The 72,089-nt window shown below is 37.6% G+C and overlaps 2 protein-coding genes and 1 pseudogene across 2 annotated transcripts in view; 1 reads left to right on the top strand and 2 right to left on the bottom strand.

Moving 5' to 3' along the window:
* LOC107851182 (probable LRR receptor-like serine/threonine-protein kinase At1g63430) overlaps positions 1 to 1,315 on the top strand; it is a 7,140-nt gene extending 5,825 nt beyond the window's left edge. Inside the window, exons 10-13 of the mRNA XM_016696113.2 lie at positions 1 to 48; positions 130 to 287; positions 486 to 701; positions 789 to 1,315. The exon at positions 1 to 48 is cut by the window's left edge and continues 85 nt beyond it. Of these exons, the coding sequence (XP_016551599.1) occupies positions 1 to 48; positions 130 to 287; positions 486 to 701; positions 789 to 1,037 (671 nt within the window). The 3' untranslated portion in view covers positions 1,038 to 1,315. The remainder of the gene's footprint in view (positions 49 to 129; positions 288 to 485; positions 702 to 788) is intronic.
* Positions 1,316 to 38,467: 37,152 nt separating this feature from the next.
* On the bottom strand, positions 38,468 to 42,284 carry LOC124889695 (annotated as a pseudogene).
* A 24,662-nt stretch (positions 42,285 to 66,946) lies between these two features.
* LOC107849045 (uncharacterized mitochondrial protein AtMg01110-like) lies at positions 66,947 to 67,471 on the bottom strand. Its single transcript, XM_016693720.1, has one exon. The coding sequence runs from the start codon at positions 67,469 to 67,471 to the stop codon at positions 66,947 to 66,949; it is 525 nt and encodes a 174-aa protein (XP_016549206.1).
* Positions 67,472 to 72,089: the final 4,618 nt, after the last annotated feature.

The raw sequence follows: 72,089 nt of genomic DNA, 5'->3' as shown, positions 1-72,089 counted from the left end.
TGGTGTTTGAATATGCATCTAACGGGACTTTATATGAACACCTTCATTGTGAGTGAAATAAACTATTTTACACATTTGCTTGCGGTATGTTTTAGAGGCTGAAATCCGAACGCTTTGAACTCATCACAGATGGAGAAGGATGCCAACTTTCTTGGACGCGCCGAATGAAAATAGTTATTGGCATCGCTAAAGGACTAAAATATCTCCATTCAGAACTTGACCCACCATTCACTATATCAGAACTGAATTCAAATGCTGTATATCTCACAGAAGATTTTTCTCCCAAGGTAAGCGAAATATTTCTGTATCACTACTGCAAAACCAATTCACTCATAAACTTCAAGTTAACCTTACTGCCAGTTGAGCTTAATCTCTTAGACAATTTTAGTTTACCCTCAACGGTTTCTGTTCATTTATCTCTGAACTCGCTGAGTTCCCTTACAATCATTACCCTTTTCTCTCAAAGTTTATTTTATCTGGTGCAGCTTGTTGATTTTGAAAGTTGGAAAAGAATATTGTCCAGATCAGAAAAGAATTCTGGTGCTATCAGTAGTGAAGGAGCAATGTGTGTCCTTCCAAATTCTCTAAGGAGCTATCATCTTGACATCCAGGGTAACATCTATGCATTTGGAGTACTATTGCTCGAAATAATCAGTGGGAGACCTCCATATTGCAAAAACAAAGGGTGCTTAGTAGATTGGGTAAGCATTTCTTTCCATGTTAGAAGTTTTTGAACTCCCTCCGTTTCAAAGTTTGTCTGCTTTTTTGACTTGGCACGGACTTGGCAGGCCAAAGAATTCCTCGAAGTGGTGCCAGAGGTACTGCCATACATTGTAGATCCGGAGTTGAAACATTTCAAATATGAAGACCTCAAAGTGATTTGTGAAGTGGTCAATCTCTGCATCCGCCCAACTTCCAGTAGCAGGACTTCGATGAAAGATTTGTGTGCTATGTTGGAGAGCGACATTGACACATCAATAACCGCAGAGCTCCAGGCATCGTCTTTGGCATGGGCTGAGCTTGCACTCTCATCCTAATTGCCAAAGCTACAAATCTAACCGTATATATATACATATATATTATAGATGTTTAATTTTCTAGTACACTTTCTATATACTTTTTTTGTCATGTCTGTGTAATCTCTTGATCCATTCTCCTTTCTAATACTTGGGAGTTATGGTGAGTTCATGCAAATTTTGCATACTAGTAGAAAGATATATATGGAGTCCAAAGGATGCTAGTCTTGATCCTTTGTATACAAACTGGACCTACAATGACTTGAGTATTAATAGTGAATGAAAAAGTTATTCAGCAATTGCCCTTTTTCTTGGTTGTGCTTATTCTTAATGGCACTTTGTTCCGTTTGAGGTAGTTTTTCAAATTTAGGAATTTCATTTCCTTAAACTGAAGTATGAATGCATCTTTTTCACAACAAATAAGGTTGGTAAAGTGTTTTTACCTGTTTGCATTCCAACTCTCAACTAATTGATGTTGCACATAATGTTATTTTTATCGGAGATGTCCATAACTCCTGGGTGTAATTTCCTCCTTCAAGTGTAATTATATGCACACCTTCACTACCCCATTGATCTTTCACAACCGTATAATGGTCTTGAGAATAATGTTATATACACTTGAAAGAAAGAGAAAGTTATCTTACATTGTTTTCTAGTTCTTGACACTGTTATTCTTGTTCTTGATTTTACAAAAACATACCAGTAGTATGTGACCAATCAATATTTTCGTGGATGGATGTCACTTTTGGGGATCAAATAGGGTGAAGGGTCGGGTGGCCGTAGCTTGGGACAACTCAAATTTCAAATCGAAATTAGAACTTTTTGGATGTTTGGTTTAGAATTTTGTCTTTTAATTTATGAATTTTGGATTGGGTATAGGATCTATTATATCCGAAATTCAAAATTTTTATACTTTATAATCAACTCTACCGATATGGTTGTTTGCATGTATCCAATACTATTAAGTAGAATTTTCAAGATCCAATGAATTAGTACCCTATGGCCCTACCTATTATAGTATTAAATTCATATGAAATTATCTAGCAAATCAAATATAAGTAGGGTTTTCTTCCTTCTCATGCCTCACTGGCATGCCGCCCATGAGTAAGTAAAAATACATAGCATGGGCATAAGGGTGGTAACCGAGGGTGCCATTTGTGGTGGGAGGATAATAAGAAACCTAGAATTCAATGTGGAGAAAAAAATTTTCTGATACCATATAAAGGTTTGAGATGTAAAAGAGAAAGATAAGTGTATTCACGTACAACGTACTCTTTATATAGAACAAATACAAAACTGAAAATACTATTTGATAAGGTACAAAGCAGCAGAAACTCTAAAAATGTGAAAGTTCTAAATAAAACAAATGACTAACTATATATAATTGAATACATCATTGTAACGCCTCGGGAGCACCCTCCTAGACGTCACACGGTACTTGGGACTACGAGTAGCCCAAGCTAATCCATGATATCTATTCAACTTAGAACTCACATGAAAAGTGAACTAACATGTATAGAAATTGAAGGTAAACTATTCCATAGCTTAATGTAAATCTTTAACTTCGGAACACTTAAACAAACTCTTTGAACTTAGGACATACTCAGTCTGACAAGCCTCTACTGCTAATTAGAGATCCACTGGAACAGACCCCAGCTAACTCGAGCATAAACGAAAATCAAAGATCTAAAATAACTTTCAACAATAAACGTGAGTCTGATAAATTTGGATCCTCGGACAATGAGGACTCACCAAGAGTTGAGATGCAGGTGATGATGCCCGTAGTCAATCGTGCTGCTGGAAACGAGCACCAGAACATACATTATACAACAATGTAACCCATAGACATATATGTGGGTCAGTACTGGCACGACCCTAACCAGGGCCTTGTCGTAATAGGCATCTCGAGTCCAACAAGGATCGGAGATCGCCCCGCTACCTAATCCAACCAACCAGTATGTACCCTAAGTCGGATGAATTTTCGAACATAGACCAAGATAAGGTGATTTATAACACATTGACTTTGGGATAGGTCCAGGATCATGACCAACCCAATCAAGCCTAACCATCCAATACCTAACCAACAACCATAACAAAACCGAAATAATAACCAAGTCCATAACCATACCATAATGTACCCAAATCCACACTTTGTCCATACAAAGCCTTTAAAAGAAATCCAAGAATATCCGGTCGGGACATGCCCCCGACCATAGCTAAAATCAATGTCCAAGTCTAAACTAATAAAGACATAAGAAAACTCAAAGCAAGAAATAGAGCCTTCCGAAGTATGGAAGCTCACCACTTCAAGTCAACACAAGCTATTCCCGAGTCCGATCACTGAGTAGGAGGTGTAAGATTATGACTAACACCTGCATTGCATGGGGATATAGCATCGAAGACGGTTTGCAGTTGGAGCGCTAGCACATAACTCAAGGATAAGGATAAAATAATGTCAATAGTTCAAATCTAATTAACCAATGCATATAACCAATGTAATATATACATATACATCTATAACATGCCGGGGTAGGGGACAAGATTAGCATAAACTTTGAAATTATTAACCTGGGTTGTGTAGCATAATCGTCATACAGTAAAGCACCTATAGGTTATATGGGTCCAGCTCTTCCCTAGCTGGAAGGGCCCAGTGCATCTAGCTGCACAAACCAGAGAATATCCAAAACCGTATATGCCTATATGGGGGACTCAAACCTCCCGACATATCAAAGTGACTTAAGCACCAATACATGTATTATGGAGGACTCAAACCTCCCATTTATATATTTATTGGGGGACTCAAACTACCTGGTCATATAGACATTCACACCGGCTAGCGCGGTTTTCAGTGTTAGTCCTTTGGACTTCACTTTCACGGCCCTGCTACGCATCCCACTTTAAAGCCCAATTTAAAACCACCATTTCACATACACAACTATTTAGCCAATTACTTACCAAAGGCATTTCATTGGTATCGTCATACCAATACCACTTGCTAGCATACAACATACCATTACCATTATCAATCAACCAATCATTTATTTGACTTTGGTACTTGAACCCATTATCTAACAAAGACACTCGTTCAATTAAAAGTTTAGGGACTTGAACCCATTTTCTAGTAGAGACAAATCAATTTAATGTTTAGGGACTCAAACCCTTTTTAACTAATTAAAACACCAAGGTTATCATTTAAATCATTACATGGACAACAAGGCTTTTACAAAACCATTTACCAACCATGCATATTCGTTAGGCTAATGCCTTAGTTCAAAAAGCCGCTCAAAAAGCCATTTACAAGTGACTAGTTTATTCTCTTAGTCATTTTCACAAACACTTTGAGGGCATACCATTACCAAGACCAACACCAAAGTAAAAATCATCAAGTTTAGGGTTACCCATGACTCATTTGTTAAACCAAATTACCAAGCACCCACATATTCATATTATCACCAAACACGTATAAACACAAGTTAAACCAAGAGTAAACAATACTTAATAATATGTATCAAACCCCTCAACATTGGTTTTCAAAACCACCATTTATGAATCATAATCAATGTTTGAAACACATGATATTTGAGAACTAATAATGAGGGAAGAATCACATGCCTTATTCATGCAGATTCACGGAAAAAACTTGACCCTTGAGCCTCTAGATGAACACTTAGAGAAAACCTTAGCCCAATTATCAAGAGAGAGTTTAGAGAGTATTTTGATCTTTCAAAGTATGTTATGAGAGGACACAATATGTTTTAAGACGTGGGGACTTAAGGATTTTGGGTTGGGAAATGTCCAAAATGTCCTCAGCTTAAAAGCTAAAAACATGTGTGCAGGGGATACAACTACCCTACCCAAACTGTACCCTATCATATGAGTGGTACCCACCACTCGTATACTAGGCATCAACTTGGACCCCAACATTATCCAACATATGAGTTCTTAGACCAACTCGTATCCAATCATATGATTGATACCCCCTAACCTGTACCCTAGGCAGAATCCTCTAGACTAAACTTAGGGCATCATACGATTTAGTAACATACTACTCGTACCCTATGATACGACTAATAGGATGTCGAATCATATCTTGGACAGAATGCAATCAAACCATACGAGAGAAGGGACCCTAAATCATACCATATCATACGACTAGTATGCACAAGTCGTATGATGTCCAGAATGCTCAACTTAGGAATTTTTTCTAAGGGTACAAAACCAAGGTTTTTCAATTCTCCCCCACTAGGATCATTCGTCCTCGAATGACAGGTAAGACAAGCACATGCACAATTTAGTACATTATTACACACCAAACTAACCTTTAACCAAGTTAGAAAACAAAGGTATAAAACAAGGATATTAAGGACAACACGTACCTCAAGCATAAATTTTCAAAATAGGGAACAAATGCGGATACTTGGACTTCATGTCCTCTTCTGCTTCCTAAGTAACTTCCTCAGCTTTATGGTTCTTCCAAAGAACCTTTACCAAAGCCACATCCTTGGTTCGCAATCAACGGACTTGACGATCGAAGATCTCAATTGGGATTAATTAATAAGATAAGGAATTTGAGATACCCAATCCTTTTAAAGGAATAAATGATGAAGGATTATCCACACGCATCCTCAACATAGAGACATGGAAAACCGAATGAATGAAGCTCAAACTAGGAGGCAACTCCAACTCATATGCAACATTGCCAACCCTTTTCAAGACCAGGTACGGGCCAACATACCGAGGACTTAACTTTCTCTTTTTACCATTCCACATTACTCCATTCATGGGAGATACTTTTAAGAACACCCAATCACCAACATTGAACTCCAACTCCCTACGTCTTACATCTGCATAGGAATTTTGGCGACTTTAAGTGGCTTTCAATCTATTATGAATTACCTTCACCTTTTCTAAGGCTTAGTGAACCAAATCAAGGCCAAAAAACTTACCCTCACTGACTTCATACCACGCAATAGGAGAGTGATATCTCCTACCATATAACGCCTCAAAAGAAGCCATACTAATGCTAGAGTGGTAACTATTATTGTAAGCAAATTTAATCAAATGAAAATGGTCAGACCAACTATCACCATACTCAATCACGCAAGCACGAAGCATATCTTCCAATATTTGAATGGTCAACTCTGCCTGTCCATTTGACTGTGGGTAGAAAGCGGTACTAAGGCAAACCTTAGTTCCCAAACCTTTCTGAAATAACTTCCAAAGATGAGATGAAAATAGAGTACCACGATTTGAGATAATAGATATCGGGGCACCATAAAACTTTACAATCTTTGCAAGATACAACTTAGCATAATCATCAACCGAATAACTAGTCCTCACCGACAAGAAATGAGCGGACTTGGTCAAATTGAATCACACTAATTTCGAGATAGAGAAAGACTTGTTAAGAAATCCATATTAATTACCTCGCACTTTCATTCGGGCAACTCAATTTCTTGGTACAAACCCCTAGGTCTCATGTGCTCAACTTTCACTTGTTGATACACCATACACTTAGCCACATAGTTAGCCATATCTCACTTTATGTTATTCCACCAATAGAATTCTTTAAGATAATGATAAATCTTCGTAGAATTAGGATGAATAGCATAATGAGATACATGCGCTTTGGCCAAAATCCTTTCCCTCAATCCATCGACATTGGGAACACGTAACCTACCTTGGTACCTCAAGATACCATCACCACTTATCACAAAGTCAACAACCTCTTGCTAACTCACATTCCTCTTAATCTTCATCAAATCAGGATCCAATATCTGCTTTTTCTTTATCTCAACAACAAGAGACAACTACGATACTTGATGTACAAATACACCATCACCCTTAAATTTCGTGAGAAGAACTCCAAGACTAGCCAAACGATGAATGTCCTTCACCAAATCCCGCTTATCCTCATCCATATAAGCTAAACACTCTATGGACAACCCGCTAAGAGCATGAGCAACTACATTAGCTTTACTTGGATGGTAGTGAGGACTCATATCATAAGCCTTCAGCAACTTAAGCTACTTTCCCTGCCTGAGATTTAACTCTTTCTGAGTAAACACATACTGTAGGCTCTTATGATCAGAAAGGATACCAAATGAACCCCATAGAGATAGTGACGCCAAATCTTCAACGTGAACACCACAGATAACAACTCCAAATTATGAGTAGGGTAGTTCTTCTCATGAATTTTCAACTGCCTAGAAGCATAGGACATAACCCTACCATTCTACATTAACACACAACCAAGCCCAACACGAGAAGTATTACAATACACTACAAAGCCCTCATTTTCCTTGGGTAGGGTCAATACCAGAGATGAAGTCAAATTATCCTTCAGCTTCTCAAACCTACCCTTACACGCATTTAACCATAAGATCTTGACTTTTTTCTGGGTCAACTTAGTCAATGAGGCAGCTATAGTAAAAAAACTTTCCACAAATCTGCTGTAGCAACCGGCTAATCCCAAGAAGATTCGAATATCGGTTGGAGTCGCGGGTCTAGGACACTTCTCAACCATGATAACTTTTTGTGGATCCACCATGATCCCTTTTACTAGAGATAACATGACCAAAGAAAGTCACTGTCCTCAACCAAAACTCACACTTAGAGAACTTGGCATACAAACACTGATCATTCAAGGTCTGCAACACAGCACAGGGGTGATCGACATAATCCACCTCACTCTTAGAGTAGACCAAGATTTCATCAATAAAGACAATGACAAACAAATCCAAAAACTAATGGAAGGCCCTATTTATCAAATCCATAAATGCTGCTAGGGCATTGGTCAACCCAAAAGACATAACTAGGAACTCATAGTGACCATACCAGGACTTGAAGGCAGTCTTAGAGATGTCCACCTCCCTAATCTTAAGATGATGATAACCCGACCTAAGATCAATCTTAGAGAAATATTTCACACCTTGAAGCTGATTAAATAAGTCATTGATCCAAGGAAGAGGATATTTATTCTTTATGGTCACCTTATTCAACTGACGATAATCAATACACATCAAAAGGGAATTATCCTTCTTACACACGAACAACACAGGAGCATCCCAAAGAGACACACCAGGATGAATGAAACCTTTATCTAAGAGATCCTTCAATTGCTCCTTAAGAATCTTCAACTCGGCCGAAGCCATTCTATAAGGAGGGATAGAGATAGGATGAGTGTCCAAAAAAAGATAAATCCTAAAATCAATTTCCCTATTGGGAGGAATACCAGGAAAATCATCAGGGAAAACCTCAAGAAACTAATTTACCACCGAAACAGATTTTAGAGAAGGTCCTTCTGAGTTAGAATCTTTAACCAGGATCAAATAATTCAAACACCCTTTGGAAATCAACTTTCGGGCTCTAAGATATGAGCTGAACCTCCCCTTTGGTACTGAAGAACCCCCTTTCCATATAATGACCGGCTTATTAGGGAATATAAACATGACCTTACAGATTCGATAATCTAAGGAAGCATAACATGAATGCAACCAATCCATCCCCAATATAACATCAAAATCCTTCATAAATAATTTAAATAGATACACCAAAGTTTCTTTACTAATAACAGATACCACATTCCCATATAGACTCTTTTAGCAATAGCAAGGTGGCCTACCAGAGTAGAAATAGAAAAAGGGTCCTAAACACACTCGGGACCAAAACCCAAATGCACAACCACAAATGAGGTCACATAAGAAAGAGTGGACCCTGGGTCAAGTAAATAATACACATCATGAGAGAAAAGTTTCTACATACCAGCAATGACATTGGGAGATGCCTTAAAATTTTGATGAGACACAAGAGCATATAATCCATTCTGTCCAGTGCCGGTACCTGAAGTAAAAATAGATGCAAAAGTAGCACTCTTTAGTCCAGGACAGATGAAGAGCCAATAGGGACGTTGTTAGCCCCAGAACCCATTCTAAAATGACATTCACGCTGCATGTGACTAATTTAACCACAATAAAAATATTTGTTCTTTCTTTCCTCATAGAATCCATGGTGCATCCGCCCACAAAATTTATAAAAAGGGTGGGATGGAGCCGATCGAGCCACACTAGCCTCAGATTGGGAACCCTATGCCCGAAACCCACCATCATACTAATACCGATGATTACCCGATGACTTTGGGTAAGGTGGACTAGTTATGGAGAAAGAACCAAAACCCCCCCACTTCTTCTTTGGCCACTTACCATCATCTCTGCTACTTTTCTCAAAAAGCCTAAATTTCTTTCCTCGACTACTTCATTTTCTCTTCCTTTACTTACTGGAATTATACCACCAACCTAAAGATATCCATGTCTTTTATCAACAAAGCATCCTTAATATTAAGCATCACCTTACGAGACAGTCCCAAAGTAAACTTACACATTTTAGTCCTCACGCTAAAAACCATCTCCAGAGCATACCAAGATAACTGGTGAAATTTGAAGGCATACTCCTTGTATGACATCTTTCCTTGCCCCAGATTAAAAAAATTCTTCATCTTTGGTTCCCTCAATTGAGGAAAGAAGTGGTCTAGAAATGCATTAGAGAAATCTTCCCACAAAGATGACTCATTTGGAAGATCTTTTCCAATTCATCCAGAAGACCCTGAGGATCCTCCTCCACCTTAACACTAGTAAAGGTCGGACTCAACCTCATAAACTGGCCAACCCTTGTGGCCTCAGAAGATGGAGTAGCAAATTCACAACACTCACCCTGATAAGCTACCGATTGAGCAATCATTATATGAATCGATTGACAAAATTTAACATTCATCATGTCAGCCTGAGTAACTCGAGGAGGACTAGAGGGAACTAATAAAATTCTAGGACAATCAAGAACTGGACCCCTCAATTGGGTCTAGAATCCATAAGTAGAGCATGTCCCATCTCTATCATCCCCAGTTAGGACAGAGGACTTTTTGTGATCTTCAGATCATTAACAAGGCATGATTTGAAAAACGAGCAAACAGATATTAGAAAAATTCAAGACCTTAGAATCTAAAGCTCAAAGTAAGACAACAAGAAAGTAAAACATTCCTAAATATATCATAGCCTCTCTCTTATAAGTATGGAGTGCTACACACCCATAAAAGAGACTTTTGCTTACACGACTTTATTGACACCTAGCTGACCATAAACCTATGCTCTGATACCAACTTGAAATGACCCAAACTAGGGCCTTGTCTTAATAGGCATCTTAAGACCAACAAGGACCGGACATCACCCTACTACCCAATCCAACCAACCAGCATGTACCCTGAGTCCAATGAATTATCAAACTTTGAGCATGATAAGGTGATTTACATCACAATTACTTTGGGATAGGTTCAAGATCATGGACAACCCAATCTAGCCTTACCATCTAATACCTAACCAACAACCATAACAAAACCAAAATAATAACCAAGTCCATAATCATACCATAACATACCTAAGTCCACAGTTTATCCATACAAAGCCTCTAAAAGAAATTCAAGAATATCCGATCGGGATATGTCCCCAACCACAACCAATACCAATGTCCAAGTCTAAACCAATAAAGACATAAGAAAACTCAGAACAAGAAATGGAGCCTTCGAAGTATGGAAGCTAACCACTTTAAGTTAACACAAGCTGTTCCTGAGTCTAATTATTGAGTAGGAGGTATAAGATTATGACCAAAACCTACATCGCATGGGGATACAATATCAAAGATGGTTAGCAGTTAAAGAACTAGCATGTAACTCAAGGATAAGGATAAAATAATACAAATAATTTATATCCAATTAACCAATGCAATATATATATATATATATATATATATACATATATACCATGACGGGGTAGGGGACAAGATTAGCATGAACTTTAAAATCATTAAACTGGGTTGCGTAGCATAACCATCATAGAACAAGGCACCCACAGGCTATATGAGCCCAGCTTTTCCCTAGATGGAAGTGCCCTAGTACGTGTATTCGCATGAACCAGAGAATATCCAAAATCATATATGCCTGTATAAGGGACTCAAACCTCACAACATAATCAAGGTGACTTAAGCACCTATACAGGTATGATGGGGAAATCGAACCTCCCATTCATATATTTATTCAGGGGACTCAAACCACCCGATCATATAGACACTCGTCCCAACTAGCACGGTATCAAGTGTTAGTCCTCTAGACTCTACTTTCATGGCCTTGCTACATATCCCTCTTTAAACTAACATGACTAAAATCAGTGCCTTGTATTAATGGGAAATCCCAAGCCCAACCAGGATCGGGGACCGCCCTTGTAACCCAACCCAACCACCATAATGGATACCTTGAGTTGGCTGATGTCTGAATATATAACAAGATAGAGTATTTCACCCATGTGGTAACTCTGGGATAAATATATATTCGAGACCAGCCTAACCAAGTCTAACCACCCAATAGCTAACCCAAACTAATGCAAAAACCATAAGCCAATAGCATGATAATAAGCTAATGTATGTATATATATGAAACATAACCAATCCATATAAAACCCAAGTCCAAAGTTGTCCATACAAAGCCTCTAAACCAACCATAGAGTACTTAGTTGGGACATGCCCTTGACTATAGCAAAAACCAAAGTTTATGAAAGATGAGAAATATGAAAAGTAAACCATGACATGAAATAGATGCCTTTCAAACTATGGAAGCTCACCACTTTAATCCAATATCGACTATCCTCGAATTCGATCACTGAGCAGGAGAAGCAAAATGGCCGGTCCCTGCATAGCATAGGTATACAACTGCCAGTAGACAGGTTACTGGGTGAACACTAGCATGCACTCAGGATAAGGATAATATAATCCATTTATAAAACCAAGTAAACCATCCATAATGCATACAACTAAACATATATATATATATACATATATATATATATATATAACACCATACCGGGAAATTGAATTAGGTTTAGCATGCTATTAAAACCTTTACCTTGGCTGCGTAACTCTGCCGTCCTAAACTACCCACGGGCTATATGGGTTCAGCTCCCCCTACTGAAAAGTCCCTATGTGTGAAGCCGCACGACCTGGGAAGAAAACTTGGGATGACTAGTACATCCCCCAAAATATAGTGTGACATCATGCACACGGTCACCAAGACCAACCTCAAATAGGCAAATATGAGTTTCTAGTTTTGGTCCTTCCGGGACCTCAACCTTTCACGACTTTGCTAAACATCCCACCATTATTGCCCAATTAAAACCATTACCAAGAAACTAATCAATCTATTTACCATTTCTTAACTAAGGACATTAAGTGGTGGTACTATCATACTGACCATACTTGCAAGTACTATCCATAACCAACCATATATAGGTTTAAGGGGACTTCCAAATGCCCTTCTATTTATCATAGTAAACCGCTTGGGGGATTTCATGTACCCCAAAAGCATAACAAATTTCATAGCTACCAAGGCTTTACCATTTAATGTTTCCAAACTATGTACACCATTTAAAACCAATTCCAAACCATTTTAGACCATGCCAAACATTTAAAGCATTTATATCATCTAAACTATTTAAACCATGAAAACAAACCATGGCCAGGGGTATGACTTTCCTTACCATTCGTATCCTAGGGTACGAGTGGTACCCCAACTCCTACCCAAGACCATGCCAAGACCATACACACTGGTTTCTATATGACTCAACTCTCCCACTCGTATTAAGGGTATGAGTTATACACCAAATCGTACCCACTGATAATGCTCAACTCACTTCCATATTTTAGGGACGAGGCAGTCGTTGTCAAGTAACCCAATGTAAATTGGGGTCCAATTTCAAGGAGTGAATGCTATAGACTTCCAAACTATGGGTGGTCAAGTACTATAAGGTTACCCGAAATTATAATGGAAATGATATGTATGAGTAAATGGGGGGGGGGGGGGGGGGGAGGGGGAATTAGGTAAAAATTCTTTACACAAAATTTAACTAGTACAAAGTAAATGCTATCTTTTGTCTAAATTCAAGGTTTGAAGGAATCTTGGGATTATGTCTCCTTAGAGGTAACATATGTGGGATAATGTTAGTTTATCAAGGGATTTAGTTATTAAGTAATGGATAGGCTAGGTCAAATGTCATTGAGGTCAATCTTTCGATAAAGCCATAACGATTTCACCTATTGGCTCTTTCGAGCACCTAATAAGTGTGGATTTTATATAACCACCCAAAACCTCAACCAAGCATCCCTATTTATTGGATGGTGATCTTCACATAATTTACACCTCCTAAATACTTATTTCTAAGATTGAAAAGGGTAGTAAACCATAGACTTAGTTGTTCACCATTTTCTTGTTCCCTCGATAACTCTCTTTTGAGGATGTTATGGGTTACCTAATATTCACCTAGGTCCCTTTTTTGAGGATGACAAAGGGTTTCTAGAGCTTGGAGATTTCACCCATAAAACCCATTTGGAAATTTAGAGTTTTCACACATTAAATCCCAACTCATAAGCTCAAGAGATAGTGAAATCCATACTCAAGAACTAAAATCCATGCAAGCACAACATACCCACACACAATTATACACTAGTTCAACATAATCATAAGATTAAATTATGTAGCTACTCATGAAGAAAGTAAAGAGAAATATACCATGTGGCTCAACCAAAATATTCATTCTTCAATAAGAAATTAAGAAATTTGAGTCTCCCAAGTGGATTACATACTTGCCCAATTAAGGTTTCAAGCATAGAATTTAAAACTATATTGTGAGATAAGCAATACTCAAATAAGAAATTGTTTTTGTTTATATATGATTTGGGATTCGTCCATGACATTTTACAATTCTACCTTTGGGCTAGTTCTCGCTGATCTGCTATTGCATGTATTTACTACGACCATAGTTAAATTTTGCGACTGCGTTGGTCTGACCATCTTGAATAATCGCAACTGCATTTAGAGGATTACGGTCACAGTAACAGGGGATAATGCAATCCAGGTTTTCAACTACCCTCTTTTATGCCTATAATACCCATGCTTTTTCTAAGCTTGAAAATCATCTTAAGGATGTTAAAACTTGCTTTGAAATAATAATTTATTCTCATACACGTGGTATTTCCATAATTTTCACTTTCTATCATGTGGAAAATTGAAAAATCTTTCCATCGATATATAATTTACCCAAATCTTCCGCCCGGGCAAAGAGTTAGGTCCTCTTTAGTGAGACAGTGTTTGACCTGAGCCTTCAGCGCGTCGCGGAGATAGCTCGAATAACAATTGTCAATTTATAGTATTTCTCCATGATACTGGTACATCACACTAGACTTCCAGGCCATAGACAAGGTGACAACGTGATAGATCTGCGTCGTGCCACCGTGTAGTTTCCCAATTGTCAATTTCCAGTGACACGACGTGGTAACGCCGCATCGTGCCAAGGGCTCAATTCGAGAAATTTTACTGAAAATTAAAATTATGTGTCCAGGGTTAAAAGGGTTAATTTTCCCCCTATATAAGCTTCCAAACATGGGATTAACCCTTATTTATAAAAAATGTTGATGTTTTTCTCAAATACTCTCAAGAACTCAAGCTAGGGTTTTCATAGAAGGTCCAATTTCAAGAAGGTTTCACCATCAATCTTCATGAAATCACGAACTAAGGTACACATAGTGTTCATTCATGGGCTCTTTTCTTCCATGAAGTCCAAGAATCCCTTTTCAACTACAAGTATGGATTTTCTTCATGTGTTTATGCTTTGTATGTTCTCTTTCATGTTGATAAATAAGGAATTGATTTCTATTCCATGATTTGATGATAAATTCCATGTGGGTTTATTAGTATAGATAAAGATTTACGAAATCTGATGACTAAAACCTTGTATAATGAAATTAGAAGTGAACCATGATGTTTAATTTCTATACCATGATGTTTACATGTACTATGCCTACCATATGTTTGATAAAATGCCTAGATGAAGGAAATTTACCTAACTAGCATGATATCATGAAAATCTCCATAAATGTACAAGCTTATGCCATTAGACGTTTGATGAGATGTTTCAATAAACGTATTGTGGTGATTATCATTTGTTTAAGAATATCAAGACATGTCAGTTTCCATCCATTGAGTCCTGGTGGTACTTGTACTCGAAATATTAGCTGTGTGCCTAGATTCATGTCCTGTTTTCACGATACTCTCAATCAAGCTATGAACTCTTAGACTTTAGATAGTGTTATGACTCAGGAAAAATCTCCATGATCTCATGACTCAGTCAGTTGTTAGATATCAGTAGTATTTCGTCAGCCACAAAAATTCAGTAACTCAGTCCATGCTTAGTTCAGTTTAGTAAATCATGTTCAGTGTCCATTCAGATAGGATTAGGAATTAGCACCGAGTGAACCCAAGTATGGTGACTCACCTGTTATACGAGGGTGTGATTCCTAGAAGCGATCCTTTCATTCTAGAACTATGTAGTTAGCATTAGTTGAGACATTATAGCCTGCTATATGAGGGTAGATGAGGTGGCTTAACTTGTTATATGAGAGTTCCTACCCTTCTTGCTAGATTTACCTGTTATATGAGGGTTACTCACATGTTGTCCTTACCAGTGGCGCGGTATTGACACCCTTCCAATTAGGGCATAGATTGGACCCCAGCTCAACTATTATAGCACCTTTGGGGCATTTCGATTAGATACTACTTTCCATAGTTTCATGTTATAGAATCAAGACTATTAGATATAGTCAATCAGTCTTAGTAATAGAACTTAGATAGTTCTTCAAATTTCAGGACTATCAGATATAGTCAACTCAAATACAGTACAGAACGCAGATAGTTCCATCAGATTCTGGACTATCAACTACAGTCACCCATGTTATCAGTTATACTCAGATGTAGTTACCTATGTTATAAGCATTATTCAGATATATTCCTTCATGTTATCAGTCATATCAGTTACTATCATGTCACGTTATTAGTATACAGACTCAGAAATCATGAAATCACGTTTTCAGTTACAGTTACATATTTATGCATGTATTCTCACATTCATGTTAGACCGTCAGGTAGAATTATTCATTCATATGAACCACTGCACATAGCCTACCTCACATGTATACTCGGTATATATGTACTGATGCATTCGCGCTATGGTACTTTCTTTTATGTTACACCATAGGTTCAGAGACACGAGTTCTAGATCAGCAGTAGATTCCAGATTTAGCAGTCAGAGTAGAAGTGAGTCCTCATCCTTCGAGGACATAATGATTTTCTATTATCTCATTGATTAGCTTATTAGTTAGAGTTATTTGGGGACATATCCAACTTCTTATTCAGATTCTTCAGACAGTAGAGGCATTTAGACTAGATGCAGACTAGGTACAGACTATCATGTTTAGACTTCAGTATTTTTAGTTTTGTTTTGGGTATTATATTACCCCACATAGATATTATATCATTTAGTTATGTTCAGTATTGAACCTTATGGCCTTTCAGTGCATGTTTTTGCATTATTAAGTTATCTTATACAGTATACAGGTACAAATATCAGTCATGTGTTAGATTGTGATCCCTTAGAGTCATGCGTACCATGTAGATTTTCGGTTCAGCAAATCAGGTCGTTACAAACTTGGTATTAGAGCCTAACGTTCAATAGAGTCATAGAAAGTTTAAAAGCTGCATCTAGTAGAGTCTTGTACATGGGTGTATTGCGTGCCACATTTATGTGGTAGAAGATATGAGATGTTTAGGAATAGTTTCCCCTCATGTTATCAGTCATATCAGTTACTAGAATGTCATGTTATCAGTATACAGATTCATAAATCATAAAATCATATTGTCAGTTGCAATTACGTATTCATGCATGCATTCTCACATTCATGTTAGACCGTCAGTTAGCATATTCATGTATGCGAACCATTGCATATAGCCTACCTCTTATGTATACTCGGTACATATGTACTGACGCATTTGCACTATGGTGCTTTCTTTTTACATTACACCATAGGTTCAAAGACACGAGTTCCATATCAGCAGTAGATTCCAGATTCAACAGTCAGAGTAGAAGTGATTCCTCATCCTTCGAGGACATAATGATTTTCTATTATCTCATTGATTAGATTATTAGTTGGAGTTAGTTGGGGACATATCCCATCAACTCCTTATTTAGATTCTTCAGACAGTAGAGGCTTTTAGACTAGATGTAGACTAGATACAGACTATCATGTTCAGACTTCAGTAATTTTAGTTTTGTTTTGGGTATTCTATTACCCGACACAGATGTTATATCATTCAGTTATGTTCAGTATTGAACCTTATGGCCTTTCGGTGCATGTTTCCACATTATTAAGTTATCTTATACAGTATACAGGTACAAATATCAGTCATGGGTAAGCTTGTGGTCCCTCAGGATCATGAGCACCGTGTAGCATTTCGATTCAGCAAATCGGGTTATTACAATGCCTCCTCTTTATCATTTTCAGCTCCAATCCTTATCTTTTGACCTCCTTAGCTTTTTACATATATCGAGTAGATATTAGTGCATCTAACCACAACTTTGTCTCATTTATGTATTCAAATCAAGGTATTGTGCATGAATAATGAGTATGAATGAGTGGTAGAAACACCACTCATCAAAACCTTCAACTTAAGACTTTGTTTGTCCTCGAGAAACACTACCCCTAAATTATGAGACAATGTGTTCCCTCATTTTATCAATCAATAATCAGGATGACTTAACTTGAGTGCCACCACTAAAAGCATTTCACACGTGGACAAACAAGTTTCTAACCACTCCCCTCATTATAAAGTGGAATATCAAAAGATGTAATAGACTTTGGTGAGCAACCATGTAACAACTAATAACACTCTAAAAATGACTTGCGTGCTATACGCCCCAAGAGTACACCCTGGACGTTACACGGTGGTTGGAACTACAAGTGATCCCAAGCTAACCCATGAACTTGCATACTTTTAAGCATCTGAATTATATTAAAATAAATAATAAGTTTTTCTGTGCGGAAATGTAATCATGGCATAATCTGAATAAGTACAATACCAATAAAGATTACAATCTGATTAAAACTGAAGGAAGAAACTAAAATTTGCATGACTGACTCTGACTAACATCTATGAAGCCTCTATTATACTGATTATAGATAGATGAGATATGCCTCTTCCTACCACTAATCAATATATATGAAAATAAATAAACTGTACATGAACTAAAACTGTCTGGAGTATCCGAAGTAGGAGAACTTATCACCTGCTAGCTAGAATCTGCAACTATCTAATTATGATGTGCGTACTACAAATGGTACCTACATTATGAAACAATATAGCCACATAGACGTATATGTGGATCGGCTTCTGAAATGTACTGAGAATGCAGGGGTGAATGCAATAAGTAAAAGTAATTTCATACATTATCATAAAACATGCATGCTAAATGTATACTGAGTAGCTGATATAAGAATACAGACTAGTAGTATTCGAACACTGAATAGCTTATAATTGATTACCGATTATGTAAGACTAAACTGAACTTAGTCTAAATAATTGGATTAAAAATATGGAGTACTATAAATATGAGACAAAGACTAACTAAACAACATGAGATGACCGAACATGAATGCATGTAAACTAGATTATCTGAGAATGCAAGACCAAGAGTATAACATGATTCTGAAATAGTCTGTAAACTAAAATACCAAAATACTGATAACTGTATGCTATGGTCAAGCAAACCTGAAACTGAACTCTGAACTAAATAGTGAACTTAGACTTTGGGAGGTATCATCTAACCGACATGCCCCAATCTGAGCTAATTAGGGTAAAACTTGTAACCCTAATTAGAAGGGTGTCAGTACCGTGCCATGAGTACTAACATTGACTGTGTGGATCCGCTAAATTGGTGTCCCGAAGGAATAAAGAGTAACCCTATACTGGCAGGAAACTCATAAGATACGTGTCAACCCTAAACTGGCATGAAGACATCTCAAAACTCCTCTGGCTACGTAGTTCTATAACTCAGGGATTGCTATTAAGGATCAAATCCTAAACTGCCAGGAATGCCCCCATCTCTGGATTCATTCGGTGCTGACTTCTACTCCCAACTGAATGATATTGAAATACTAACAAGTGTATGCACTGATAACTAATAACTGATAAGCTCAGGTCATGGAATTATGAAAATAATAGTACATACAGATTCTAAGGTAATTATTAATGTATAAATTGATACTGAGAGTCAAACCCGACTGATCTAACTTAATCAGACTCACAGCTGACCATATTACTGACTGAATGATATTTCCTATAGTATAACTGAAATCATTCTGTAGATTCTGGAAAACTAGACAACAACTAAATTTTTCATATTCATAACCCCCAGGACTCGATAACATTACAAAAAAACCATACTAAGGCTCTGAGGACATGATATACAGTCATTACTTAAAGAAACCCACCGCTTGGGCATTTCATCAAACACTTGCAATTCATGGTTTAAGATAAGCATGGGATAGTTTTAGACATGTAGCCACATCATGAATTCAATATTAAAATCATCAATTAAGGGTTTAACATGGGACAATTCATCAAACACTTGGGGACTATAAATTTGTGCATGGGAATGAGACAGCATGCAAAAATATTATGGTTACACGAATCAATTCACAACTTCAGGATTTGATATGAAGATCATAATATTCGAAATATGTATTGGCTCATTCAACTTGAAAACATATATACTCTTAATTTGAAATCAAACACATGGGGATCATGAGTTAAACATGGAGTATTTAAAAATGAAAATAACATAACTTTTAATATTAGAAACATGGATTAGGGATTTAGCATGCGAAAATCATCATTCAAACATATCAAGCCAATTTCAATAAAAACCATTTGTTAACATGATACATAATCAAATTTCAAGAAATTTCATGGATATAATTCATATTAACATGTAAATATCATAACTTTGAACTTGAAAACAAGCTTTTGGGCTCCATGAGTGAAAGGGAACCCATGGATGAACTCCCACATACATTAATTAGATGGATTCTTGAAGAAATCATGAATTTGATGTAGAAATCTTGACTTTAAAATTGAAAGCTTGACTTGGAGGCCTTGGGAATGTTATTGAAAGCTTTTTCTTGAACTTCTTGGATTAGGAACCTTAATTTATTGATTGTATTGAAGAAACTTTGATGAAGTTTTTGGTGTTCTTGAGGGGGATAGGGTTTCCTTGGAGAGAAAAAGATGAGAAATCATTTATCTAATGCTTTTGGGGGCTGAAATTAAGTGTTATTGGCGGATTTGGGTGAGTAGAAGTAACCAAAGTGCCCCTAGAACCTTTAGGAACTGAAATAGCATGTGAAACAGTTCAGTGATATGGTTGCCATTGTGTTGGTTCGCGAATCGTGTCGATGACTGACTCGTCACATCCCAATCACTTTGGCTTACTGCCTATCATGAAAAGTGCCATAACTTTTTGTTCGGGTATCGGATTAAGGCTAAATTGGTATCGTTGGAAAGATAATTGAATCATATACATTTTGGTGGGTCTTGAGCTTCAAAATTCCATGTATATAAAAATTTTTACACGTTCAAAGTATACCTTTGATGAATTAAATACCAAACTTTGGATGAATCAAAGGCTCTAAGCTCAACTTTGTTCTAAGTGATTCTTATGAACATTTTTCACCTCGAAAACACATAAAAATGAAAATATATATAGGAACAACGATTCAAAGACTAGCCCAAAAATATGGAGTGTTACATTATCTCCAGCCTTTGGGAATATTCGTCCTTGAATGAGATTGGTTAGATTGAGCATACAGTACAAAGGTAACTAAGATCATATTCTAAATATGAATGACTTGGAACATGATTGTATAACTGATTCTTTAATATGATACATGAACTGAATATCATAAACTGAACTAATTTCTTGAATACATGCAATGACATGAGAATGATTATAAGGCTGAGATAGAAACAAGAGAGTGAACTGATGAGTAACCATTACTTCAAGATGGATCCTATTTCATGAAGAAAAATGATAGAGTATTCACCCATAGACTTCTTTATTACCAATATATGCCACACACCCCCATAGACTCTTTTGGCAATCGCAGAGTCACCTACTGTGGTACAAATAGAAGAACAATAGAATCTAAAATAACCTTGGGACCAAAACTAAAATACCAATTCCTTTCTTCCTTGCAACAACTATGGTGCGACCAAACACAAAATTTATAAAGAAAAAGGGTTGATGCAGAATGGGCCCCATTAATTTGAAATTGAATACCTTATGCCCTAAAAGAATTTACCAATATGAAAACACCTGACTCTAAATTGAATACGGATGGGAAACATAAGATATAGAATAGATGTTAGGACTCACCCAACTCTTTCTTTTTGGACCATTTACCGCTATATCATTAGACTCTCTTTTTGTTTAGAAGATTAAGACCCTCTTACCTTGCCCATTTACCAACCTTACCTCATTCCTTCCTATACCAATTGGATAGGACTGGCGTGATAGAGTTGTCACTATTTAGGCCAATAGATAATTAGGATAACAAAACTCGGCATTGGTAACCTCATTTTAAGGTGATCGAGAATAAGTGCCACCTTATAAAAGAGGGTCAGTGAAGATCGGTGGGACTCCATAAGGAAACATAAAAGTTACGACCCTCGATCAGGTCTGTTCCTTATGAGTTAGATTAGATCCATCCATGTTGTTTTGAGTAGAATCATTAAGTTTCCACAACTTTAGATTATTGAGAAGAAATGATACAAAGAATGAACTAAGGAAGATTCAGAGAAGAGTTTGAGACCTTAGACTCCATATCCCAAAAGTAGAATAACCAAGAAAGTGAAACATTCCTAAATACCTCGTAGCTTCCTGATTAAAAGTATGGTACACGATACACCTATAAGCAAGATTATACTTGACACAGCTTTGTGGATACCCCATGACACCAAAAGTTAAAGCTCTAATAGCAACATAACACGAACCAAACCAGGATTGGGGACTGCCCCTATTACCCAACCCAACCACCATAACGCATACCTAGAGTCAGCTGATGTTCAAACATGTAACAAGAGTTCACCCATATGGTGACTCTGGGATAAGTCTATATACAAGACTAACCCAACTAAGTCCAACCATCCAATAACCAACCCAAACTAACGTGGAAACCATAAGCCAATATTATAATAGTAAGCCAATGTATTATATCTATGAAACATAACCATTCCATGCCATACCCAAGTCTATAGTTGTCTATACAAAGCCTCTAGACCAACCAAAGAGTACTTAGTCAGGACATGCCCCCGACCATATCATGAAATAGGGGCCTTTCAAACTATGGAAGCTCACCACTTTAATACAACATCGACTTTTCTTGAATTTAATAACTAAGTAGGAAAAGTAGAATAGTCAGTCCCTGTATAGAATGGGTATACAAGCTCCAGCAGATGGGTTAGTGGGTGAACACTAGGATGCACTCAGGATAAGGATAACATAATGCCATTTATAAAACCAAGTTAAACCATCCATAATACATACAACCATACATATATATATATAACCATGTCGAGAAAGGGAACGGGGTTTTGCATGCCTTTAAAACCTTTACCTAGGCTGTGTAGCTCTGCCATCCTAAACCACCCATGGGCTATATGGGTTCAGCTCCCCCTGCTGAAAAGGCCCAGTGCATGAAGTCGCACAACCAGGGAAGAAAACTTGGGATGACTAGTACTTTCCTAAAATATAGTGTGACATTAGGCACACAATCTCCAAGACCAACCTCACTTCGGCAAATATGAGTTTCCAGTTTTGGTCTCTTCGGGACCTTTACCTTCCATGGCTTTGCTACACATCCCGCAATTATTGCCCAATTAAAACCATTACCAAGTAACTGATTAGTACATTTACCATTTATTAACCAAGGCCATCAAGTGGCGGTAATTCCAATACGACCCCCACGCTTCATTAGCCCATACCGCTCCCGAAAGGATTCTTGTTATACTGACATATTTACAAGTACTATCCATAGACAACCATATATAGGTTTAAGGGGACTTCCAAGTTCCTTTCCATTTACCATAGTAAACCGCTTGGGGGATTTCATGTACCCCACAAGCATAACCAATTTCATAGCCACCAAGGCTTTACCATTTAATCCTTCCAAACTATGTATAATATTTATACCATTTAAAACCATTTCCAAACCAGTTTAGACCATGCCACACATTTAAAGCATTTATATCATTTAAACCAATTAAACCATTCAAAAACTATTCAAATCCATTTAAGGTTTTATTACCAAACCAAACCATGCAAGAGTTCCAATGAAAGTTTGACAATAAAGTGATGAAAACATTCCTTGAGGCATTTTATCAAACATGTTGAGGGTATACCTTTACCAAGACCAAAACAAATATGCATAAACTATTATAATTAGGGTTGATCAGGACCCATTAGTTAAACCATAACCATATAATAACCACATCTGCAAACTATTACCAAAAACATGTAAAAACATAGATTAAACCAATACCAAATAATATGCATCAAGACCCTCAACATATATTTTGAAAACCACCATTCATGATCCATAAATCAATGCTTAAAATACAATACATATGCCTTTAGTTAGAACTAACAATGAGGAAAAGAGTACATTCCTTATACAAGAAGATTCAGGGAAAAAATCTTGACCTTTAAGCCCTTTGTAGAACACATGAAGACACTCTAGCCTCCAATCTTCAAGAGTAAGTTTGAAAGATTATTTGGAGTGTTTTAATCTTTTAACAAGTGTTATGGAATGGAACCAAGGTTTATATAACGTGAGTACATAAGGGTATTAAAGTAGGAAATATCCAGACTACACTTGACTTAAAATTAAAAACAAACCACGCCCAGGGGTATGACTCCTCTTACCATCCATTTCCTAGGGTTTGAGTGGTACCCCAACTCATACCTACGACCATTCCAAGACCCTACACACTGGTTTATATACGACTCAACCCTCCCTACTCGTATCTAAGGGTACGAGTTGTACACCAAACTGTACCTACATCTCATACCTTGGAATCACTTCACAAAATAACTTAATCAAGCACTATAAAACATGCATTGAACCACTCATATCTATATAAAACTCATACCTTGATGAGTCATACCTTGGGAAGTAACCAATCAAAACACACTGCCTAGTGTATGACCTCACCCTTAAGACAACCTACAACCCTTATCTAAGGGTACCAATCATACCCTTGAGCTGTACCAAACCTAATGAGTACAAAACCAAATGAAAATTTGCAAGGGTCCCATTGTGGGGTGTTTCAAAAGCCCAATTTAAAACCACCATTTCACATACACAACTATTTAGCCAATTACTTACCAAAGGCACTTTGCTAGTATCCTCATACCAACACTACTTGGAAGTGTACAATATTCCATTATCATTATTAATCAATCAATCAATAATTTATTTAACTTTGGGACTCAAACCCATTATCTAACAAAGAAACTCATTCAATTCAAATTTTTGGGACTCTAACCCATTTTCTACTAGAGACATAAATCAATTTAATGTTTAGGGACTCAGACCACTTTTAACCAATTAAGGCACCAAGGTTACCATTTAAATCATTACATGGCCAACAAGACCTTTACAAAACTATTTACCAACCATGCATATTTATTAGGCTATTGCCTAAGTTCAAAATGCCATTAATATGTGACTAGTTTATTCTCTTAGGCATTTTCATAAACACTTTGAGGGAACACTATTACCAAGACCAAAACCAAAGTACGAACCATCAATTTTAGGGTTACCCATGACCCATTTGTTAAAAAACAATTACCAAGTACTCACATGTGTAAACCATCACCAAAAACTTGTATAAACACAAGTTAAATCAGGAGTAAATAATACTCAACCATATGTATCAAAACTCTCAACATTGGTTTTCAAAACCACCATTTATGAATCATAATCAATAGTTGAAACTCATGATATTTGAGAAATAACAATGAGGGAGAGTCACATACATTATTCACAAAGTTTCATAGAAGAAACATGAGCCTTCAACCTCCAGATGAACACTTGGAGAAAACCCTAGCTTAATCTTCTCGAGAGAGTTTAGAGAGGATTTTGATATGTTTTGATCTTTCAAAGTATGTTATAATAGGGAAAAATATGTTTTAAGACATTGGGACTTAATGGTTTTGGGGTAGGAAATGTCCAAAATATCCTCAACTTAAAAGCTGAAACATATGCGTAGGAGGGTATGACCATCCTATCTAAACCGTACCCTATCATATGAGTGGTACCCACCACTCATATCCTAGGTATCAACTTGGACCACAATGCTGTCTAATATATGAGTTCTTAGACCAACTCGTATCTAATTATACAATTGGTACCCCTTAACCATACCCTAGGCAGAATCCTGTAGACTAAACTTAGGGCATCATACGATTTTGTAACATACTACTCGTACACTAACATACAGCTAATAGGATGCCTAATTGTACCTTAGAAAGAATGCAATCAAACCATACTAATTACCATATGAGAGGAAGTACCCTAAATCGTACCATATCATATGACTTGTATGCACAAGTCGTATGATGTCCAAAATGCTCAACTTAGGAATATTTTTCAAGGGAACAAATCCAAGGTATTTTAAGTACCTCCGGAATGTACTGAGTATGTGGGGGTGAATGCATAAGTAAAACAAGAACTGAATGTATATGTCCACTTTCAAATGATGCATGCTAAGCTTAAATGACTCACCTTGGTCTCGAGTAAAAATAAGGATTGCAAGATCATAAAACATGGAGAATGAAACATATGAATAAGCTTAGTAAGGCATGACACTTAGTTTCTAAAATATTTACTTTTATTCTTTCTTATGGGATATTCTTCTAACCGACATAAATCATGTGAGGTACCATGGATTCTAATGTTTTACCTATGTTGGGGAGAGCTGTTGTACCCTTACTATCGGAATAAAACCTTAACCAAAGTGATAACTATACTTCATCCATATTGGAAAAAAGCTTAACCTATGGTGTCTCATAGTTTTTAAAACTTTAGGATATGCTCATCAACATTCCCTTCTCGATTCTAAATAATACTCCAAAATTATATATATATATATATATACATACTCATACTAAAGAAATCCACCTTTAAATAGTACAAGGGTTTATCTAATGAAAACCAGTTATGCTTCTCTTTACTTTAAATAATAATCAAGATGAACACTTGTGGATTTCATGTCTTATCTTTAGATTAAAGGATCAAGCTTTCTTGAATCATGCTATATTGTATAAGAATGGAGCTTAAAATCTTAGACTTCCTTATAAACTTAATACTTCTTAAATCTTGAAACACCTACTTTCTTTCATAGCACTTATAACAAAATATCAGGTTCAATACCCATATTGAAATCTTTCATCAAAATCCCAATCAAAGTAATGAAATTCAAATCACAATATCAATATTTAAGTTCAAAACATGGATGGACGTAACCTTTATGCATATTTAGCATTTAAATCAAAAGATATGGGTATACCTCAATATATAAGAATTTGAGGGATGAACCCTAATGTCAAACATATAAATTCAAACTTAAAAATCAGGATTTTAGGGCACAAGGATGGAATATTAACCTTGTTCAAAACCCCACATACCTGGAATTGCTTGGCTTTTGAAGAGAACTTGAACTTTGAGACTTGAGAGATGACTTGGTAAGAAAACCTGAATCTTGTTGTTCTTAAAGATGGCAGGAGAAAAGATGTTGTTAATTGACTAAAAGATGAAGGAAAATAATGCCTCTCTTGGGTTATAAGTAGTGGGTTGGGATTTATAAGTAGGGAAAAGACTAAAAAAACCCTTAATTAAACTTATAAAAATTGACAACTAGTCGTTATGAGTCAATCTCACGACTCGTTAGATGAGGATACGAGTTGGACTGGTAACTCATAAGCTTGGTAGTGGAAAAGATAACACACACTGGTCAACATACTAGTGGTATATTATGACTCATTACATGTCCATACGACTTAGAACAACCCTTCATAACTTGGAAAGAAACTTAGGGAATGTATATTGCTGAACTTACAACTTAACTTTATATGACTCATAACATGCAATGATGATTGCTAGGGTCAAACGTATCTACAATAGACTTTAACTACTCCATACTTTCATAACTATGACTTACAACATATGACTCATAAGGTGTATACATGACTCAATGGGATGAGTCGTAAGTTGCATAGTGGCTTTCAGATCTGAGGTATTATAATATCTCCTCCTTGGAAACATTCATCCTCAAATATGATTCATCTAGGATTTGCATATTTAAAAAGAATCAATACCTCTATACCAAACTTATAGCCAAGTTTATATCTATCACAAGGATCCAATTACTTAGAATGTAAGATATGACTTAATAATACTTAAATGGATTTAAAGAGAAAGAGTTTTGGCTGAAAATAACTATTTACCTTCGGTAAAAACTAAATTGGAAGAAAAAGAATGAGGATACTTGGTCATCATTTCTTCCTCAGGTTCCTAAGTGGCCCCTTTAACCAATTTATTTCTCCAAAGAACCTTTACTGATAGCTACTTCTTTATTCCTTAGCCTTCAGACCTGCCTATTAAGTATCTCCACAGGAATCTCCTTATACGACAAGTTATCTTTGACCCCAATATTCTCTATTGGAACTACTTAGAATGGATCTCTAATGGAATTCTTGAGGATTGAAACATGGAACACTGGGTGAACTGCCGCTAACTCTGATAGAAGGTCCAATTCATAAGCCACCTCTCCTGTATGCCTTACTATCTTATACAGACCAATAAATTAGGGACTCAGCTTCACTTTTTTTTCTATATATCATTATTTCATTCATAGATGACACTTTCAAGAATGCTCAATCCCCTAACTCAAACTTTAGATCTCTCATCTTTACATATGTATATGACTTCTGATGACTGTTATCAACATTCAATCTTTCACAAGTCAACTGAACATTTGCCGTAGCTTCAAGACCAGAATTTGGTCCAATCAACATTGCTTCACCAACCTCAAACTAGTCTATTGGTGATCTGCACCTACGCTCATACAATGTTTCAAATGGAGTCATCTGAATGCTAGAATGGAAATTATTATTATAAGTGAACTCAATCAAAGGTAGACGGTCATACCAACTTTTTTTAAAGTCTAAAACACATGCCCTCAACATGTCTTCTAATGTATAAATTATGCATTTAGCCTGACCATCGGTCTGTGGATAAAATACTGTACTAAGCTTAACTTTTGTATCAAGGCCTTTCTGAAAAGGCTACCAAAACTGTGAAGTGAATTGCGTGCCTCTATCTGAAATGATGAATAAAGGTATCCCATAAAGACTTACTAACTTGTAAATATACATTTTGGCATAATATTCCACTGTATTTGAAGTCTTGACAGGTAGTAAATGGGCTAATTTAGTCATTCGATCTACTATGACCCAAATTGAATCATGCCGACTTCTTGTACGAGGCAACCCTATGATAAAATTATAATACCCCATACTTTTTCTAGTTCAATTTAGCTCCTAGTGTGTGAAGAGTTTAGTAGGTGAAGAATGTTCATAGAAATCACTTAGAGCCAAGTTGATCCAAGAACCTTAGATTCGTCCAAAGTTAGGTGTTTGATTCTACAAGGGTCAACTTTGAAAGTGTATAAAAACTTCAGGAAACTCATTGACTATGCAGACTGACTGAATTGTTGGAGCCTCAAACTTAGTGTCTTTGACTCGAATTAGATGATAGATACACCCTTTTGACATTAACTTTTTGGCTTTAAGATAGGATATGAAATGACTCTTAGGAAACAATGGATTACCTTCCCACTCATAGACTGGCTCATCTAGAAACTAAAAATTCACCACTCAGGTGCAACAATCTATAGATGGATAATAGGAATGAAGCTAATCCATGACCAGAATAAGGTTAAATTCGACCATATCTAACTCTATTAAGTCTGCTAACATGATCTTATGAAGGATAGTGATAGGATACTTTCTATAGACTTTTTTGGCAATAATTGACTCATCCACCGGGGTGGAAACTAAGAAGGGCTTAGGGAGCTTTTCAGGACATACTTTAAAATTTACTATAACTAGTGGGGTCACATAAGAGAGATTCAACCCGGGATGTAACAACACATAAACATTAAGATGAAAGACACGAAGCATACCAGTAATAATATATGGTGAACTCTCCTGCTCCTGATGGGATGGTAAAGCATAAAACTAATTATGGCATTGACCACCACTGGTATTGGATGATGTGCCCTGAAGAGGGACTAGGCAACCTAGAAGAGCTGGTATGCTAGTAGCCTGAGTCTGGGGATAAGCATTTGATTCCATGACCCAACTTACCATAACTATAACAACCTTTATGTCCCAACAAACACTCACTAAGATAATTTTTACCACACTTAGCATATGAAGGATAACTGGGTTATCCACTCACACTATTCTGAGACCTGGACCTAGAAACCTTACCCCACTGCTCCTACCTAGCTCTGGGGGCAGGAGAACTGGCTGAAGATGGCACTGGCATAGATGAAAGACTCTAAAATAACAAATGATTTCCCCAAAGAAATTTTTCTGGCCATACTCAAACTGCCCGATTCTAGCCTTCTTATTTCCCACCTTTCTTTCCCTTTCAACTTATCTATCTCAATCTATTAAGAATTAATTATCATCCTAGAAAGATCCATATCCATAATAAGCATGTTAGTCCTGCACTTCTTGATGACCAAACCAGATACTCCAGTAACGAACTTACTCATACTCAACCTAGGGTAAGCCATTGTGTCAGGGGCATACTTAGACAACTGATTGAACTTAAGGAAGTACTCCTTCACTATCATCGATCCCTGCCTCAGGTTTACAAACTTCTCTACCTTAGCTTCTCTCATCTCACATAGGAAAAACCTATCTAGAAACTCATCCTGAAATACTTACCAACTCATAGGAGCTGTATTCTCACCCCTACCATTCTTCCATATAACCACCCAATCATACGCCACATCCTTCAGCCTATAGGATGCGAACTCTACACTCTCCTTCTCAGTAATATACATAATCTAGGTGATCTTTCTTAACTCATCTAAGTAAAGCTTTGGGTCCTCACCTTCTTCTGACCTAAAGAATTTAGACGAATTTATTCTTATGAAGTCATGAATTTTGGTTGCTACTAAATCACTATTCTACTGAAGCGACATTGCCACTTGATGGTTTCCCTTAACATTGGTAGTCAAAGCCTAGGCCAACCTTGAAAAGTGGCCTAAAATTTAGGATAGATATATTCTCATGAAGAAGGACAGCAGGATGGGGTGGCTAGTTATCTTTTCTACGTGCGTTAGCTCGACGAGGTGGCATATTCAACTGTCACATAAGAGAACAAGTTAAAAGTAGATATAGATACTGTAAGAATGATAGATTATGAAAGAAAAGGATAATTTCCTAAAGTATCTCATATCCTCTTGCTCATATATGTGGCACGCTTCACACCCATAATCAAGAACCTATGTAACGTGACTTATCTGACTTCCTAGGACTCTTATAATCTTAGACTCTGATACCAAGTTTGTAATGCCCCAAAATAGGTCCTGAGATGTCACGTGGTTCTCAAGACTATAAGTAGCCTCAATCTAACCCTGTAAGCCTTCTACTAAATTTGAAACACATAATAGAGAAATATAGACATAGAAATAATATGGAAGTCTGTCTGATCTAAGCTGAAATTATCTGAACATAGAATATAAAAATACTTGACTTGAAAGTCTGGACAATCAACACTACAAATCTGAATTATAACTAGCAGTTTGACAAGCCTCTACTACTAAAAACTAGAGAGCCACTGGGACACAACCCCAGCTGACTCAAACTAACTAAAAACGCTGAATTCAACTACTCTAATAAGCTAAAAAACTGAATAACTGGGTGCAGAACTATGAGGAGTCACCAACTATCAGAATTTAGATAGAGATGCTCAAAATCACTCTCACTACTGAAACTGAACACCTGAACCTACATTATTAAACAATATAGCACATAGACATATATGTGGATCAGTGCTTCTGGATTGTACTACGCATGTAGGGGTGAATGCATAAGTAAAATAATACCTCAGTGGTAATATAAACTTGTAAAGAATGCATGCTAAATGTAGATCACTCACATTAGCTTGAATAACTATTAACTGAGAATCATAATCATGAGTAGTAAGGCATGCTGTATAAATCTCGTGAGTCATAACATTTAGTTACTAAAAGTTGTACTTGTATTTTATCTTTAAATAATGCTACCTAAGTGTAGAAAGGACTCACTTTTTTATTTGTAAACTGAAAGCTGAAATTTTATAGCTAATGCCTTATGCAAAGCAATATCTGAATAAAGATATAAGCCTTTATACTTAGTTTATAAAAGCTTTTCTGTTAGGATTACTCTTTTTTTGTAGAGAGGTTTTTCTAATCGACATACACTATGTGAGCTATAATAGTGTCCAATGTCTAGCTCCCTTAAAGGAAAACCTTATATTGGGAAAAGGTGTCATATTCTTGCCAAAGAGTATAACCTAAGCTAAGTGATCACATAAGTAACTATCATCCACATAGAAATGGGAATAATTTGACAATCTGAACCTGCGTTTTCTCATAGTTCTAGGGCATGTGAACATACCCAACTCGGTGCTAAATACTACTCCTTTTAATCTTTATGATCATTCTGTAGGAAATCCACTTTTAAAACTAGTATAAGGGTTTATAATAAAAACCACTTGTGTATATGTTTACTATAAACTGTAAAGTAGATTCCATATCTTAGCTGAGATCAAAAGATCAAATATTGATAAAAAACTTGAATATAAGCTAATGATAGGATGCTTAATGCATTGTTATTCTTGAAATATCAATATTTAAACTAGGGATTAATAGCCTATTGTAAGACACCAAAAAATCCCAGTCGTTTCAGTCATGTATAGTATGCCAAAAAAGGTCCCAGACTTCGAAAATTTCAAGGTAAGTATTGACACTTAGTCTCATCTTTGACCTCAATATTTTGATGACTTTTTTCGATCCTTACGATAATAAAATATTGTTTCTTAGGTTGATTCATGATCAGGGATGTCAATAGGCATTCTCAGATAAGTTTCAGATTTTTTAGACATCATTTGAGGCTTGTTTGGATGCCCAAAATAGTGGATCGATGCGATCTCGATGCGCTGCATTGCCCATCGCATCGGAAGTGTTCTCACTAGCTCAAGCGGGAAAATTCCAATGAGCCAATGCAATCTCGATGCATTGTATCTTCCATTGCATTGACCCCTTCGACGAGATGCGTCGGTCTACACGTTTCTCGGTGTGTTTTTTATAAACTAAATCCGTGTACAGAGAGGTATTTGGGTAAATTTTCTCACCTTTATTTAGCCCTAAAACATGATATTAAGCCCTAATAAGGGTAAAATTCATTCTTTATTCTCAAATCCTCTCAAGAACAAAACCCTAGGTTATTCAATTTCAAGTCCTAGTCTTAAGAAATCACCAACAACTTTTAGAGAATTAATAATCAAGGTATGTTAGGTGTTCATCCTTGGGTTTCCTTCTACCCTTGGAGTTCAAGAACCCTTTTTAAACTACAATTTTATGATTTCATGATTTACATATTGGAATTTGATTGTGTTCATATATGTGATGATGTTTGGGTTTCAATCCATGATTAATTACAAGTTTCATGAATATCAAGATAGTATGTGTGTTGAATCATGTGATCCTCATATTAAACCTTTTAATTTCAAGTTGAATATTGTATTCATGATGCTTATGTGTTGACCATTATTATGTGCATTGGTTATGCTCCCCAAGCATTTGATAGAATGCCTATGTGAATTAAATAGTGATAGCATGACATGTTAGCATGTGTTCCCATTCATGTACAAGTTTATATCTCTCAAGTGTTTAACAAAATGTCTAAATGAATGCATTGTTAACAAGAAATTATTGTTATACTTTTTAAGACCATGGCATGCTTTACTATTTATCCTATCGAGTTCTGGGGGTATTTAATATCCAAAAATCTATATGTTTACCTAGAATTACAGTAGCTGCAGAATAGTCTCTCTTATACCTGAATTCCTTCCACTAGACGTAATGACCATCATAATTCTTTGATACGCCAGATATACTGCTAGCATATCTCTCATATGAGACTAGTATGGCCTCCATCCTTTTTCTCCATGTTGCCTCCATTTTTTGGATAATACCATCTGGTATATTATTTTCTAAGTAATTTTTTATCTTACCAATAGGTATTACATACTCCGAAAAGCTAAAATGTCTCAAGTCGGTAGGCAAGGAGCCTTCGGCACCCCTAATCAAATTAGCATGTATCATATCATTTATAATCACTAGCGGCGGCCCCAATTCTAAAAGGGCTTCGCCATAAAGAGAAGGGAGTTCACGACTATAGTAAGGTGTAGTTAGAAAGTTGTCATGTACTGTATATATTGTTCCTCCCACTCGCAGCATTTTTTCTACTCCAAGAATCACAATATAGGCATCCTTCTAATGGATGGTGTTGACGAATGTTGAGACCTCTGTCTTTCTATGATCACTATTATCGGTAGGAACTATGAGACTTATTTGTGGTTTTTTATGATTGCAATCATAAACTATGATTTTGACAACATCACTCTTAATATAATCTTGTGATGTACGAAAGTAGGGCACAACATAATAAACAAGTAAACCCTTAGCGGCGGCAAACCACCTAATATTCCTAATCAAGCTGGTTTTGGTTAGGCTGTCCATGCTTTTGTATTTCTCCTTCCAGAACTTAAAGCAAAGTGAGGCTAGTAAGTGACTATCCTTAAAATTAATGTGCTGCAACAAGGCTTTATGTATATCGGAGCTTGTGCTCATAAGTATTTTCCATAAATAATGGGCATAGAAATACTTTTCATGAGCTTCCGATCCATCTTTCTAACCACTAGTAGTGATAGACTACTATTATTACCAAGTTCTCTTACAATGTCATTTTTGAGTTCGGAGAGGATATTCATATAAACATCTTGAATTTTCTTATCTTGGGAAGGCAAGAGATTTGTGTTCTTCTCCATATCTTCATCCAATAAAAAGTAGCTCATAATCTGGAAAGTGCTCGCGGATGCATCTTTTGTAACTGGGAACCCTTCTATTTTTTGATTACTTATTGCTATTTTTGAGGCAACGTACTGAAAGGGGTGCCGTGCATCTCAACCATACTGAATACTACAATTCAGATCCAGATCCATTTTATGGGCCTCTTCATAAGAACACCAAAATATGTTAGTCCATCCTCTATGCTAGGTTAAGACTTATAGTGGTATAAAAAGGCCTCCATAACCTTCCTATCATTAGCCACTTTTTTATGATTGCCAAATGATGCAAAGTTAATAAGACTTCTTGATAGATCACATTCGTAGAAATATAGGAGCCCAAAACAGTAAATTCTCCTGCTAAAGTCAAGAAAAAACAGGTAAATAGATTTTCTAACCCTTGTAGGAATTTGCAAGCTTGAGTATACTCCGCTTATAACGGGCGTACTGTACCTGCTTTGTTAACTGAGTTGTCAATTTGATAGTCCCGCCTATTTTTTGGAAAGTATTTGTATCAATGAGATGACTTTCTTTAATTTCCTTATATAGATTGACTATATTTATATCAGCAAGATAACCTGGTAGGAGATAGCTGTTATTAATAAAATCTTGCTCTCTATCTTTAATATATTTCAAGACATCGCTGTTGATTTCAAATTCCTAGTTTTGAAGCATTTTCATTACTCTGCACAAACTATCGCTATCTTTTATTTGAATTGGAAAATAATGTATGTCACCCATAAGAAGGCTGTAGCTGGTACCACTAGGATGCCTGCTTAAGTAACCCCCTTCCAAACCAAACATGTCTATTACTGGACCATGGTTGAAGACCCTCAATTCAAGAGATTTTCACACCATAGGCAAGTTCATCCTTATTGGGAGCTTGGTTGGATCGAATTTGCATTGCACATATGTTTTTCTATGTACATAATAGAAATCTTTACTACCCTTTTTGTTTGTTTTAGAACGTGGTGGATGATCTTAAAGATCTGTCTCTAAAATAATTGCACCTCTACTAACCATGTATTGGAGTAGGGCAGCTCTGAGAGGGAACGTAGGATTTTTCTTTCTTTGTCCAACCTCTTCATTTTCTCCATTTCTTATGAAGAATGCCTGCCTTCTTATTATTGACTCTAGATGTTTAATCAAGGTGGATGCACGAACACGCGCACGCTCATTGAGTGTCTAAATAAGATACATAGTACATGAACGGCTATAAACTCGAGCGTATATTGACCAAAGACATTTAACAATTCAAAATCTTCCTTTATCCCATATCTGTCTACTCCCCCGCCCTACAGAATTGGTGAGGGGCCTCACTTTTTACAGCTGCTTAAAAAGGCACATGACCCTTAGACCTAATCTCATACAATAACCTACAACAATTCATGATAATTCACTCCATCACATTTCGGTTGGGATAACACCCACTACTAAAATAAAGGACAACATAATCCCCAATCCAACGGCCTTGAGAAGAGGTCCACTAGCCGGAATAGGAAATTCATATAAAGGCTTTTCACTAATAGCATTGTTCACAGGTTGGGTAACATTTCCAGTTTTGAGAAATTTGACAACTTGAAAATCGGGCGCTCTATAGTTTTGCTAAAAAAAGCACTGTAGTTGAATAGAGGTCCTAAAATGGAGCCACCAGGCATATTATCCATTGAGCAAGGGTACACCTTATACCATACAACACAACCTACACCCGTGATAATTAGAGCCAAGTAATGCACAAAATATAGGGGCATGTTACAACATTAGTGAAAACTCTCTCTACATTCACAGGTTCATTCACTAAACCCCTCACCTAAAGTGCTGAGCCAGAATCGATGATGCCAAAGAGCACTTCATCATCTCTTATTTGTTTTATCCCTGCAATATTTGTTACCATCAAATTGTACATAAGGCAATAAGTGCCCCTCATTGTAGATTCAATAACTATCTTTAAATCACCCATTATTGAGTGTAGAGTAACTTTAACCACCTCTCCTGAGAGATATCCCTTTATAAATACAGCTTCCAAACCACTAGAACTTGGCAAAATGCAACAAATGAACCTCAGGGAAATCAAATGCCCAAATCCATTAGAATGAATTAAACCATGCAAAATGTTAGTTTGATGATCAAACTCACCATCATCAAGATGTTTTTTCTTTTTCTTAAAAGGTAGATGGATGAATAGAGTAGGTGAAGAGTGACTCTGTCTCTAGCTTTGAATAGTACGTTTCTTAGGATCATCCAACGTTTGACTCTTACCTTGCAACTAATTGATGATACTATCTCTTTGAGACTTTAAATGCTCAACCTCTTTTCAAAGATACTGATGATTATATTCTAGTATACTTTTTTCAGTAATCATAGGATTTTTAGCCTTTTCCCTTAATTGTTCTAATATGTAAATAGTGGTAGATTCTTTAATCCCTAAGTCTATTAGTTCTCTTGGTCGTGTGTCTATCCAGACATTATTATCATCATAGACATTATCTCTTTTCGTACTCTCTTGTAGTCCGATGTTTATTAGTAAATCCTTTTTGAAAATCTTGAGTTCTTTCTAATCTATTCTAAAGTTATAAGAACTCCAGAGCTGCTTCTTTAAAGTACGATCTACCAATACCCTTTGAAACCATTCAGATGTTACTATATCATTAGTAGGACCCTTGTTTTTCATAATACAACTATCATCTTCTAAGCATAACACATAACTCTTAGGGGCTAAGAAGATACCCCTCTGAGCAAGGTACTCCAGTTTCAACTTACCCATCTCAGTGGAAGAGATTACTTCATCCGGAAGAGGGATTCCAAGAACCATGAAGTCGGTATTGGTGTAGTAAGAATCGTCACGAGATATGTAAGGGTACATATGAATTCGAGCACAAGCTATTATAACTGTTGATAATTGAACAACCGACATCCTAGGTGCATTTCATTTAGTGTTGTCATTTATGCTATTCTTATTGGTAATGTTATTGACAATATAGTAATGATCGGTAAGCTTCTCTGTGGTTTGAAAATTATCCTTCTTCATTAAATCCTCATAATTTTTTCGATTGCAAATCTCTGTTACTATACTTTCAGGATTAATACCAAATCTAACATAGAGAGAGTTCATTAGAATCTTATAGAATTATGACATAGCTTCATCACCAGATTTCTTAGATTCTAGTTTTCTTTCATAGAGGTGTGAGACAAAGCCTTTGAAAGGACTATCATTCTTCTCAAACAAACAACCTCTAAGAGGTATTATATGATAACCTAAATTATGTGCAAACTTCAACTCTTCGCTATAATAGACTCCAACAAATTTTCCTGTAGGAAAGACTAAAGTACCAATTTGATCCTTATAAGGTAAGAATGGACGTGATATATATGTTGGACATACTACATAAGCCTCAAGAAATCCAAATAAGCTGTCTAATTTGATGCTCTCCAATTATTCTTGCAGACAAGTATACGACAAGGTATAGGATATTCTACTATTATATATGGATATAAAGAGTTCATATCATGATAGTAAAGATTCTCACGATAGGGCTTATAGACATCAACATGACCTCCATAAAATCCATGCCTAATAAAGGTGTCTTAGTTCCTTGTAGGTAAATAAATATGAAAGGCCTCATCATCCAAATAATTCTGATGAAAGATTTTAAGGGAAAGCGATGACAATGTCATCACATTCATGATATACATATGATACTTATCCAAAATAATCTCTTGGGCCTTCAACATCACACCACCTAAGAGAAGGATATCTTGTCAAAAATAGTTTATCAAATCCTCACTATGACCTTGAAGATTAGACACTTTCAATTTCGAATATGGGATAGAACCTTTGGAACCTAATTCAGGACATAATGTCTTTCCTAATTCTTCAAGAGTGCTAGGGGGCAATGTGTATGAATCTCTAAAATGTAATAAGATCTTACCATCAATATAAACTTTCTACTCATAAAGTTTATGATTCCTTAGAAATGCTTTAATTCTATACTTATTACCACGATCAGCATAATACCTAAGAATGTAAATTCCATCAAATCAGGCAAAATTATGGAAAAAAAACTATTTGAAGATGAGAATTTTTATTAGTATTGATTTAACATCAGGTAGTTTACAACTTACCATTTAAGACTCCATAACTTTATTAATATGAATAAGCATATCTGATGATATCTCATTAGGAAAGTCTATTAATTGAGGGGAATCCTTTATATCATAATACACACGAATAAAGAGACCTTTGATAACAACATCCTGATATTGTTCACTATATAACTTAACTAGTTGCTCAATCTTCTGGCAGAATGGTTGGCCTCCTGCGGTGAAAGTGAGACCTGAAGGGTGAGCTTATGAGGGTTAGCTTCTAGCACTAAAAAATAGGAGTTAGGCATTCTGAGCTGAAAGGAGGCAACCAAATAAAGGGAGGCATTACGAGCCGACTACAAGAAAAGCAAAGCTTTGTAAACTCGGTCAAGTTTCTTATAGAATGCCAAAGACTATTTTCCACAACATAAGTAAAGGGGAGAGGGAAGCAAGGCTTAGCGAGCTTAATAAGGTCGAATACTACATAAGCTGCTGGTGGAGAAAGCTCAAAGAACTTTCCTTCATTTATTACTAAGCCAAGGTCCCAGGTCTCCGAGTCAGTCCATATTTTTTCGAAGAATCCTGCACCCATGGGTATACGGCCTGGCAGACCTTCTTTTTCTGTTAAAGCTTCATGGGTGTTGACCTGTTCCCCAATCAAATATTTAGATGTGAGCTATACTCCGCGAGGAGCCAAAATGGCGTATGGCCTTTCCTTGCCATTTGACCTTTTTTCCCGTGTGATTAGGAATGCTCAGTGACAACTTCTCAATTATCATTGGCTGACCTCTATTGGTACCATGGTAGCACCTAGTGTGGTCAGCACCAATCGTGTTCGGGAAATAAAGCTTACACTCATTCACATTGGTTTATCCTGCTATACCCTGGGACTTTTGCTCTTCTAACATAAAAGGTGGTCAGCCATTCATCAAAGGCCCAGGAATTCGGTAGACATCTCATCGGCGGGATTTAATACCCGTATCTGATCAAAGTTGCATTTTAGTGCTCCCCTAACATAAAAAAAGGGAATCTTTTTTGTTGTGGGTCGCTTCGCGCAAGACATTGCTTAGGACCAATAGGTCACACGACAGGTGCACGATCTACTTTGCATGTTCCATCCTTCAGCCCTTCACCTATCAATTTGGCAGGCAAACTACCTTGATCCATCTTTGGCTTCGATTTGTTATGCTTATAAGCTCCAACAATCCCTAAAGTCTCTTGCCGCCTAAAACTCTTCCAAGAGAGCGCTGCTTTACGTTTGATCCTATGTACCCTTAGAATAGCATTTTACACTTTTGGATCTTGCAAAAAGAGAATGTGTTTTTTATCTGGCTTTCTCTCTCATTCATGAAGAGAAGAAAGTAGGCTTTACTCTAGCTACTGATATCCTCGGGAAACTAAAAAAGCTACCGAAGAAAAGGGATGCAGTCTCTCTCTTGGCCTTTGGAGAGGAGAAAACAGAGAAGAAAACATCTTTTGTACTTGTTTCTTTGCTTCTTGTGTCCTTATTAGTAAAAAAACAGATCTTTGACTAAGAAGGCATTCTGGTAGGAAGTCCAACCACTACATAAGTGGCCATCCGCCCAGGAGAGAAGCAAACTACCCTTTTTTGATCCTCTTTCCCGGGTAGGGTAGAGAATGAAAATAGATCACAGATGGTAGTCGTGGCTAATTTTGATTCAAGGATCTTACACAGCGGAGCGAAATCTTCTATCGTGTTGCATTGGCAAACCCCACTTCCCCCTGGAAAACCATCATACTGGAGCAATTTGAGAAGAGCGATTAGGCGCACGTTCTATCCTTTCTACAACGCCTATAGACTTAGTCTTTCATTTCAGATCAATTATTTACTGCAATCTCTTCGATCCACCCCCTCAGTGAAAAAACATAATATGCCCTGAGGGATTCCTACCAGCAGACTTCCCTGTACTCAAAGTGAATTATCTAAGTGCTCTCTAATAATGCTCAACTTACATGTTAATTCAGTGCAAGGCAGTCATCGTCAATACATTTACCAAACTTTAGAGTCGAGGTTGAATCCATAGGGAACAATGTGAGTGGCGATTAAACTAATTTGAAACTAAAGCTATAAGTTAAATTCAAACAAATGATATGAGAAGATAAAATGGGGTTTTTGATAATCAAACAAATTTTAAAATTTTAACTTGCTTTTGAGCTCAAAACTAAAATTTTAATAGTTCAAAGCAGTGATAGAGAGGAACTAGGGTTGTGATTGCTATGATTATTAATCCCCATTAAATAATAACTGTAGCATTGGGTTCTCATGACTTATGGGAAATACCAATTATCAGTTTCAACATTCCATCTAAGTGTTTCTCAACCTACCTAGATGTTGAACTCCCTAATTCTCTCGAACTTAGGGAAACATTCTATTCATACTGATTTATCTCAAGTTGATCAATCTTGTTACAATATTAATCATTAGATAAGAGCTTAACCTTCCCAAATACTCTTTGATAATTCTTTACCTTTAGTTTATTTCTCAGTTCGAGCAAATCAACATAAGACGGAATCTATTGTTTGCAACCAATAAATAACAATCATAACAAAGGAATTATCAAAATGTCCCCACAATAACTCAAACCCTAATCAACTATTAAATCCATGGAGGAATAATCATAGATACCACAACCCTTGTTGTGGCTTTTAGTGCCACATGATAAAGAAAGAGATAGCAACAATTTTATTCATCATTCAAAGTAATTAAAATTATAAAAGATGAAGTTTGAAGTTGATTCTCTTCTAAATTCTACAGAAAATTCCCACAACCAAATCAAAGAGTTGAAAAAATTGAATTCTAAGTTAAGAGAGCCAAAAAGAAAAGTGAACTCCCTTCCAATAAGTTCCGCCCCTCCCTCTTTTATTAGAAAACCCTAACATATGCTTTAAATACTTCAGCCTAATTATGGAAACAAAATCATAGATCACAGTATTTTCTCAAACAGGCGATGACGTGTGTGACGGCTTATCAGAAGTCTGACGACTTATCAGGAATGTCTTCAACTCCTCTTCACTTTTGACAATCTTTGCCTTTGGTTGACGATGAGACGTGATGGCTTATCAGACATTTGATGGCTTATCAACATGTCATCACTTCTTTACTTCAAATCCCATTCCCTACCTAAGACTAACGATGAGCCACTTCTAAAGGCCTATCATAGATATCATCACAAATTCTAGCTGAATCTCATTCTCTGTCTAAGGCCGACGATGAGTCTGATAACTTATTAGGGAGTTGACGACTTATTAGACAAGTCGTCAACTACACTTTGCTTCTTATTTTTCTCAAAATTCATCTCTTTTATCTCAGTTGTTGTTTGTTTTCTTTCATTTTGACTTTTCCTTTAATAATAAAGAGAAAACAATCAAAAACGACAAAGGTTGCTTAAGCCTTTACAATTATTCTCAGTTAAAAGCCTTAAATGTGTTAGCATCTACTCATACATCACTCCCTTTTATCTCATTATTTATCTCATAATTATTTGATTCTGCCCCTAAGGCTAGCTCCTACTCCTCCTCCTTCTCCTGACGGATAGGATCCTCCTTAGTCCTTTTTACATAACACTCTCGGCCGCCCAAGAGTACTGGCTATCTTTCTCTTTACTTTTGTAATTTCTTTCTTTGTTGTTGTAGGAGTTTCTTTTTTTTTTTGGCTGTTCCCACGACAAGTTCTATTTGGTATTGTAATAATATTGCTTTCCACTCTTTGGTCTGGTAAACCAACTCCAACCAAGCCCAACACTTAAGATGACACTACTTCAACATTCAATCACACAACATTAAAGGTAGCGAGGCTGACAGATTATAACAACATTAGACCATTGAAAAATTACTTAACCGATCAGGAACTTGACAAACTGTAGGTCGATATAATAGTAGTTCCTTCCAAAAGTAAAGTGAAGTCGCAACATTCCTCATAACACTGGACATCTCATATGAGATATTCCAACAAAGAACGGCTGCTTCATAACTGCTTCTTCTGCAACAAAACATGTTACTGCTTAAAGCAACAAAGAACGGCTAAAGCTTATCACAAGATCATAAAGAACACCAGCCCGCATAACAACAGAATGACTCCAAATATAGGTAAAAAAGGGATAGTAATTAACTACTAACCCATCTGCTATACTATATAAAACCTGAGATGATAGGAAAGAGTTGTGGCCACTAGGCGAGAAGGATACCAAAATATGTCTATAGTCTATACTAGTATCGGTAATAGTGAGGTTTTTTCTTCCTTAGCCAAAGATGAATAAGGCTAGTATCCAGCCTTTTAAAAAACTAGAAGATAAGAAAAAGACAATTGAAAAGGCTTTAAAGAAGAGATGAAAGAATTGTTACAAATAAAGTAAAGGTCTTGAAGGTCGCCCTCTCATACTTTCTCAACCGATGAAGCAATCTAGGTTTGAGGGGAATCAGAAAGGGATTGAACGCTCTATTAGTGGTCAAATGCCACCTTTCCTCTTTGGATTCTCTATTCCCTCAAAATAAATATCGATCGTCCTTACCATTTTAGTCCTCACCCTCAAGTGAGAAGGATATTTTGTTACTATCGACTCTAGTAATATTATTCATTCGTATCTCTCAATCAAGCAAGTAAAGGGGGCTAGATTGTAATACATAATTGTAACCATTGATTCCCCCACAATTCCTTACCTTAAGCAGTGGGGTAAGACAATAAAGGGGGAAGGTATAAAATCCTATAGCGACACATCGAAAAAGCTAGATAAATAGGAGAAAACCGTACTATTGTAAGAAGGAAAGCTTTATGCTTGGGCTATGCTCTCAGGGTATTAGTTTACCTTGCTTTAAGAGGTATCATAAAGATCTTTCCATCTATATTTACTAGGCTATCAAATCCTTTACCAATAGATGGGATCGATCAACTAGATTCACTCATTCCTGTGTTTACTTTTAAAAAAAAGAGACTTAAAGAAAGTATGAGGGATAGGAGTTTATGATAAGATAATAAGAAGGATAGAGTAATAATCGGCTAAGGGAAGAATCTAAGTTGAAATCTTCCACTATTTTTCTGTTAGGAATCTTACCAATATTGCCTCATGGATCAACTATCTCTAAGCCTTCCTTGAATTCTTGAAGGATTTCCCCCGTCTAATACTTTTGCTGGTTTTTAGATAGACAATCCCATTTCTCTTTCTGCTCGTTAGAAGAACTCTCAGTGGATTGTTTTTTGGGAGTTGAGGTAGAAGTAGATGGGGACTGGGGAGAATAAAAAACCTCTTTATCAGAATTGGTCTCATCCGATGCATGGCAGATGAGAGAGGCTCTAGAAGGAGAAGAAGCGGATGGAGACTCTGAGGGAGCTATGCCTTTTTTACTTCAAGGGTTAAGGGATAGGGTTGGTCGAGAATTTCATTACCTAAGTATGCTGCTTTATCCACTAAAAGGGTCATATCTTGTTGAAGAGGAGGTGAAAGGAGTGATACCTTGTGGAGTAGGTACAAAAAGGGAGGCCTCTTTAGAGGTAGTTAAAACCCTTTATTTCAGGGAGGCAAGATAGGATATTTCTTTTAGGATAGGACTACATACCCTAATTGAGACTCGAAGGGAAGCTAGATCTACTCTAAAGTAGAGTAGCTGTACTTACCTTTTCTTAAAGTGGATTAAGGAAGAGAACTCAGATGAGAATGTAGTTTCGGTACATCTCCTGAAGGAGAAGGGGCTAACCTATCCAACAAATAAGTTGGATCCTCTGGAGTTAGATCAGCTGGAGTAGCTACTTACCTTACCGGTGTCCGAAGAAGTCTGTTGGTATAGATGTCATATGATATGTGAAAGCGATTTTTGACTTAAAGACTACTAGTTGAAGTAGAGCCGACCCTAAAATTCAACCAGAGAGGTCAGTACTGGGAAAACAAAGAATGGAATGCCTTTTCTGCAACAAAGAAAAAGGTTTCTTGATTATTCTTTTTAGGATCAAGCCATAAGGACTTTGTAGATCGCAAGAATGCATGTTCTAATGTTTGGACGGGCTCATCTTCTTCCAAAAATCCAACAAAGTGAGTTTCACAGAAGGAAGACGGGTTTGTCAATGCTTGAACTGATTGATCTAAGTGACCTACAAGGTTAGACTTATAAGATCAACTTACTTCAAAGTGCCCAAACATTATTTGTTAATTTCAAAAATAATCCTATCAGTGATTATGTACTAGGCTTATCTAATGAATTGAGTCTTCCAAATAGGTTTCTAATAAATCTGCTACTTAGGAGTTTCCTGATATAAGCTTTTTGGGTACGGTTTCAGAGTTTATGTAAATGCCCTATCTTCAAAGGGAGCTGCTAACTTAAGGTATCCCCTGATCCGAGGGTAAGCTAGAATTTCATATGGTAAAAAGGAAAGAAGTCATTGTAAAGAAAGACGACATTTACCATTGCCGCTGCCTGCCTAAAGTCTTATTGGTAGCTATTAGGTTCTTTATTAGTAGAGTGATTGCCAAAACCTAGGTATGTTTTCGGAGAATAATAAGAAGAGACATCTGTAGATTTTAGAGACTATCCTCTGCTGCTGTAGCTACGTGGAAGCCAGCTTCTTAAAGACAAGCCCCCTAACCATTCTGCTATTCCTGCCCTAAAGCAAAGGAATCCGCTCTGACCTATCACCCTGGTAGGAATTGCTAGATTTACAGTTTATGAATCCTTGTAATACAAGTTCTTTCCTCTAACGATGGCTAGTTCTTATTCAAGTGACACTTATCTTAATGCAACTCCGGCTAATTGACTCCCAACTTAGCTAGACCTAGTGAAAGTAATCAAGCCAAAGCAAGACTGATTCCTTCAATGATAAGAAATGCAGATGAAATAACAGTGGTTATGCCAATATTTTCCCTTATCTTATTATTGGATTATCGAATTCCATTATTTTGGTTAGGAAGGAGGTTCACTCAGAACTTTCCTGAGAGTCAGAGTATAAAGAGGCTCAACTTCGAACAAGGCAGTAGGCATTAAAAACTCGGATGTACAAGGGGATCTACTTTTATTACCTGGGAAATATTAGGAGGTGCGCTACCATCCTTCGCCACTTATGATTTTACCTTGAATCTTCCAGTTAGTGGACTGGTCTATTGCTATAGTATGCTGCTTACCAGTTATGCTGAAGATAAGAGTATGGAGGATTGATCCTATTCATTGCTAATCATGCAATATCCTTATAATGATAAGGCTTTCAGGCAGTGAAAGTGGTCTTCCGCTGGAGTTCCCTTGTCAGTTAAAGTTCTAACAGTAGGAGCACCAAGGTAAGCCCTTGCAGCCATTGAGATATATCTAGTGAAAATGCCAGTTTCTAGTTATCCGGTTCAAGTCTTTCATTCTGCCAGCAAGCTGGTACTTGCAGCCTATGGGTTAGACTGCCCTAAAGAGAGTAGGAGTTTACTCACATACAATTGGAAAGTTTGAAAGCAGATCAAGAGTCTTCATTTCAAATGGGCTTTGATAGATCTTTGAAATTAGAAAATGATGCTTAGTGCACTCTCTTTTCGATCCAGTTATAGTTGGAGTAGTAAGATTATCTAGTCCCCCCTCTTTCTCTCTTTTATGTAGTTTGAGTTATAGTTGTCTTTTCTATCGATCTCGACACTAGTCTTACTTCCATGGAGGGGTAGAAAGCAAAATTGGGAGAAATTTGACATCTTATCGTATCTTATATCAATTTTTCTCTTTTTATCTTTCAGTCCCATCTTCAGGCGATTGAAGACTTTATCTAAGAGGTGGATTTCCCTCGATATTTGGGTATATTACATATGATTGATACAAATGGGCCAGGCGAGTGAATAGGTATCAGGCCAGGTTATTTTTTTAAGAGTCCTAAGGAGGCTACCTAAACGATCATTGAAAGTCTTAAGAGAGGTCAGGAAGGACAAATCAAAGAGAAGGGTGGTTTGTAGTTCAGTATGAGTATAAACTTTAGCGTGAAGTGGTCGGGTTCACTCCTTCTAGAGAAAGGGATTCGTGTACTGATTGCTTCCCTTAGCTTCTATATCCCTCACTCGATAGATCATTATTTGTTAGAATGAATTACTTATTACTCTAAACAGGCTACACGACTTAGTTAGCTTATATCCAGAACCTCTACTTCCCACATTGAGCTTAGAAACCCAGTCATTTTTATTAAAAAAGAAAGAGTTTAGCAATCCTCGTCAAGGAAGGGGTCCCATCGCACATCCAATTTATGAATAGAGGATTCATAAACAAATAGGCTTGACATTCCTTAGAAAGCAAAAAAGAGAGGATTTCAAAGATCAAGAAAAGTCGAATAGCAATAGAATGACCTAAGAGCAAAAGTCTTGGAAGAGTGAGGATTTCCAAGATCAAGAAAAGTCGAAAAAGTCAATTTCAAACTCACTTCACTCCTCTCGTTTATACTATTTTTCAAGGTCGGATTGGAATGTTCACTCCCTACCTAAAGGAATTCAATGAAGAAGTTATCTATCATATAGAGATTTTTCCTCTCATTTTGACTTGCTTTAGCTGCTTATTTTCGTTGTTGCAGGAATCATTACTTCCGTTTAGTAAGGGAAAACAAGTCTTTCTAGGCGTTTTTTGAATCTGAATCTTACTCTTCCCAACTCAAGCAAAGCGCCCCCACACCTCTTCTTATCTTAAAAGCTCCATTATGGATTCAGCTTGCTACTTATCCCTCCCACTCTACCACAATAGCTGTAATAAAAAGCTTCTATTTAGGCTCCCTTGGCTTTTTCAACAATCAATTCAATATCATTAGACACCTTAGAGGAACTACAAAGTTTTAGTCCCTTATGAATGCACCTTGGCTGTCTTTGATAGAGATTTCCCTCCTAAGGGGATAAGCCAGGATAGACTACTAACTCTTAGATGGGAATAGAAAGAGAAAGCTAGTCTCTGACCCTATCTCTGGTATGTATATGCTTTTCTCATCTTAGTGAGCCCAAACCCCTTATTCTTAAGTATTCCCATTGCTGGAGGAGAAAGTCCTCTTATCGCAGCTGGTGGATGAGAACCCTTTCTTTCCTTCTTTACCCTGAACCACTCCTACTCTTAATCTAGGGCTTGATCAACCCAACCACCTTTTTCGGGCGTTGTTAAGCCTTGTTCCACTGGAACCTTTTGTTTTGGGCGAGACACCTCTCTTTTATTCGCTGAGGTCGTGCCCAAACTCCCTATTCTCTGGGTTGATGTATATGTAATTAAGTAATGGGAAGAGATAGAGATTAAATATTCAATCTTTCTAACCCCCTACTCTTAAGTGGAAAAAAGCATCTGCTTAACACATTCGACTTTTTTACTAGTGCATCAGCAACTGTAGCAGCTTCTGTTCCTGCTGAAGCTCTATGTGTTGCTGCTGCAAAAGTTCTTGTAGCTATTCCTGCTAAACCAGTAGCTACTTCTATGAATTAGTTACACCCTAGCTCTAATCATTCCTAACAAAACTCTTTCCCCTGGTCTTAAACCACAGGCTTCCACTCCTAATGACTGGCGCTTAACCTCTTTCTAATAAAAAGACTCTTCCCTCTCCAAAAAATATAAACTACATGAAATAGTCAAAGAGAGAGGTAAACAATAACCTATAAACCAAATCCCCTAAAAACCTGTATTCTACCAGCATTCTACACTCTATCATCGGGTCTTAACCCTAAGGCTAAATCCCTTACCTCTCTTACCAATTAGGCATTACTTGTTTTCTATTCATATCATAGCATCGAGGAATTGTCACTTACTCTTACTGAAATGAGACTGCACTGATTGTTCATTCCTTATAAGGAGGCAAGGACTCTTTCTCTTTCGAATGCTGATGATCCAAAGCATAAAAAGTTTTAGAATCCCCTTAAGCTGTCTCTAGAATTTAGCTCTTAGTCCTCTTTTGGGGTATTCATCCCTTTTGAGGCATTATAAAAACTCTTAATTACACCTCTTTTCTCCATATAAAAAGGAGATTTTTCATAATTCTTTCACGATTCATATCTTTTAGCTTGCGTATTCGTTACAACATTTATTCTTTTATACTCCACTTGGGGCTAAAGTATGTGAAGCCATTTTTGTATAAGATTTCAAGTCAAAATGGAAAATAGTAGATACCCTAGGAATTTGGGTATCAAGGCATTTTCCTTAATGGAATGCTACTTCATAATGCAATTCGGTATCTCCATATAGCTATAAAATAACATTTTTCGAGAAAGTGCGGAGCAAAGTAGTAAATACTTTGAGTCTTTGGAGTGAAATAAGTAGGAGTGTAGACTTTGAACCCAAAATTCCTTACATGCTTGGTTTCAAAGGACTATAGTCAGAGAGAGGGTATGGAATTCAATAAATTATTCTCTCCTGTTGCGAAAGACTGCTCTATTTGCATCTTACTTGCCATGGTTGCACTCTTTCGATTGATGCGATAGGAAGAGGTAGTCAAAAACTCTCTCTACTTTGAATAGAAAAAATCCTCTTACCCAGACCAGGAAAAAAAATATAAATCAAAGTAGCAGTAATCAAGATAGAAGACAAAGTCCTATCCCCGAATTCCACTTCGGGTGGGAATAAAGTCATTGCTAGCTCTTTGATTGAAGATGTTCTTGGGCCACAGAAAGATCATCTCTCTTTGTCTATTGGTTCACCTTTAGATATTTGTATAGATCGTCGAGAATTTACCTACCTATTGTTATGCCTTTGTATTTGAGATGATGGTATATAGGAATCTCGAGTCATCAAATAACTTTGCCTGCTGCTTCATCATTGATTTTCCCCCATAGATTGTTAGATGTGATTCTAGCTTTTTTATTTTATAGGGTTTCCCCTCTCTACCTAGGACGCATTTACTGGCTAAGCTCACAGGCTAGGGGCCTATCCAAGGCAAGATCTTGCTGTGGTGTAATTAATAACTTATGATTCTAATTTTACTCAGTGTTAGAGGATCTAGAGTTCCAGTCTTTTTATTTATACCCCGCTAGTCATAATCAAAGACTTTTTCCCTTCTATTTCTTTGTGAACCATTAACAAAGTGCTTGGCATTTTCCCTTCATGTAGTGTGGTGTTTTCTCCTCCTTGTAGAATATGCGTAGGAGGACCTAATATAATGGATTCTCTTGCTGAAGTCAGAGTATCAAGATCTTTTCCTTACCTCATCTCGCTATTTTGATTTCTTTTATCTATATGGTATGTGGTGTATTCATTCCTCGTAGCTGTATTAGTAGTCCCCAATAATAGGAGACTTTCCTCAAGGAAAGAAGCCTTTTAAATCTCCTTCAAGCAAGTTAAAGCTAGCAGTCGTAGGGTAAGCCCTTTTGTCAGCTGTTGAGCAAGTGAGTTCTTTTTTAGCCAGTTCAGAAAAAGAAAGTTCCATTCCATCTGCCTTTAAGCTCAGCTAATCCCTAGCCTCTTTTGTTGCAGCTGCAGTAAAACAGGAATCCATTAGATCAGGAAGGCAAGATGTATTTTCCTAAGAAGAGAATCAAGTGACTTATGGAATTTATGTGGCTAGCCCCTCTATTGATTGTGAGTTCCCAAACATAGGGAGTTCTCTTTCTCCAGTTTGAGATCTAGCTGGTTAGTTTGAAAGTGTTTACTCTACAGAGGGTAATCTAGTAGTAGTACCAGTACCGATGATGATCTTTTTTTTGGGGTCCAGGACGGTGCTTTTCCCATCCTGTGATCAAGGCTGCGATAAATGCCTGTTTTGTAAAGCCAGTTAAAGGCCAGCAAATGAAATCTCTGAATCTAAGGAAATTTTTTTTACATTACACTAGTGAGAGACCTTCCTTTTCTGTTCTTTCCTTATACGAACGACTGGCCTCAATTTTCTAAAACCAGTAAAGATATTTGCAATTCTCTTCTCAATGTCGTCCCAATTGAGAGAATAGTTTACAAGAAAGAAATACAAGTATAATAATTTCATCCAAGAGTCTGAAAGTTTCTAGTTCTTTATTCTTATCGATTAGCTGCCAGTTCTATTCCTGCCAACTTCTTGTTTTGTTTTAGCAGTAATGGGGAATTATTAACTGTGACTGATTCACCTAAGGCCATTGCTAATCTGATCTTTCTTATCTGATGCTATTCCTGTGCAAGAGAGCCTTGTATGGTCTAACGTCTTGGTGCTTTTTAAAATAGATTCATTTCATTGATGCATTGATCACTTCTCGCCCGAGACTTCATCCTTGAGATCTATCTCTGGAGAAGCTTAACTATCTTATAGTTATAACATTTTCTACTAAAAAACCTTCACCTATAGCTTCTATTTCTATAACTATAATTGGGTTATCCTAATCACCACCTCTCTTTCTATCTATCTCCTTTCGTCAGGTAGTTCTAGCTCTTTCTTTGAAAATAAAAGATGGTTCCATGGATCGGATTTCTTTCATGTAGTGAATCACTAAGAAACTTTTTTAGCATGCCTTTTTGAATCAGTTTAGGTAAAGCATTCCCAAAGTTCAGAGAATGGAAACAATACGTAGTCAGGAATAGAACTTTTATATAATAATCCCAAGGGCCAGCTGAAAGCTAAAACACTCTTGGAAGAGGAAAAGAACCACTCTATCAAGTTCTCATTCAAGTACGGTAGCAATTGAAGTCTTGGCCTTTCACTCTGACTTTCTATTCATCATTTACTCTTCTTTGTACTGCGGCGGGAGAGGTAATTGATACGGAGTTCCAACCATTATTTCGGATGAATAGGCGTGTGCTGGTTCTTTGCCTGATTAAAGTTTCACCTTGGCTAAAGCACTAAACCCAACATCGTCTTCCTACTGCCAAGTCAAAGCTAAGACCGCTTATGTGAAGCTTTAATATAGTTCCCACGAAAGACTCCACTGGACGGGGACTTTTCCCGGGGAAGCTTTTCAAAGAGAGGATTCTCGGCTTTCCTCAAGAATGAAGAAGAGTTTCAATAATTTCTTTCATATAAGCAGGGAAGGAAGACCTTACCCTGACTATGCCAAAAATCAAAGGAGTAGCTAAGGAAAGCTGCTTCGATGAAAGAAGAAACTTCATTGCTTGTTCTTCACTCTTCTTTCCTTATCTTTATTCTTGAATATTCCACTTTTTTCTTCTTCCTTAGATTAATACCTTTCTTTAAGTATACACCTTCTTTATCCTTAGAGGAGTCCTGATATAGTCAATTTCCTTTCAAATCAGAATTCAAGTCTAGTCAACCCTTGAGTGATGCAATCTTGATAAAAATGCAGAGTTCCACTCTTCTACTTTTTTTCTTTAGGTTCGATGAAGAGAGAGGATGGACAGAGCCCGCTAGTGCAAAAACGCCCTTCCTTTTCTTACTAGACCCTACTTATCTTGGTCCAATTCCTTCATCCAGGTTGAATGAAGAAGATTCAGTCTAATGATGGAGATAGGAAAGCAAAATCCTAGTAGTCCTTTCCTTATGGTTACCATTTATGAGATAGTATTCATTTGCAAAGGAATACGCTATAAATAAGATACTGGTCGAGGATGGATGTAATTCAGCTCGACGGAGTGTAATTCTGCTACTTCCTCATTGACACTCAAAGTCTGCCGCCTCTTCATCTTCTGATTTATGCCCAGAATAAGTACTTTACCCTTTAGATCTATCCAAACCAAAAGAGTTTAGCTATCTAAGATGACTAATAGAAGTTCAATCAAATAGGCCTTTCTTAATACACTGGAATGATTGAAATAGAGCAAAGAATGGAAAGGCAGGCTGTGAAAGCGCTGACTCAAAGGCTGATAGCATTAAACTCTAAGGGAGAATGAAATAGGCTAATCAAAAGGATTTAACATCGGTCATAAAAGACAAAGTGACTTACCAAGAGAATTGCCCATCAAGGGCTACGGGGATAGGAGCTGTAAGAACTAAACCAAAAGAAAATGGCCATAGAAAGCTAGCTTTTATAATAATAAAAGGCACCTTATTAGTACGATAGCGGGATTCTTATACAAGAAAATGCATTCAACAAAACGGACAAAATTCTTTCTTAGGACACTCTGAGATGTCAATAGAGAGAGCAAAAAAGCAAGTCGTGAGTGTTCGAGTCTGTAATCTTGTCATAGAGTGTTTGACCTCAACTAGGCTAGGGGTTGTTATTCTAGTAGACATTACGCAAAAGCTGTGTCCTAAACTGATGACACTTGCTCAATCTCTAAAGAGCATTCAAAAACTTTGGAAGAACTAATGTCGAGAGGTTGCATTGGGCGAGCAATAGGGACTCTGGATTTATTTCTGCTGGCAAGGCATCTATACCATAGATATGCCACAGAATCACCAATAAATCTAAGGCCACGACGGGGACCGGAAGGAGTAGACAAAGAGAGTATAGAAAGAGTAGAGTCTTCACTCAGTCCATGAGATAACTCCCTCTCTGAATAACTTTATCAGGAATCCTGAGGGTCCTTCCCTTGCTCTTTCTTTCGGTATGGTTGAACACATTCCTATTTTCAACCTTGGTAGGTCTTCAGTTCTTCTTATCAATCCTCTTTGACTCGATCGAATCACGAGATAACTTGTCCAAGCTTTACCTCACTCTTTGCCTCAACTATTCATTCCAGTGATCTTTGCAATCAATATCTCCCATAATATCTAAAAGCTACCATCAGTGCTATTTCACGAGTACTACGACAAACTCGTACCTTGAGTACACTAACTTGAGAGGAACTACGAGCAGAAAGACTCACTCTACTACTAAAATTCAAGAGATTTCATTTAAATACAAAGAAAGAGAGATTCAGTCTCTTGAGCGACCAATGAAGAAATGCAAAGATAAGGGGAATAGTTAGTGATGACGACATAGGACACAAAAATTTCTGTGTCTCTCTTTTGAATCCTAGGGATTGTCTCAGGGAAGAGGCTAGTCCATGAAACATCCATCTCGATTGGTATCATTCAAATGCGAATATAGGCCTGATTGAAGCATAAAAGTGAAATAATAATAATGAGAGGATTTTGTCCATTGATGGTCATCTTACCTGTCTCCTATGCTACGCTTTCAACTGGATCAATCGCTTTGTCCTGATTTATTAAACAGGTGCCCTGTGGAACATGTTTTATGGAATTTCACTCTTTATTCCATAGTTTATTTCATACTAATTGAATTCAGGTAGAGAGAGGAATATTTAATAAAAACCCTTAGTACGATAGAGTCATAGTATACATTCAATCTGGATAAGACATTGAGATGTAAAGACAAATCAAGAAACAAAGGCAGAAAGAGGGCTGCTTTATCAAGTGAGAGTTATTTTTTAGGGTTATTCTGACTGTCCTCATTCTAGTTGGTAGGTGTGCGAGTAAGAGGGTAGTAGGTGAAATTTTATGAATTGAATGGGACTTGAACTTCAAAAATCATATCCTCCCTCCAAAATAAAGTAGTGGGAAAGGCTGAGAAGACAAGAAAAAACAAGCTCAAACTTCAGCATTTCCATTACCTACTCTAGTAAAGGAAGCATTTCCAGTAAATAAGCACTAGAATTGTTGAAGAAACTACTAACTCTAACTATCTAACTGCACTGATCGGGGTCGATCTCACTGACCTCTTACTTTACCAAACCCAAGTTAGAGGCTGAGGAGAGCAGAATAAGGTAAAGATGGATACCACTCATCAAGATCTTGGTTAAGTGTCCAAGACCGTATGCCTTGCTGGTTGGATCTGAATCTGAACTCAATGATTGCAATTCAAGAAGAATAAGAAGAATTGCTTAAGTAAGGTAGTCGCTTCTTTTTTTTGTATACCGCTATGCTCGCAGAGTGAATGAACATAAATTTTTTCGAATATCATGAATATCCTTGCCCCTTATCTTCTCATATTCCTATATATAAGCCATAACTTACTTCGACATTTTCAATTTCCCATAGAATCTCCAGAGCTTTCCTAGCCACTATAGTTTTCTTGTTTTATCTTATTTTTCTAAAAATAGGTTTGATTCGATTCACCTCTGAGAATTTCTATCAATTCTTCTTTTATTAATCAAAGCTAATCCTAATCTCCATCGAGATTACTGCCTTAGCCCTGTCTTTTCATCTGTATAATGGAGTTCGTCATTTATTGATGGATTTTTTAGGATTTTTCTTTCTTAGAATTGGAAGAAAAAGATTGAAATGACTATACAAAATTAAAACTATACCTTTCTTTGAGATTAAAACTTCCAATTCTGCTTTTTTTCTTATGAAATATTTTTTATTCATTGATAGATCTAGAGCTTATACCGTAGAAGCTGACATCAGGCTATCGACATTTTATCTGCGTCTTCCCTCATAGAGTGGTGTCTTTTATAAGAAAAGACTTTCTCAGTGGAACTTAAAAAAAGAGTTTGATCAAACTCTTATTTTTGGTTGACTTTTAGCCACGCGCGGCAGCTATGCGCATGTATCCCAAAGTGTCATATATTTTTTCATAATAGGTATACTCGAAAGAAAAGGTTTGGAGTTCTACCTCCCCTTATACGCTCTAGAAGGGGGTTATGGACTCCTTTTTAGTTTAGGATCTCTTTTCTACATTCAATTATTCATTGAGTCTGGTGTGGAATCACCATCATTACACATTCATTCTTGGTCTGGCTGCTGGTCTAGTGAGCCTTCCTAGCCACCTAGAGTGTAGCTTGCCTGCTGAAGACCATAACATAAGTAACTCAATGCTCCATAAGAGGGAAATAAAAGTAGAATTCGTTCGGATCTTCCCACATGTTCACTCTTTTTTTAGCGGTTTCCCCAGAGATCTTTATCATTAATGCAACCTTTATTTTACTTATTCATGGAGTTGTATTTACTACCTCTAAGAAATATGATTATCCACCGTCATTTAGTAATGTGGGTTGGCTTGGATTACTTAGTGTTGCATGCCTAGGTGGGCAACGTGCTTTGGGATGCGGAAGAATTATTATCATTCAGATCCCTAACCTAAAGCGGCATCGAATTTGGACCACAGGGAACCATAGCTTGGGGGAATGTGTAATCCTTTTTCCACTACATGGCTGGCTAATTGTACGCAGCAGGCTCGAGTAATACTGGTTCTGGAAGGCACATGAGTTAGAATGCTATGTTGAATGCGTGATCGAGACTATACTACGTAGGTACCTGTGCAGGTGAGGCATCGATCGGTCCTAGAAATGGGAGCAGCAGAGCTAGGAGTTAATGACCTGACGTGCTACAACTTAGGAATCACCAGGAAGCTCTTTCTCTCTATAGGGATTGGGGGGCATAGCACCGTTTTTCTTTGAGAAGGGTTGTTTGCCCGGGTGACTGATCCTGCCAAAATGTAATTCTACCTATTATAGCATCGGCAGCCAAAGTCAAGCATACATACGACAATCTTCATACGTGAATAGCTGAGAGAAAAAAAAGGCGGTAGATGATAATGAGACGGCATCTGGACGGGCGGAATGGATGAGCAAAATGTGTCTTGTCATGGAGTAGGGAATAGCCCTTGTCTCATGTAAGACAACTAAATGCACCTTGAGGCCGAGGAACTGAGGGACCTTCTTGAGCATAGGATAGGTAATTGAGAGATAGATCTAGCTTATTCGTTATGGGAAATCAATGCTCCAAGACAAATATAGCTTACCTACAACACCTGGCTTTCTCTGGAGAGATTTTTATCGTAAAGCCAAAGACACCCCAAGACAAGGTTCAACTATTGGAAAGGGGACATGATCAATAGAACCTAGCTGGATCCGAGCTGGGATCGTGACACCCATTCTTAACTAGTTTTGAAAGGGTTCGCTCATGTTAGAGGGACCATCCCAACTTAGTGATCGGTCCGCTAGTTCACGCAAATCTAAAGAAGTTATCATGGATGAGCTACATGCGGAGAAACTTGCACGTGTGGTTCTGCTGGGCTTTCCTGAGGTATCTAATAACCTTGCTTTTGCTCGCCGCTGGCGTACCTCTACTAACTATTGCCCATTTATTCTGGAGTAATATTTTTTTGAGGGACAATTTTACATATTTCTGCCAAATCCTTCTATTACTAAGTACGGCTGGTACCATTTTGATGCATTTTAATTCTTTCAAACAAGAGAGGTTTGATGCTTTTGAATCCATTGTATTAATCCCACTTCCTACTCGCGATATGCTCTTTATGATCTCGGCTTATAATTACATTGCCATGTATTTAGTTATTGAGCCTCAAAGTTTATATTTCTATGTGACCGAAGCATCCAAAAGAAAGTCTAAATTTTCTACGGAAGTCAGGTAAAGAGTCTGCCTGAGTTGTGCGGCCCCAGGTAATGCCTAGTTTAGTGTAGCACCTGGGTTCCTCCTTCTTCTTGTCTAGTTTTGCTTCTGATCTCTCTCTGAGTCTCTAGTTCAATACCTTCTACTATGGATCTTCTCCCTCAGTTGCTACTGGAGCTACTGGATATCGACCTAAGAGATACTAGACCAGGTACGAGAGGAAGGGATGCGGCTATTGATTGGCCAATGCTACTTATGGATCTAATAATCATGGAAGACGTAATTGAAATATGCACCTGGAATTAAATCACATTGGTATAAAAATCTAGAAAGGAAAAGAGGAGGAAAGAAGCAAGGGACTGAGCGACGAAGAAAGGTTTGGAACCCTTCAATTACAAAATGGAAGATTCCTCTCATAATGGGTAGGATTACTGCATTTTTGAAATGTCGACTCTTATATTTGAGAATATAGGGAGTTGGGGTAGGTTGAAGGGGAGGGGAAGTCCATGTAAACATAGTGCCACCATAACCCTAAGAAAATGAGATTGGGTTTGTGTGTGTAGACTATCCTTGGTAGTTTCTATTCTTCCAAACCATGGGATGCAACCATAGATCGAGCCCTGGAAGTCCTCTCCAACCAGTTAAGGGCCCAAGGGCCACCTTCTTTCTTTAATTCATAGGCACAGGAGGTAAAATTCTGATATTGTAAAAGTTACTGAATAAATCTATTTCATTCTAATTCGATCTAATAAGAACAAAATCACTTTTTGTAGGATTTGAACCTACGACATCGGGTTTTGGAGACCCATGGTCTATCGAATTGAACTAAGAGTGCTTTCTTATCATAGTAGATACGACTTTAAAGAAAAAGGATTCTTTTTTTTACCCCCAATACATCTTACATGCACATACAATAAGAAATCAATGCCCGGGAGAAAAATAGAGCTTACCTACGACACTTGGCTTTCTCCGGCGAGCTTTTTATCATAAAGCGAAAGAATCCCCAAGACAAGGTACAACTGTTGGGATGGGGACATAATCAATAAAGCCTAGCTGGATTCGGGATGGGTTAGTGGCGCCCAATATTAACCAGTTTTGAAAGGGTTCTCTCATGCTGGAGGGAGCATCCCGACTTATTGATCAGTCCGCTAGTTCATGAAATTCCCAAAAAGTTATCACGAATGAGCCACATGCCGAGAAAATTGCACGTCTGGTTCTGGCTAGGCTTTCCTGAGGTATCTAATAACCTTTCTTCTACTCGTCACTGGCGCACCTCTCCTAACTATTGCCTATTTATTCTGGAATAATCTTTTTTAAAGGGATAATTTTACATATTTCTTCCAAATCCTTCTAATATTAAGTGCGGATGGTACCATTTCGATGTGTTTCAATTACTTAGATGTGAAACTTGCAGACCCCATTGGTTGTAATATTTATCTTACAGGGGTAACAAAATCAAAGAATATATGGACTAGTTAAGACCCTCTATGTAGTTGTTTATCTAGGGTGATCGATTTACATCTTTCCCCATAGCCCTGGGGCTGTGTCTTGATCTCCTATGTGCTAAATAGTTGGGACTAGTTCCTATAGAGATTCTCCTTCGTCTAATTCCATGCCTTTTGATGAAAGGGGAGTCAACGTAGCGTAAAGTGAATATTGGGGGGATAGAAAAAAATTCCTTTATGGGGTATTCCAAAGGTGTAACCTAGGCAACGCAAAAGGGGTCCCGATACTTCAATTGGAGGAGCGACCAGTTAGTTCACAAAACCCCAACCTAGCGTCACACATTCTCTAGGTTCAAAGGGATCCAGTGCCCAACTATCGACTTCTCTCCACATTACGTTATCAGAGCTGAGCCAGGATGACCGTTAGTGGATCCCTTTCATTTTTCACCGATTTGAGATGCCCTCTTTAATACATTAATAAAAGAAGTTCACAAGGGCCAGAAAGACTCGATCTTAGGAATTTAGAACACATACGTGCTGGTAAATGAAAACCACCTCGACTGAATCTAAGTAAACAATGCAGTGTCGAATCAGGCCGCCCTTTGCCTTGAAAGAATTCACACACGGCCACCAGCTTTCCCTAAATAAGGGGAGATCTATTGCTTACTTCTGATGGAAAAATCCGACCTATACTATAGTCAAGTCTTTTGCCTATCTTTGTAATCTCTTTTCCTTTTATTCATCAGTTTTTGGCTTTAACCCAATGAAAAATGGGGTTGATGGTGTTGGCTAAAAAAGGGAGAGAGAAGAGAGCCTTAGGGTACTCTCACTTCTACATTTTTGTTTAGGTTCTCAAGATTTTCAATTGCTCTTTTTAGTGTTGGGGAGGAATAGTATGTGAATGATGGTTCTCAAATGAGGGAATCATTCCTCTCTAAATAAAATAAAAAGAAGCTAGAATCTTTCTATTGATAGAGCTTTCACTTCTGCACATAGAATCCTTTTTTGCCCTTCCATTTTGTTCTTACGGTAGTTGGGTCAGAATCCATGTGATGGTTCGAAAGTCATTTCAAATATTCTTTGCATCCCTAGAGAGATAGATTGTTACCATTGTGCCTTGGCCATCAAAAGGGGCACCAACAACCTTAAAGTACTGTTCCATGTCCCAGAGGTCTTCAAAACTTGGTATTTTGCATCCCATTGAATTGCTGTGGTTCCGAGACTCAAGTCTGGAGTCATCAGGTGAGACATTAGGTTCACGAACCAAAAATCTATATCCATAGCAAGCTCCTAAATTTGACCTGGTCCATCACACTTTGGACATCGCTATCGGGATCGTTGAGGCCCTATAAAGATGGTTCTACTTCACTGGGAAGACACGATACTCATTAGCGAGCATCTGGTGACCAACGATTTTGGATCCCCCTGCCTTTCTGCCATAGTCTACACTTGTTTGTCGAAATGGTCGACTTTACCAGCAAGTTGGGTCACTCAATCCTTGAGTGTTTCCTTAACAAAAGCTGTTTCTAATATCACTTCACAACTATCATCATGTACATAGAACCATAAGAAGAGAATTATCATAAATCAAAAGGTATTTACCCAAAACTCTGCTCAGATACCTTCAAAAAAGAAATAGGCACGCACACGGGTAGAGAGTCTGCCTGAGTCATGCGGCCCCAGGTAATGCCTAGTTTAGTGTAGCACCTAGGTTCCTCCTTCTCCTTGTTGAGTTTTGCTTCTGATCTCTCTCCGAGTCTCTAGTTCATTACCTTCTACTACCAATCTTCTCCTTCTGCTGCTACTGGAGCTACTGGATATCAACCTAAGATATACTAGACCGGGTGCAAGAGGATGGGATGCTCCTATTGATAGGCTTGTGCTACATCTGTATCTAAGAATCATGGAAGACATAATTGAAATATGCGCTTGGAATTAAATCATCATGGTATAATGAGCCGATAAGAAAAAAGAGAAGGAATGAAGCATGGGACTGAGCGATGAAGCGAGGTTTGGAACACTTCAATTATAGAGTGGAAGATGCCTCTCACAATGGGTAGGATTACTGTATTTCTGAAATATTGACTCTTGTATTTGAGAATATAGGGAGTTGGGGCAGGTTGAAGGGGAGGGGAAGTCCATTTAAACATAATGCCACCATAACCCTGAGAAAATGAGATTGGGTATGTGTGTGTAGACTATTCTTGGAAGTTTCTGTTCTACCAAACCATGGGACACAATCGTAGATTGAGCCTGGAAAGTTCTCACTAACCGTGCTATAGGAAGAGGTAATCAAAAATTCTTTCTCTATTTTGAATAAAAAAATCCTCTTACTCGGACCAGGAAAAAGAATATAACTCAAAGTATCAGCAATTAAGATAGTAGGCAAAGTCCTATCCCCAAATTCCACTTTGAGTGGGAAGAAAGTCATTCCTAGCTCTTTGAAAGAAGACGTTCTTGGGCTGCAAGAAGAGCATCTCTCTCTATCTATTGGTTCACCTTTAGATCTTCATATAGATCATCAAGAAGATGCCTACCTATTGTTATGCCTTTGGATATGAGATGATGGTATATAGGAACCTCGGGTCATCAAATAACTTTGCCTGCTGCTTTATCATTGATTTTCCCCCATAGATTGTTGGACGTGACTCTGGATTTTTTTTCTAAGTTTTTCTCTCTCTACCTAGGATGCATTTATTGGCTAATCTGACAGGCTAAGGGCCTATCCAAGGTAAGATCCTGCTGTGTTGTAATCAATATCTTATGATTCTTATTTTACTCAGCGTTAGAGAATCTAGAGTTCCAATCATTCTATTTATATACCGCTAGTCATAATCAAAGACTTTTTCCCTTCTATTCCTTTACAAACCAGTAACAAAGTGATTGGTTTTGTCCCTTCATGTGGTGTGGTGTTTTCCCCTCCCTATAGAATATACGTAGGTGGACCTACTATAATGGATTCTCCTCCTGAAGTCTGAGTATCAAGATCTTTTCCTCATCTCATCCTGCTATTTGTCTTTCTTTTCTCTATGTGGTATGTGGTGTCTTCATTCGCCATAGCTGTACTAGTAGTCCCCGGTAATAGGAGTCTTTTCCTAAGGAAGAAAGCCTTTTAAATCTCCTTCAAGAAAGTAAAATCTAGCAGTTGTAAGGTAAGCCCTTTTGTCAGCCATTGAGCAAGTGAGTTCTTTCTTAGCCAGTTCAGAAAAAAAGTGCCATTCCATCTGCCTTTGAGCTCAGCTAATCCCCATCCCTTTCTGTTGCAGTTGTAGTAAAAGGGGAATCCATTAGATCAGGAAAGCAAGATACATTTTCCTAAGAAGAGAATCAAGCAACTTCTAGAATTTCTGTGGCTAGCCCCTCTATTGATTGTGAGTTCCCAGACATAGGGAGTTCTCTTTTTCTAGTTTAAGATCTAGCTGGCAAGTTTGAAAGTGTTTACTTTACAGAGGGTAATCTAGTAGCAGTACTGGTCCCTATGGGGATCTTTTTTTGGGGTCCAAGCTGGTACTTTTCCTATCCTGTGATTAAGGCTATGATAAAAGCCTATTTTGTAAAGCCAGTTAAAGGCCAGCAAATGAAATCTCTGAATCTAAGGAAATTTGTTTTACTTTACACGGTGTGAGACCCTCCTTTTCTTTTCCTTCCTTGTGCGAATGACTGGACTCAATTTTCTAAAACTAGTAAAGATATTTGCAATTCTCTTCTTAATGTCGTGCCAGCTGAGGAAATAGTTTACAGGCAAGAAATACAAGTATAATAATTTTATTCAAGAGTTCGAAAGTTTCTAGTTCTTTATTCTTATCGGTTAGTTGACAGTTCTATTCCTTCCAACTCGTTGTTTCCTTTTAGTAGTAACGGGGAATTCTGAACTGTGACTAATTCACCTAAGACATAGCTAATATGATCTTTCTTATCTGACGCTATTCCTGTGCAAGAGAGCTTTGTATGGTCTAACGTCTTGGTGCTTTGGAGAATACATCCATTTTACTGATGCTTCAATCACTTCTCACCCAGGACTTTTTCCTTGAGATCTATCTCTGGAGAAGCTTACCTATCTTATTGTTATAACACTGGCTACTCAAAAGCCTTCGCCTATAGCTTCTACTTCAATAACTATAATTAGGTTATCCTAATCACCAACTCCCTTCCTGTCTATCTCCTTCGGTCGGTAGTTTAGCTCTTTCATTAAAAAGAAAAGATGGTTCCATGGATCGGGTTTCTTTCAGGTAGTGAAGCACTAAGAAACTCTTTAAGCATACCTTTTTGAATCAGTTTAGGGAAAGCATTCCCGAAGTTCAGAGATTGGAAACAACACATAGGCAGGAATAGAACTTTTATATGATAATCCCAAGGGCCGGTTGAAATCAAAAACACTCCCGAAAGAGGAAAAGAACCACTCTATCAAGTTCTTAGTCAAGTAAGGTAGAAACTAAAGTCTCTATTTTTCACTCTGACTTGCCATTCATCGTTTACTCTTTCTTGCACTGCGGCGGGAGAGGTAAGTGATAAAGAGTTCTAACCATTATTTCAGATGAATAGACGTGTACTGGTTCTTTACCTAATTAAAATTTCACCTGGGATAAAGGAATAAACCCCACATCATCTTTGTACTACCAAGTTAAAGTTAAGACCGCTTATGCAAAGATGGAATCTAGTTCCAGCAGAAGACTCCACTGGGCAGGGACTTTTCCCGGGGAAGCTTTTTAAAGAGCGGATTCTTGGCTTTCCTCAAGAATGAAGTAGAGTTTCAATAATTGCTTTTAGGTAAGCAGGGAAGGAAGACCTTACTCTAACTATGTCGAAAATCAAAGGAGTAGCTAAGGAAAGCTGCTTCGACTAAAGAAGAAACTTCATTGCTTGTTCTTCACTCTTCTTTCCCTATCTTTATTCTTGAATATTCCACTTTTTTCTTCTGCCTTAGATTAATACCTTTCTTTAAGTATACACCTTCCTCCTCCTTAGATGAGTCTTGATATGGTCAATTTACTGTCAAAGCTAAATTCAAGTCTAGTCGACCCTTGAGTGATGCAAACTTGATAAAGATGCGGAGTTCCACTCTTCAACCTTCTTTATGAATAGAGAGGATGGAATGAGCCTGCTGGCATGAAAGAACCCTTTCTTTTCTTACTAGACTCTACCTATCTTTATTTGATTCCTTCAACTGGGCTTAATGAAGAAGAGTCAGTCTGATGACAGAGAGGGGAAAGCAAACTCCTAGTAGTCATTTATTTATGGTTGCCATTTAGGAACTAGTATTCATTCACAAAGGCATATGCGATACTTAAGAGACTGGACGAGGGTGGATATAATTCAGCTCGACGGAGAGTAATTCTGCTACTTCTTCCTTGACACTCAAAGTCTTGCCCCTCTTCATCTTCCGAGTCATGCCCGGAATAAGTTCTTTACCCTTTAGATCTATCCAAAGCAAAAGAGTTTAGTTGTTTAAAATGACTAATAGAAGCTCAATCAAATAGACCTTCCCTTATAGATTGGAATGGGTTTAGCCAAAATAGGCGAAAGTAATCAACGAGCTATAGATATTACACAAGAAATGTGCCTTACAGTTTCAGCCAATAAAGTTACATTGAATTTTCGATAGAGTTTGGTCCTTCTCTTCCCACTAAGGCCAATCTACAGCTGCTAAGGAGATTGGACTTGAATTACTTTATACTTCCTCTAAGATTGTATGATATGTGTGATAAGGAAATTACAATGAGATAAAGAGTAACCAACCTCAACTGAAAGAGGAAACGAGTGAAACCGCTTTCCCGAGAGAGAAGAGAACATCATCTAAGCCCTTAGATATGTTATTTGACGATAGATATTTTGAACGAACTGAAACCAACAACCCTATGTATATTATACATATATATATTATGTATATGTAGAAAAGAGAGCTCCGTGACTTTCGGGCTTAGCTCTTTTCCCATGCAGATGAATAAATCAGTTTAGTCTTGCTGCTCTGGGGAAAGAAGTTGAATTTTCTAAAGAGAAAGATTCCCGCTCAAGAGAAATTCTTTTTATTGGATTCCTAGATCTCGGCTCTCTCTTTCCCCTTTATCCCATTCCTGGGGAATATGTGAATGTTTTTTACTACGATTTATGGGCGGGAAGAAAGTGATTGCCAGCTCTTTGAATGGATAGGCTGCTAGAATAAGTTGTTTAAGAATAGGTTGTTCAAGCATATCCTTCTCTCTAATAAGATAAATTAGTTAATTACCTGTCCACCAAGAAGCATCATCTCTTAGGTTCTTTGTTTCCATTTTTTTCCATGTCATACTTATTCCGTATGATGAAGGATTGGGCCTCCTCAGTAATAAAAGGGGTCAGAACTCATCACATTACTGGGTAGATCAGTAAAGTTGCTTCTCGAGGCCAGTAGTGCTCTAGTTGCTTCACATAAGTAAGTCATGCTGGTGGGGAATACCCACTGACGTAACTCAAAACTACTAAGTATAGCCCAACATTGTGAAACTCTCCTACCCAGGTCAATTATGGGTGCCCCCTACTACTAGTGGGTGCCTTCGGTTTGAGACAGGACTTTTGAAGATAAAGAAACTCCTCCACAAAGGGTGGAGAGAATTGAGTTAGTCATTGCTTTGAGTTATCTAGAAAATTTGTTAGAGTGGAATAATATAGAAAGACTATAGCCTCGCTTCCAACCACATCTCATGTAATGTTAGCGTGAATTGTCACTGAACACTAACCTGCCTTCATCCCAATAGAATTCCCCTCTATTTTCACACCAACTGTAAAGCTTCCTTAGTCACATCAAGGGTCACCGTCACCATACCAACTCCTTCTTCCAGTTCCCCTTCTTCCTCTTGTATGACACCAACTTCAAAAAGGCATTTTTGGGGTAATGGAGACCAGGAAAGAGGAAAGCTTCAGTCAACCTTAAGGCATGGAATTTTCATTAGCCTTAGATTTTTTTGTTGAGGTAAGGTATAAGGTAAGGCCTGTAAGTTCATTCCTTGAAGTATTTTCCTCTTAGTTTAAGCTCTTGGATGATATAATCCATCTAATCAAAAGGAAGAAAGGATAGACAGTCCAGCAGGTGTATAAGGATGGAGTGAAGATAAAGTAAGGCTGGCTTGGGCACCTGTGGAATTGTGAAATCCTCTTATAGGCATGTTCCCAATACTATACTAGTGAAAGAAGTTCCTTGCTTTTTGTTTTGCTAGTGGGTTGGTGCAGACTTCCTTCTTTATGCTCATAGGCTTAACCAACCTAGAGCATGGTGTGCTTGTATACCAGTAGGTTATTATGACGCATCAGAGACCTTTGTCCATAAGACTTTAGGCGCAACGACGCAATAATTATATGACCACTTGTGCATTAATACGTGAATACGATGGGATATGATCGTCCGTAATGGTTTTCCATTGGTATGTAGTTGGATCGATGGTTCGCCTCATCCATACTCCTTGAAACCTTGACTCTTTAATAGATTAGATTCATCAACACTTACGAAAGGTGGTACTTTCTCTTTGCCTTATCATTTTTTCTCAGCGGATCAGCCACATAGTCTGAAGTAAGGTTAGTGATAGGAACTTAGCTATCTTTTGGTTAGGTTTTTCGAGGTTAGTTCCTCGACTAGAATAGGTCTTGAATGCCTCACTTCTCTTACTTTCAGTGCTTAATTTCAATTAGAAGATGGTCACCCACCCTAAGCAAGATTATTTCATCAGGACAATTCACGTATCTTCCACAGAGTACCAGCGCCATCCCTATGAGGTAACTTTCCATTTGATAGCAAAACAAGAGCAATCGGCCCTATGAAAGTCACATATTTGACTAATATACATAGGCTTCTGAGAGGATTTTTTAATCAAGCCAAGAAGAATCAATTTAACAGTCCATACCAGGTAGATTTAAGAGTAAATAGTAGTGAATACCTGGTAGCAAAGGTGCGAAGCAGACTCATCTTAACTTCACTTGAGTTTGGTTTCCCCTGGAAATGATGGAATAAGCTTTTCTTCCTCTTAGAGACTATGGGCTCATAGGGAGCTGGAATTAACTTGGTTAGCTGGGACTAAGAAGGGATAGGATTTGATTAGCACACTTTCTGCCTGTCTTTTCCTTACTCTGTCGATGGTATGCCTGAGATGGCAGTCTCTCTCTTTGGCTTGTACTCGAGATCTGATGTTTTAAAAACAACCAATCCTTGTCCAGTAACCATTCTGAGTGGGATTTCAGATCTATGTTCAAAGAAGGGGGTTTATTAGCAAAGGATCAATAATCAGGTTGTGGGTGTTTGTAATCGGAGTTAACCAGACTCCGATTACAGCTACCTTCTTGGCCACCCTTTTATTTCTGGGATTTTACCAAGAGGGACTACGTGCTCAGATGCACCTAAATTTTGATGTCTTGCGTCCTTTCACCAGCGATGGTAAGTCAATCGGTGCCATTAAGAAATTGGTCCCTGAGAACCAACCCAGTATCCATCTATTAGATTGAATAGAGGTAGTAGGATCTAACAACCACCTTGGTGTGGTCGTTATATCTCACCCTACTCCTATGTCATAATATTTCCAGATCAAACCAAACTTAACTAAATTATAGTCAACGTTTGATCTTTTCTAGGATCTGCTACATATAGGAACTTCTATCAATTCATTAATGGTTACTTCTGCTGATAAAGCGACAGTATAGTACCACGAGACCCATTTCAGCCATTTTTTTACCTAATTGAGTAAAAAAGTTCATTCAAGTATTTCTCATTCACCATCAAATACTAACTCTTTAAGGAAGATCCATATCTCCTTAGGTTTTAACTCCGTCTAAAGATAATCCACTAACTTTCCCTTCAGATAAGGATTGAGGGGCTTACCTCTTCCAATCCAATATTCTAGAGGTTGAGGATGTGACCTGCCAGACTATTGAGCAGCAGCCTTTAATATTTTCCATCATTTTGTCTGGCTAGAGTAAAGACGTTAACGAACCATATATCCTACTCCTCTCAACCTTTGTAAAATAGAAATATTTATTGAATACTTGGTTGAGAGATTGTAAAGACCAAGAGTTGTCCTACAGGAAAGTAATGACCGAAGAGATATGGGAGATAAATCCACTTGCATGGACTTAGTCCAATACCTCTAGGTGAACTTGATGGTACCATTATCAGAAATTATCGATTTTGATTCTGAAATGGTAACACCAAGCCTTTCTAATAACTTCTTGTACTGCTCTGCCATCTTTTTATCGGTGATCAGGATATCATCACCTAATAAAGTGTAATCAGGAAAAGGAGTTGTCCTCGTTCGGTGTGCATATTTTGCAGCCACCCACACTATATAGTGGTGTGACAATGAAAAGAGGGACCAAGATCCGTAGTAACCAAGAGGCTGTCCAGTAAGAAAGGCTATCTCAGATATTTTCTTCACAATTGGTTTATCCAATAAGAAAGTGTTAAGACCCAGAGAACTGTTGACTATTGAAGATGCGAGAGTACTCTCCAATATGCAAGACATGAGGGAATATATCACACTCAATGGACAACGGTCCATTCCAGATTTCAAATCGAAAGAAAAGAAAAATAAACTTTTCTTCTTCTTTAAAATATGCAATGGACGTTCCAGGTCGAAGGTTCCATCAGTTGGAATTCTAGATAGAACCTTCATAGCTCATTAATAAACACGAAAAATGAGTGTTTGCTTGATATAATTACAAATTGCAAAGATCTGTCTCTTACCACCTCCCTCAATCACTTGAGGTAACCTACCTGTTACCAATGGAACCCCAGTGTAGGCCCCTAAAAGAGAAATGAAGTAAGGACCTACACATTTTTTAAAATATTCAATGGAGTCCATGGAAAATTGAATATTACTGGAATCAAAAGGTTAATATACCATTTTTGACCATAATATACTAGGTGAAAAGAACCCATCTGGAATTGAATGAATTTAATTTATATTCCAGACAAATACCGCCAATTCATGCTTAAGATTAACAAAAATATTGTTGTCTTTAGCATATTTGCTGGCTACCTTATCAACGTTATCATCCACTTTTAATCCAAAACTACGGACGAAAGTGCCTAATAAGGGGGTATTTATCCAAGTAGGTTTCCAAGACATTCCTAATTCCAAGGGAATGTGTTGAAGGAATGGTAAATAAATGGGTTGGAGTTCCTTGAACGAAGTTTATATTTCATCCAGGATTCCTAGGAAACAACCAATATCAGGGTGTAGAGTGGCTATAGAAGAGAAGGTTGCCTTTCTAAGCTCTTTGGCAACTAAAATCAACTTAGCCAAACGAAAAAAAGATAGGTATATCCTTACCAATCTATCACCGTGATTAAACTTTGGTCATATATGTTTCTGTAACACAACAGGTATGATCCGAAGGATACCACACCTGGTCAGGGATATTGGAACTAAGAGGGAATCACCTTTTTGGTAATTCCCTGCAAAATAACGCTGCAGGGAGACTGCATACTATTTTAAAAAGAAAGTAGTGAATAGAAAACCTGATCTCTATTGCATGGTCCGAATTTTTTGAACAAAATTGCATCCCGCAAGGGAGAACTCTTAGGACATAGATGCAGTGGTGACTAAAGAAACCCAAAAGAGGAGTCCTTTTAATCATTGGTCCTGTTCAAATAGACCCCACCAAGACAACTTGGGTGACATTTCGATCGCACTAAAAAATGGAATTATTAATCAGAATTTATTATTTATAATAAGTGCAATCTATTAGTCATTCTGAGTATCTCTACTCTCCCTATCGTACCAAAAAAGTCAATCTCGGGGAAAGGGTCCTGGGTTCCAACTAGGGGTTTATTCTTACTTGATCTCGAGCACCCTAGGGTGCAAGAGAAAGAGTGAGAATAAACTAGAGATTGTAACAAGATATTAGTGTTACAACACTAATTCTACAGATCAAAATAACTATCTTATCATTCTTTAGGCAATTAGATTGATCCATAACATTAACATAGAAACACACACCCTTATTAATGCTTTATTCGACATCCTTGGAATAACCAAGATAGAATTTATGGCTACGTGCTAGGAATATCCTAGTAAGAAAGTTGGAAAAATTTCTAACTGGAGTTGTATAACTCCAGATGATGCCAGAAAAAGCCCTTCCTCGAATTTGAACTGATGACTTTCTTAGCCTATTTCTAAAGGGCGAACTGATCAACTTGTATGTGTTAAGAATATGACTAAAGTAGCATGATTAGACCTTCTTATCACTTTTTTGACTAGCTATAAACTTCAACCCCTCTTATCTTAGATGGAGAAATAAGTAAGCAAGACTTTCTACCCTACTTTTCTTTTATGAAAAAATGGTGAATTACATTAATTTTGCCTTCAACCAAGCCTTTCCATTCCGAATCGAGAAAGATCACTCTGAAAAGTAAGCCTTTTATTATTTTATAATATCTTTACCATGGATGATAGAATTCCTTCTAGAAGCGAAGGTAGGAGCAAAGCCTATTGATTCACCAGTTTGCTAACCTACTTGTCGGCTACCCGCACTCTTTAACCAGAATAGGGCTCTGGACTTAAAACTACCCACTTTTAGAAGTATGGAAGGCAACGCCTAAATTAGTCAGACTTGCTTGAATCAATAGGCTTACTGGACTTCTCTGTCTATTTAATTTATTTTGTTGCAGACTCTTCCCTACGCCTATTTATTTCCCCATCCTAATAGTGGAGCTTACCCCCTGCCCTAGGCCTATTAAGATCTTTCCCTATGCAGGTAAATTTGGGCTCAGGAGGGGAATACCGGGTTCATCAGAACTTCATCCAAAAGTGGTAGGCTCGATTTCCTGGTATAGGTATAAGAAAGCCAGTAGAGCTAAATAGAGGTAGATTGTACTTCTATGCATACTGAGCTGAGGTCCTCCTCATAAGGATAAACTATCTTTTCCATACTTCCTTGATAGGTGAGACTTCCATTAAAGTAAGAACAAATAAGAATAATCATCAGTATGCAAGGACTGAGAAGCGAAGTAACTCGACTAAAAGGAGCGGAGCGTTCAGCCATTTTACAGGTTGGAGAGAAACAATGTAGTGTATTTCTCAAACAAAACAAGTTCCTTGTGATTTGTTGAAACTTCAATAAACTTCCATCAGCACTTCAGATTGATTTTGAGGAAGAACATCTCGTGGATCTCCCCTTGCTTGTTATAGAACCTTGGAGAATACTATGTAGTTGATCCTTTCTTGTGATCGATTTTAGCAGTAGCATGGTTCGCTTTAACCATGTCATTAGCGCCAATGATGATCTTTCCATCTCTCACCAACGTCATGATCTTCTCCTTTAAGATGAAGCATGTTGTAGTAGGGTGACTGACAATGCTATGATATTTGCAATACTTGGGATCATCGACTTTGTTGGATTCATCAGGTTTCTTTGACTCTAGAAGGTCAATGACTTTCTTGGACAGCAACTCATCAAGAATCGCGGGGATGTCAGGATCAGGGAAAGAATAGGCCTTCGCTTCTAACTCCTTCAAAGTTGGCTGGCTTTTCTCTTCTCTCTGCCACTGACTTGGAGCTTTTTCTTTCAACTTTTGCTTAGTGAGGGCCTTTACAAAAGTTTCTCCCACCGCCATGGATTCTTTAGTTTGGTATTTTAATGGTTGATTGAATTCTTTAGCTTCCCTCCTCGGATCGAAAACAGTTTCCTTGGCTTGCAAAACTCAACTCTAATCATGAGATCATGTCGCCAATTCTTCTAAAGTGTGTGGATCAATTCCTTGGAGGATATACACAAGATCCCGATGCATTTCTTTGGTGAAAATCTCGATGGCAGAAGTTTCTAAGAGGCGATCCTTGCAATCTAAACTTAATGCTCGCCACCGATTGATGATGTCCACTACTGGTTTGTCTTTTCTAGGATTGTTTTTCATCAACTTCATTACACTCACTGTACGATGAGTGCTATAAAAACGGTTAAGGAATTCACCTTCAAGTTGCTACCAACTATCGATTCACTTAGGCTCTAATTTTGTTTTGTTTTCATATTGAATAAGAATGAAATGTGTTAAGCTTTTTTTCATCCTGGCATAGAGCTACTTTTCGGAAGGACCTCCCCTACAATATCATCACTGCAGTAAAGTTTAACCACCAAGTTCGGGATAGATTGGTGTGGTCCGTCTATGCCTAGGACACCAGAATATCAAAGCATAAATGAAGAAAGGCATGAGAGAAAAGCATATTGGCTAGTGATTGTGAGGCCCTAATCTTGACTGGAGGGGAAACCAAAGGCCTTTGCCCTGCCATCACTTGGATAGATAGAGAGGGAGTGTAAAGCTTTTGGCTTTTTCATGTTGTCATAGATTTGAACAATGAAAATAGATGGCGAGTGCCTGATCGAAGTGATCAGGTCATGTAGGAACAAGGTTCTAGTCTACCGGTCTATTAGGATGCCTCAGCTACATACATCACTTCACTTCTACTTGACATCTATCGTAATGATAAATGGCTTGTCTCGTTGTGAACTTCTCTTGAATTCTCAATAAACTTCTGTCGCTCCTTCCCTGTAGGGTCAGAGAACCCATCGCTATCTCGGCTGTGCTACCGAAAGCTCTGGGGAAGTCAGAATAGGAGAGAGCTCATCTTGGGGTGGGCTTACTACTTTGATACTTTCAGCAGTTATCCACTCCGCACTTGGCTGCCCAGTGTTTACCATAGGTACAATAACTGGTACACTAGATATGCGTCTTTCCCAGTCCTCTCATATTATAGAAAGATCCTCTCAATGCTCTAACGCCCATACTAGATATGGACCGAACTATCTCATGACATTCTGAACCTAACTCACGTAGCGCTTTAGTGGGCGAACAACCCAACCCTTGGAACATACTACAGCCCCAGGTGGCAAAGAGCCGACATCGAGGTGCCAAACCTTCCCGTCGATGTGAGCTCTTGGGAAAGATCAGCCTGTTATCCCTAGAGTAACTTTTCTCTGTTGAGCGATGGCCCTTCCACTTGGCACCGCCGGGTCACTAAGGCCTACTTTCGTCCCTACTCGATGGGTGGGTCTTGCAGTCAAGCTCTCTTCTACCTTTTCACTCGAGGGACAATCTCTATCTGGCCTGAGGAAACCTTTGTATGCCTCAGTTACCTTTTGGGAGGCTTACGCCCCATAGAAATTGTCTACCTGAGACTGTCCCTTGGCCCGTAGGTCCTGACACAAGGTTAGAATTCTAGCCTTCCAGAGTGGTATCTCACTGATAGCTCGAGGCCCCGAAAAAAGGCCTTCTTTGCCTTCCACCTAAGATGA

This window comes from Capsicum annuum, chromosome 12 (genome assembly GCF_002878395.1).
Source record: "Capsicum annuum cultivar UCD-10X-F1 chromosome 12, UCD10Xv1.1, whole genome shotgun sequence".
Taxonomy (NCBI): domain Eukaryota; kingdom Viridiplantae; phylum Streptophyta; class Magnoliopsida; order Solanales; family Solanaceae; genus Capsicum; species Capsicum annuum.
This window is presented reverse-complemented; position numbering and strand designations above follow the sequence as displayed.

Excerpts from the sequence above, each read along its gene's own strand:
- LOC107849045 (XM_016693720.1), bottom strand. The coding sequence starts at position 67,471 with ATGAAGGTTCTATCTAGAATTCCAACTGATGGAACCTTCGACCTGGAA.